Consider the following 72,089-nt stretch of genomic DNA (forward strand, 5'->3'; position numbering starts at 1 on the left):
GACACATTGTCAAAAGGTAAAGGTGCATTTTCGATTTGACATTTCAGAACATGACATGTACACACAGAACACTGTGTTGTTGCTGTCACTAAATCTGTCCAATAAAAAGCGTTGTAATAAAATGCGTATTGTGAAAAAAACAAAAATCCGACTTCCGCTGTTGTCGTCGGACATCAACTGTCCTGTGACGCATATTTGCTCGCTAATTGAAATAAGGGCAATTGCTGTCTACCTAATTCTTTCTAATGCAGCATACAGTAGCTTAAGTTCTTGCATATTTAAGCAGAATTTTGGAAGAATTTCGCCAGCCTTACATGACTGGAAACGGGCGCCGTACTGTATCTCGGTAATACATGCGGAGTGTGCGTCAGGCCTCGGATTTGGGTGAGGCTGTCACAAGCTCGCATGAGTGCATGCATCACGGAGCAGGGCTACTCATCCAAACCCCACCCAAAAAACCCGGTCCCCCCGGTGCGGGGGAATTACTGGGTCTCTCCCAGCTCCTGGTAACCCCTTCATTATCCACACACCAATGAGTCCAGATCCCATTCAGCCTTTCTTGCAGTAGGGAGGGGGTTGGAAATGGAAATTGGGAGTCAGCAGTTGTAGTCCACGCATGTGAACAATGCCTAAAAAAATGTTGTTGTTGTTGGTCGAATGTTTCTTCTGGAATAGAGGTCCAAAATTTGGATGTAGCTTCTCAGCTCTATATGTCCATTTAGCAGGCTTAGCTTGCCAATTTGAATATATATTTCATTCTCTCCTTGAACTGTGTGATCTAGTGCAATTGTGCTCTTCCTCCATCACCTTTCCCTCAATGTCCTCCATTCACGTTTTAAATTAACCTCCTAATGGACCTCATCTGTCCAGAGCGAGCCCATTAACCAAAGCCCTGCCTGCGCCACCGAGGGCCACAGACCCCACCCACCGCGGACCTGTCCCCTTGCTGGCCGTCAAGCTGAACCGCCGCCAAACAAAAACCCAAAGGTGCGGAAACGCGGAGGGACCACAAAGATTTCATTATGTATAGTAATTACCTACTGGCCTTTTCCGATTTGTGGAATTAGCGGGCTTTAATTGCTTTATCACCTGGACTTTTGCAGAGTGGAATCATTTCTTTTAAATGAGCTGCCGCAAGATTGGATCAGATTCTCCTCACCTACAGCACCTATTGCCGAGGCGCTGAATTAAACCGTCTGCAAATGAAATCAACAATGTTAGCCCCCGAAGCTCTCGGAAGAGGTTTTTTTTTTTTTTTTTTTTTTTTTTTTTTTTGCCGGCCACCAACAGGAAGCAGCTGTTAAAGACGGTTCTTAAGTCCCACAGGAGGTGGCGGCAGCCTTGGGACTGTAACCCCTCAGTGTTACCGAAGCAATCAGCATATTCCCATATTAGAGGAGGAAAGGCGTGACAGTGTTTTCTGGGACGTCAGGGCGTATCATTAAAAGGCATATTTTAATTAGACACATGCTATTTCGTTACACCAAATGGATTAACATTGCTTGTCAAGGGTGGAGATATGTTTAACATTTCTCTCCGCTGGGGAACACGGTCTCCGTTTAACAAGACATCTTAAGTTTAAATCGTTGGATCTCGTTAGCACAGATTTGGTTGATGCTTGAAGAAGTCGTAATGTATTCAAAAGTAAAATGCTACAAAAAGAAGACACTTTTTCATTAATTGGAAGCTTAACAGTAAGCTATTATCAAGTGACAAACTGCTCAAAAGCTCGGTTTTACAAATGGATCGCACACAGTGGTGCCTTCTGAGGAAAACGCTGAAAGTATGTGAAAGAATGACATAAAAACCTGGTGGAACTAAAACCTTTAAGATAGAATGATCAAACCATTTTATTTGCTTTCAGCAACGGATATTTTAATCCAAACATTGGCGCACCACCTGCAAACGGAGAATATAACAATACTCAGGCATATAGTCTTTATCCTCAGCGAAAAACAAATAATATTACAGCATCTTACCGAGTCACTTAAGATTTAATTCTTAATTAGTATTAATTAAGAATTATGAAACGCTTCTTTGTTTGTGTCCGTATGACTCTATTATACTGTCCTCCGGTCGTTCACAGCAAAAGGTAAAACAACGAATTAATCAGGATGCACAAAGTCTTTACATTCTAATTAATTTGCACAATGACCGTTGTATCAGTATTGCTGCACTACTGGACACCTTACATTGCTTAATGACTTGCTTTAATTTGTTACAGTGGCTTGTTTGCTGTAGTATTAGAGTGGCTCCAACTACCCGAGACAAATTCCTTGTGTATTTTTAATATCCTTGGCCAGTAAAGGTGATTCTGATTCCAATAATGCTATGTTACTTATTAGAAAAAGCCAACAGTTTTTGGTTGTCTTTATGGGGGTGGGGGGGGTCTGGAATGTCTCAAGGCACCACTGTATTCTTTTAAGAAATCAAAAATTCCCCCCCCCCCCAACTCCCCATTAAAAGTTTCTTTGGGAAGGTTTAAAAGCGAGTACATTTTCTGACGATGCGGCAAGTAAAGGTTCTGCATGACTGTTTGGATCAAAGAGTGGTTATCTCGCCTATTGAGCTGTTCTCACGTCTTGTCTTCTCTCATTATGAGGCGGACAACAGGAATTTCCCTCCATTATTCAGAACCCAATCCTTCGGGTCAACTCCTAATGAGGCGAAATGCAAAAGAAAAAAAAAGGGGACAGAATGGGTTGCAAAAAGAGATAAATAAATAGAGGCAATAAAAACATGCATCTCTTGACTGTCATAGATGCCCGGGAATCGATTTTTCTCCCTGTTATTGTGAGAGAAGAGGTGAGAAACTACTGCCTAGGTTCTACTAAATTACATTCACTTTGTGTGTGCAGTCAGAAATCAGTCAGCAATTTAAACTGGTGGCAAAGTGAGCACATATTCATATAGATCAACTTTTTTTTTTTTTTTTACTGCCTCCAGTGAATGAAATAATCCCCAATCTAACGCATAGTTCTGCATACATTTGGTCAACTTGTTTCCACCCATACATGAATATAAAATCGTATTAGAGAAGGTGTTTCCACACTCACAGCGAGCAATCTCAGGAGTATCGGGATAGTTATTGACATGTTAACCCCGCCCGCGGTGCCTTTTTTACTGTTCATACGCACCAGCTGAGTTAACAACAACCCCTGCAAGGATAAGAGGATTTGCAGTTCAATAGGAGTTATAGAATATAAGCATGAATTCCTGAGCTGAATTCTACCCTTGTAATGTTCTCACTGCAGAATGAGGTTAATTCAAGGATGAGGATCTAGCGTACGCTGGAACCTTAAAGGTTGAATGCAGTCTGGTGGAGGACACCAGTGGTGACCTCGGTTTTCTTCAGTTTTTAAAACAAATGTTCCCAAAATCATCCCTTGCCATTGTGCGCTTCACTTTTCCCGGTTGCACCGTACAGAATTTTAAATCATACATATTTCATTTTATATCACGGATTTTTCGGATGTAACAATAAGCGTGAGCCAGGAGGAAACAGTGTGCAAAAAAAAGTAAAGTAAAACTTTAAAAAGTGTGTTCAAATAAGTTAAAGTGTGCTTTAATACATTCAAAGGTCTCATATTTTGGCAATTTAGACCTCCATAGAGTGACTTTCTAACATGGACTTCGTATAAAAGTGAAACACCTTAGTTTTGTCATACGACTGACCAGAAAAGGCCCCCCTGACAACTACTTCTGTTTGACCCGGTTTTGTATCCGCTTCATCCATATTTGGCTAAGACTGCCACCTTTCTCTGATCGGTTGCCTCCGTATAGAAGACCCCTTCGCGGAAAGGGAAGTCGGAGATCTTCTCTACTGATGGAGATAAACTTGAGAAATTCCAATGACCTGATTTCAGGCTTCTCGGCAGAAAAACGTCTGGAACTCAGGACTCAGTGGACGGTTTTGATTCATATTTCATATGTTTACTGAGGCACCAGAGAGCCAATATTACATCCCAAATACTAGAAAAAGTTGGTTTGGCAAAAGACTATAACCCCTTTAAATATGTTTAAAGAACAGCTTTTTATATGGTCTGTATTTGAATCGCACATTTTTACTTACCACAGGTGTTGTCTGGAACCTATGTCTCTCGATATACAGTATATTATTTAACCCAGCATAATTATTTATTCATTAATCTTCCATCCATCCATTTTATGAACCGCTTATCCTCACTACGGTCACGGGTGTGCGGGCGCGGATCATACTAAGAAAAAATAATAATAGACGCCCCTGGCCACATGATGAGGAAATAGTTTCCTGACATTTTTCCAAATTGTACATATATTTTCTTCGTATGACTGTATTGTCGCCAACGATTTATTTTAAATTCAGTTTAATATTGAAATGGAACCTTTTCTACAGTCCCCTTTTGATCCCACACCATACATTATTTTTTTTTTTTGGACACGGAGTAAAGGAGTGTCATCGCAGGTGCACACGCTGACCTACTTTGCCAGTTCTTGATTAAAACGTTGTCTTTTTGCAAGGTAATAACCTGATTAATGTTAATTGAATGTAAAAGGGCGTAGCTCAGCAGCAGCGCTGATCACTGGAGATGGATTAGGAGAGAAGGCTTTCAAATTGAATACAGTTCTCCCTCCTCAGCCTGTTAATTGTGCCGTTTACCACTACCTGAGTCAGTGACCACTGCTATTTAGTCTCTCTAATGATGATGCACAGTCCGACCCAACCACAGATAATTAAAAAAGCTTTTCCCCGCGTCCACCTTCCCATCTCTCCCCGTCTTGCCTTCGCTGCTTCATTGACAAGCCACACCATGGTGAGATATTGAGCTGTCCGCTTTGCAGTACGTGGGATCCGCGACTCCGCGGTACCTTCCGAGTGTTGCGTTGTGTGCTCGGTGCACATTCTTACCGTTTGGCTTCGATTGATGCTTCGTCAAGTTTTTTTTTTTTTTTTTCTTTCACCAAGGAATAGGAGTCAATAGGAATAGACGACCAAAAAGAACACCTATGTCATCTGAGTATGCATAAAAATGTCCACATTTCAGCCTACAAGAACTTCACTTTCAACTTGAGAAAACAAGTATCCCTGTAATATCTGCTTGGTGAGCCTTTTGTGCAAACAGTTACAAATGTTCATTTAAGACCATTTCTTGTGGCTGAATTTGCCTTACTCTACAATATGTGATTTTATAAAGATTTATCGTATGATTGTTTTAGTTCAACTGCGATTGACGGGCAATATCTGAAATTACACGTTTGATGTTCATCCTCTAATAAAAAAAATAAATACAAAATTGAAGTTACTCACCAGTTACTAAGTACTTAGTAGCTATTTCAGTGGGTACTTACTAATTATTTGGAGGACAACTTTTTTTTTTTTTCTTCTCTCTCCTTACTTCAGTACAATCCTTGACTACTCTACCCACCTCTGTTTAGTTATTCGGTTCCTTTCATGAAAGTAGAGAGTACAATACAAAACGATGGTATACAAATCCATAATCACCTTTTCATGATTGGAAAGGAGCAGTAAGAAGAATATTATTCTTATTTATGTCTGGCCCGACCTTAAACTAAAATAATCTTACATTCCAACTTATAGTTAGCTCGACCATCATCTATACCCATAAACAAAACAAACAAACGAAACAACCAATAAGAGATAATTTACAATACGAAAACAAGTCAAAGTTAAACATCTCACAATTTAAACATCCAGTGAAATTTCCAAAGCATACTTTATCATTTTTAATGAAAAATGCCAGTACATTTTACTCAAAACAACTTGAAGCTTCAAATAATTATTTTTATTTTTTTAAGACATTTTCTTTTTCATCACATTTCAAATGTGTATTTTATCTGTAATAGATTTTGTACCATTGCACGCTATAAAAATAAGGTAAATATTGTTAGAGACCAACACATAATGCAGCATTTTATTGGCAAGTACAGCATTACAGTACTTGTATTATTAATAACCAGATGACATTTCTTTTTGTGATTGTGACTTAGCACGGAGTCTATGCGATCAAATTAAGGTGTTCTATTTAAGTGCACCCTGCCAGGCGTCTCTAAAAGAGGTGCACTTTAAACGCTCTAGTTGGTGAAGAGTTTTTTTTTTTTTTTTTTTTTGTGTGAATTTCCACCGCCTGCGGTCTCAAGCAAGTGCTGAAATAATTAGGCGGAGAGAAAAAAAAAATATTTGAACTTCCTTACACCACAGCCGAGCAAAAAAAATAAATAAATAAAAAAAAATAAAGGGAACGTACGAGACAAAGGAAAGAGACCCCCATGGTGCCTGGGTCTCTGCTTCCTGTCATGAGTATTCCTTCGGGGTTTCATATGACAAAACGCAGAAAGTTCTTTAGTCCCCGTGCCTGTCACGATACACCCTCATAACCGCAGCTGTGTGTTTGTGTGCATGCACGTGGGCCTCAGTGTGTGTGTGTTTTGCACTGGCATGTTGTCTCGCTGTCGTCTCTGTCAGCTCGTAGCATGGCACCTGCTCTCATGTTCCTAATTAGTCTCATTTAATTAATTATATTCCACAGCACATCTCCTCGCAACTAGCGTGCTCGGTCGTTCGGCAGGATTCCTCACCGTCCTCCTCGTTTTTTCATTTTTTTCATTTTTAATATCATACTTCTCAAGTTTAGGTGTTGAGGGACTTTGCAGGAGGAAGTGAGGGCACCGCGTTAGCTGTCAATCTGCTAAACTCTGTCTTAGCTAGAATTTGGTTGATACCAAAGTACGATTAGATTGACATCACTGAAATCAATTAGACAGTTGGCTTCATCCGTTCCCAAAAGTTTGTCTGAAACCAAAATGTACGAAAACCAAAGCAATATTTCCCTCAGGAGATAGTGCCAATCTAATTAATCTGTTCCAGACACCCCCAAAAATCTTCCCCAAAAATACATTTTATAGAGAATAAATACAGTTCAACATATAGAAAACAATGTGAACTAGATATAAAATTACTAATTAAATGGATAAATGAACTTTAAACATAACTTTTACCTTTTAGAAAAGACACTTGATTGCATATGCACAACGGCGAGGAGGAGAGGTTTAGAAACGTAATCCACTATCTATCTAGTTTCTTCTAGAATTCGACAGTGTTTCTCATCTTCTTTATCAAACCAGCTTTAAAGTCACAGGACTCCGCTGTCACAATAAATCGGTGGACTTCCCAGTACAGCCCGCCATGATCGATGACGCTGACACCACTTTCGTACTTTGCAATGATTTCTTTGTTGAACTCTATGAACCCTGATAAATTATTCCACATCTTCACGCCATACGCTGTTATGCACCTACTTTTAAGTGTGGTACGAAAACATATGACAATCATTAACTGTCATACAAGTCGAACCAGAAGGGAATAGTACAATATTACAACCAAAACTAAATGTTGCTGTTATAGCTGACGCACTGTATCTCATGTTTTTTTTTTAATATTGTCACGTTTAGTAGCGACAGTGCTAGCTTGTTTTACAAGTGAATCTTTTCCATGACCAAGCTTGTATGTAACTCACTTTACTGACCAATCAAGTCAATGTTCCCCATTGAAAGGAATTGAAATGCCATTAGTCACTTCCTGCCCCCCGTTGGGTGTTTGATCTGTAACATGAACATTTTCACAATCTCTAAGGGGTTCGACTTTCGAAGATGCGGTTGCGTCTTGCGTGTCGCTTAGCGGCGAGCGGCTGATTTGCGGACAGCCTCACTTCAGTAAACCGCAGGAAAGACAAGTGGAGTTTCGAGGGTGGTGAGTAAACAGAAATCAGGAGAGCACTTTACCTGTGACAGGCGGCCTAAGCACCTCTTTCTTCTCTGTTAGCTTTTGTATTCCATTTGTCAAGTTCACTTGACTTGCGTTGTCTATTTGGTGCGTTTGTGCCTGTGCTTATCTCTGCAGTAAATGGAGAGAAATGAGGAGAAAAGAATCGGGTTTATTGCTTTGGAGTAATTACTCGCAATCCCCCCCCCCAAATGTAAGCCTAAAATAAAAAACAACTTTGATAAGATGGACTTTAAGTGCACTTACAACCAAATGAGATCCAATACAAAAATGAACTTACAAAGGTAATAATGCTTTGAGGTTGTGGTGAACAGCTGTAATAATAGAGAAGATCCTTGGTTTATGAAGGTCCCAACATATAAAGTTTCGAGGTTACGAACGGCGTGCGCTGAACTAGTTTTCGCAGCGACATACGAATCAGTCGACGCGTCGCACAAGACGCACGCTAGCCATACTTATTTTTAATTTGTTTTATATTTATTGCCTTGAAGTGTTTTCATACAAATGAATGCATGTTAATTTGACTTCACTATTGCTTCAATCTTTTTATTGTAATAAAAAAAGATAATACTCCTAATGATTTTTTGCTTCAATTCATTACACATTGTGCTGTTCCTTCTGCTCTGTACGCCTTGGCCACCTGGGAGCAGTATCATAAAGACAGTATGATGTATTTAAAAAAAGAAATAATACTCAATGTTTTTGTCATGTTTTAGATAAATATTGATGCATAACTGTTCCATTGCATGCTCTTATATTGCATTTTTGTATCGTTTTGATGCTTTCTATAGTTGTTTAAGTCCGGTAACTCCTCACTGAAGGCCCAAGTACCAAACCCACTGCTCGCTGCTGGTAAATACAAAAACAATACACTAAAAAGCAGTTCCTTTTACTTGCTAGGAGAACAGGTGACATTAAGAAGGGGGCATCCAAGGTACACAAACCTATCAATGAACGTCAGTGGAAACGGCGTTGAATTTCACTTCCTGATGTCAGAGGCGAGGAGCGGCCAGTCACGGGCAGCCTCCCAGCTGCTCCTCGTCCCGTGTTTTCCACCGGAGGATCCCGGGCTTAAAGAAAAGACGACGTAAATAATTCACACACCTTGATGAACACCACTAAGCAGGGCCACAAAAGACGGGCTCGAAACCTTTGGCAAAGGCAGCGGCGTAGAGGGCCGATAGTGTTTCCCAGCGTAGAGCTCTGTACCTTGACCATATGGACATCATAATCACCTGTGGGATGATTCAGCAGATTCTTGATCTGGAGCCCAAAATCACACGACACCTTAATTAGCTGGTGTTGATATCGCCCTTCACGCCGCCAATTTGTTGCCATCAGGAAGACAGCCCGAGGCCAGCAGTGTAACTGTTAAATTTGATCGCTACAACATAAACCAATTTCACTTGAGATCCTGAAGCCAGTCTTCAAGTTTGAAGATAATTATGTTTTGGCTATTTGCTCAGTTTCTGCAGCCATCATCACAGTATTACCTTCACCAAGAAAGTTTTAGGCTGATTCATCTTTGCGGCAGTTGTGGTTGGTTATCAACCTGTACCCCAAAGAAAACCAAACACCATTTAAAAAAAGCATCCCATTATTTTAAAGGGGACTCAAAATTGCGTACAAGTCGAGTGAACGACGGCATTTCAAAGTACAAAACAGGGAAGGGGATTTTCAGGGAAACATTAGACCGCAAACCCTCGCTAACACTATTGTCGGGATTGGTGCCTACCTAGCCATCACTAGCTAGCGGCTCCTCCTTCTTTGGCGGTAGAGCCATGGAGGGTTTCAGACTTCTTCCATTGAGGATCTGTTTTTTGTTTTTTTACTTGTCTGTGTGTTTCAGTACTCCTGTCTTTAACCTCTTTGGGCTTCGAGAAAAGTGCTATACAAATTTGCTTTATTATTATTACAATAGTACAGATGGTAGATTTTGCCAAAACAAACTGCACGACGAGTTTCCAAACATAAACACCATTGTCATTTTCAGCTATTATTTCATTTTTTCCCCCCAATAATCTTACGACTTGGCCTCCTAATAACGCTAAAGGGACATGGACAAGAAAAAAATACAAATGTTTTTTGGTGGGACGGGAAACGTCTTTACCTGCGTGCGGTATAACCCAAATGCACTGCACTGTCATTTTCACACAGAAATGCAAACCAAAATGCAGTTAAGGGTCTCCAATATAGTGCCCGCGTGCAATTGACTGCTTTCTCGTCCAAAGGAGGAAACTTTCTCGTCCTAACGGGAAACGTTCTCTGTATTATCTTATCTGGTAACAACATTAAAGTTTCAAACTCTTCTTGTATTTTTTTAGTGTGAGAGGGGGGGAAAAAAATCACTCAACACAGTGCACACAATAGGATAATCAGTCTGGATAATCTTTCAACTGGGCCTTTTCCTGACTTTGATTGAAACAGGGGAAGAAAAAAAAAAATCACATTCGGCCTGATTATCGGTATGTGTGTACCCCGCTAAAGGGATTGCATTCAAATACCAATCCCTTATCTCAGCCAAGAATGAAACAATTTGGTGGTCATTCATTTGCGTTTCCACTGAGGTCCGCCCGCGCCCTCCTAAATGACGTCCCACTTCGGAACTGTGTTTATTCCCGGTGCCGCGCCGTTCCCAGTAAGGTGTAAATAATTGCTGCCCTCCTCGGGAGAAGTAGCTTCCATCAAGCGGTGAGTTGAAGAGGTCAGACGTGTTCTGCGTGCCGCCTCCGAAGCGGTTTATTAGCATCCCAACGACATATTCAGGAAATAATTACCTGGCTAAGGCACACGTGAATACTGTATTTGCGGGGAGAGGCAAGGTTGGCTGGGTATGGGCTTTGTCTCCATTAACCTGGAGCACGGTGTTAAAGGATCTGTTTGCGGAGAGAAAATGACAGCGAGTCGGGCTGACGGCGCCGGACTGAGACAGTTAAAGGCCCCCTCGCTGCATAAGATAATTAATAAATAAAATACCAGGGGAGGCCCTGCCATGCCTTCGTCTATGACAGGGGCTGTCTCCAGTGCGCTAAAGCATTAAATGACCAATTTCTGTCAGACTAACTTCCAGCACGCTCTCGCTCCCCATCTCCCTCTCTCTCCCTCTCTCTTTCTCTCTTCTGCTTTGCCCTCTCGTTCTCCACGGCGCTCTCCAGCCTCTCACCCCGTTCCCGCTTTTTTTTGTTGTTGTTTTTTTTTCCTCTCCCTCTCTCCTTTTTCCCTCGCTTCCTCGTTTTGTGAAGTGGGGCTACTTTGCTCTCTTTGCACTGAGTTTTTCAGCGACTGATGGCTCTAGTTCATTTCTGCTGAATTAATTGGTCCCTGAATGAATTCTGTTGACAGGGCAATTCATCATGTGTTTGGCCTGACAGTGACTGGGTGTTGGGTGGGGGGTTAGCGGCGTTGGGGAAAGTGTGTGTGAGTGTGTGTGTGTGGGGGGTGAGGCGGCATGGGGAGCCCGTCAGAGGTGGTGGGGGTTGGTGATTGTGGCCTCTTTGACTCATCCCTTTTTCAGCCTGTGCAAGCCTGGATGCTCTTGTTGCAGTTTTACCCAAAACAGTCAAACAAAACCACCCTCGCCTTCAGCCCCCATCTGAGCCTCTCAGTTATCATTATTATTATAATTTTCCTTTTTTTTCCTCATTTTATGGAAAGTTCTACATACAGACGAACATTTTGAACACAATCACCATTCACACGCAGTTGCGAAAAAAAGTCGGAAGATACTGTAACTGGCATGGCATTCAATTGAAAATTGTTTATGTTACGTACCTGCTGGAAGACAATCGTGCACCCCCAAGTTTGGAAATCCCGGGTCGAAAACAATGCCTGATAGACATAAAACATGGATATTTTTTTTAAACACCTGTCATAAGTTGCATACGTAATGTGATAGCATTATGACACATGTCCTATTGTTAAATAAAGTTTAAAAAAATGTTCAAATATAGTGAACCTCTGTTTATCGTGGGGGTGGGGGTAATCTCCAGACTCACTCCCAATAGGTGAAAATCTGCAATATAGAGGGACCATATAAAAAATGTCAAATAGTTTCAAATTGTTTTAACCTCTCACATGCTACATGTGCTAAAAAAACACACACTTTTCAAGCACATTTTATTTGAACAAGCTCACAAAAATTTTTTTATCTTTGTTCATGTACATGTGCCTTTAAGAGGCGGGGCCTGGTGGGTTGGCAAGTGATGTCGGCGAGTCTGCGCGTGAGTGTCCGGGTGTGAGCTGTGGCCGACAGCAACACCTGCGTAAGAGTGTGTAAAAACACGTTTTACTGTTCTCCCAATGTGAAAAGTGCATCGGTAAGTCTTTCCCACGTGTGATGCCTGAAAGAAAACGTGATCGAGCGGGGTAACGCAAGAACCCAAGCCCACCCATCTTGACATGAACACTGAAAAGAACAACTCTTCACCATGCAGGTAGTTTTCCAAAATGGTTAAAACGCATGTAAAAATCAAGATTAGATGAAAATATAACACACACTGGTCCGCGCTGCCCTCATTTGATCAGTTTTGTCCTTTTGTTATTTCCTTCCACACTCCCTTTCCAACCTGCAATCCCTCCCCGCAGTTTATTGCCCACAGAAACCCAATCTTTCACCTGGCAGCGGGCTCTTCAGCCCTTTTCTAGGCCGATATAATCAGGTAGCGAGGTGTATTTAGTAGTTAATTGCACAATGTGGCGCACAATGGCCATTCAAAACGATAATAGCCGCTGAAAAGAAATTGTGCCTCGCTGCTGACTGATCCAACAGGGATGGGAGCCGGTATAATCGCACATAGTTGGGGGGCCGGTCGAGAAACACACCAACTGCTTGTCTACCCACCACGCAGCCGTTCCGACTGCTCATTATTCTAATTGCGATATGTGCTGCAGTTTTGGGCGGGGGGGCCGTAACACACACACACGCGGCACTGAACGTCCACGGAGCTTGAACATGGCGGAGGAAGAAAAAAAAAATACATTCTTCAGGCTGTGTTGAATCAATCAATGCTCACTCATTACAAACATCACAAAGTCATGTTCTTGTCGCCTGGATGGTCTGGCCCGCCGACAGTGAAAATAACCCTATAATCATCATCCTGTCAGCATTGAGATCGTCAGCGCGGGCTGGAGCTCGGTAACTGTGTACCGTGTAGAAATAACCGTATTTTGAGATGATGATTCATATTTACGTCAACACAAATCATTATTTTTGGAGCAGATACAAAGAGTCAATTTTAGGAATAGGACCGAAAGATTCGAATTACTGTTTTAAACACTAGCTAGCCACAACATTGGGTCCAGCTTTACAATCTGATTTGAAAAAACAATCTGCATCTGGGCCATTCCATCCCATTTGCGTCCCCGGGAAATAAAATGAATAAATGAATGATAGAATTAACTGTAAAATCTATTTGTTATTCTTTTTTATTAAGCAGTGTCCTAAACATTGATTTAATTGTAGATTTATTAAATACAATTTAAAAAGATGAATTCAAACTACCTTGAATACTGGAAAAATAACAGTTGCTGCCTGTCCCCCCAAAGCCCCCCTCCTAAAATTAGACATTTCCATACAATATAATCATTTCATTCATTTAAGATATTCCTTAGAAAATGTTTTTTCCCCGCACTCAGTCCTGTTACCGTAACACATAACCTATTTTAAAAAACGTAAACATTTGAAATATTCCACAAGTCACATGATCCAGAGGAAGTTGCATCATTCAGATCCTATGCAGGCTATGGGAAGGCCAAAAGTAAGTGCACTCGTTTATTTTTCTCTGTATTCGATATTTCAACTATGACTGGGCTGTTAAAATCTCTGCTTAGTTACCTAAATTAATTATTTTATTTGTTCATTTAGAATTTTTTTTTTGTTAACTCACTGTAGGCCTGTGATAGATTTATTAAATTTTTACCAAAATGGACATTTTTTTCTTCTTCTTTTAACCGATACTTTAAGTATCCCCCCCCCCACAAAATCCCGTGTAAACATGAATTGAACAAGAGTTTTAAATATTTTCTTCACAATTGTGTATTTGTAATACGATGACATTTATACAGTTTTTACAGTCATAAAACAAACATATACAGTAGCTTTGCTGTATTAAAGTCAATTTAGTTGAACGCTAACAATATGAATAGTTTGAACACAAACGGTGGAGCAACTCATACAGCTATTACAATACTCACAGGCATATGGTCTTTATCAGTTTGAGAAAAATTACTCGTCAATGCAACTGACTGAGTCCCTTGCGAAACTTATCTGTCTTTATGTCTCTATTATGCTGCCCCCAGGTGGTCAAGGCGCACACAGCAGAAGGAGCAGCACATTGTGCATTAAATTGCAACAACAAAATGAGGGAAAGACTGTGTTAATTTTTGGCCTTCCATTTAATTATGTCATTACTATATGTTTTTATAAAATTCAGTACTGTATAGTGATATTTATCACAATGCGTTCGCAATATTTATAATTTTTTTTTTGGGGGGGGGGCTGGAACAGATTAATGCCATTTTTGTAAATTTCAATGGGCAGAAGTGATTTGAGTGTTCTGAGCGAGGTACGAGTTCTTGAGAAAAAAATGTCAAGGCACCACTATTTTAAAAAGATGATTTATTTTTAAAACCGAAGAAATACGGAAGAACACATTCATTAACAAACAAAGGACAAAGACATTAAGGAAGGTAAACATACTGCAAACTTTTACATATTGCTTATCTTCCACCATTTTCACGGTTTCCTTTCCTGTCAGTACATAAAAAAAAATTAAAATGTAATGTGTATTCTTACATTAAAACCTCTCCAAACTTTGTAATTCTTATCTTTGTAAAGGCAAAATTTTGGGATACAGCTCTTGTATTGGCTCTCATTAGTCTACCTATTTACGTGACAAAAACAAACAACCAAATCCGCTTTCATTTCAACAAGCGACACACACTGAGGCACTTCTTTGTACTGCAGCACTCCTATGTCGCCTCTGCCCCGACCCACCAATCCATTTGGGGGGTTAACATAGCTAACGAAGGCATCTTTTGCAACAATACCGCCGCCACTAATTAAAGCCACTTCTAATGAGGGCTCACTGATTGACATGGTGGAGTTAGCCTCTCCCCTGGCCAGCATCAACTTTGACAGCCACATGATGAGGCCGATGACAGGCTCCCATGCAGAGAGATGACAGGACGTCACTTCGCCGCCGCCGCTCGTCCCGAAACAATGTGACACCTCCACTCCTTGCTATGGATGTTTACATGCATAATGCTCATTGCACTGAATTCTTGCACATTAGTCGTCATAGGTATTTTTTACTTTATTTTTATTAATTGGCAGTCATATGTTGCATATTGCATATGCTGCTGGGAAGCAGTAAGAAGCAACAAAGTAGTGTGGTGCCTTTGGAAATTTATTTCTGTCACCACACTTGTATCTCAAATCATCTTCACCCATTGAAATGAAGGGAAATGCCATTAATCTGTTTCGGCCAAAAAGAAAAAACACCAACAGAAATGTTTGTAACCATTTTTAATAGGAAAAATGGCACTCTACAGTATTGTACTTTATATTAACAAAACATGAATAACATTTCAATAGAACGTAAAGAAATAAACAGTTTGTCCATCATGAATTAAGAGATACAAATTTTAAACGATAAAAACTTACCGACAGCAGCATTAGATACTAATGAGATCCAATACAAGAGCTGTATAAAAATTCTGCATTCACAAAGATAATAAATAATGATTGGATCGACAGCAACAATCAATTGTTGAAAAAATTAAGGCCCCAATTATTTACTCCCACCAACGAATACACTCGTCAAGTATGTTGTTCAACGGTTAGGCGTGAGAGAGGGTCTCGTCCAGCTTGTCTATTAAACTGTAAAACTAACAGATCCCTGTAGATGGCGGCATTATGAGTGAGAGAAATGCCAACATGTTGGAAGTTGCGGACAAGTTGAGGAATGTCACACTTGAACAGTATGTATGTATATTTATGGTAGAAACAGAGTTTGTGTCACGGTGCGTAGTGGAAAGGTTTTGTCATGATCCGGACAAAAGATGACTTTTTTCATGGAGTGAACGTTCACGGACGTTCAACTCGAGCCAGGCGTGTTTCGTCGTCGTATAGCCATAAATAAATGATTATTTTGCCATCCAAAGCCCTTTCTCAATGTTCTTTTTATTTTATTTTTTATAGTTTGAGATATCAGAAAAGCTAAAAATATTAGCATCAAAGTCATTGTTTTGCTTGACATGTTTCCCCCCCCCCCCCCACGTTTTCTCCACTATTTGGTGAAACCAACCCATGTTCTACAACAAAGAATGAAAGAAAGCTAAAAACTAACTTTTTTTGCAGGTGAAAGTAGAGACCCTACTCTTTCTTTTGGTAGGTTTGGTGCATATATTGTCACTGAACACAAGTTTGCGTTTCTCGAAACCTGCTGGCAATACTGTATGGGGAACTCTCCTTTGAAAATGGCTGCTAGGGAATGTATTAAACAGTACGTTTATTATTGTGGTTGTAGTCTGCAGTGTGGTGTATCATACTGAGCAAAATATGAAACAAAATAGATGAGCAAAATAGTAGAAACAGATCTCCGTATCAAGCGGTGCAGTTCTACACAAACTTCAACGGTAACATTGAGTCGATGAATACGTCTGAGATTGTCCGTCAAAACTGATCATCATCTCATGTAAAGCTTTTTCTTGACAGATTACGGGAGTGTACCCAATGAATCATCTGGTGTTTGTACACTACATTCATGTCTGTCCAACTGACTTTACAAGGGATTGCCATAGTGTACATCTCGCATCCCTTTAGGACGGTCTTATTCCGGCGTATATATTACCAGTGACAGACATGAATCACGGCAAAGAGGCCTAGCTGTAGGGTCTCGGGGAGCCAAGTTGACAATGAGGGTGAAGTGTTTCAGTAAATCTTATGCGAGCCCTTCCAGCCCCTCTGGCAGGGCCTCCGTGATCGGGTTTGAGAAGCCCCGAGGATGACAGGTGCTTTCCGTAATGCCTAACTGATGAGAGCCAATCAGCGCGGCCCGATTCTGCTGGCTGTGCGCCTCTCGGCCGTTGTTGTCATCTGGCCCGCCAAAGTAAAGATGAGCTTGACTGACAGATGCATCCGGGGTTCACAGTTTATTGGTTTCTACGAGAGAGCCAGATATGCCAATTTAGACACGGTAGTGACAAAACGTTCCCATCTAAATGGAATAATTTTACCACTGGGAATTCTCAGCTGGGAAAAGAGGGAGCGTTGGTGTGCATTTGTGTGTTTCTCTTTGTGGGTGTTTCTAGTTTTTAACAAGGCCTGAATGACAAGCACGTTGGACGGTTAGGGGATGACAGGAACAGCAGCTTTTGATGCTTCACGGGGGATCCATGAAATAAACAATAGGCAGAGGAAGTGGAGAAATTGAAATCAAAATGGAGTGGGGCTTTAGCCTTTGAGCACAATGAAACCGATACATCAATGTGCATCGACGGTGTTAGTTAAAACAGCATAAGAGTTCAGTTCAATAGGATGAAGCGCCGCTTATAGACACCTTGGGGAAAGCGGTTCTTCCTCAGGGCCTGACCCGGTCGGTCCATGCAGAATACTCCATGGCAATGTCTCCTGGGAAGTGGTCCACCTTAGACCTTGTCCCGGTCACTCAGTCGGTCCGGAATCCACACAGCAACAGCCTCAGGTTCCATCATCGCCATCTGGCCCCCTCTCCTAGTTGGATTGGAGGGGTGCAGCGGCAGTAAAACAGGCCAAAATGCACATGTCCGGGGTAAGGGAGATCAAGAGGCAATTTGCATACTATATGTAATTTAACTATACGCGAGAGTATAAAAACAAGTCTTAAGTCATTTTAAAAACATAAAACAATTGTATTTTTTGGGAGCTGGAACGTATTAACGGCAATTCATTAAACTTCAACGGAGAAAACTGATTTGATATAACAATACATTTGTGATAGTTGTGAGTGTGGTCGACGAATTCAAAGTTTAAGTCAAGGTCATCTGTCAAAACTTTCTTTCAAACCGTAATTCCACATCAGATTACACCTCCTCCGTTCGCTTTGTATCGGACATGAGAGACGACCCAGAAAAGGCAAAAGCCAATTGATCGTCGTCACTCCGTTTTAATGAACCAAGTATCGACAACCTTGGAGTATGAACATCATGTTTAGAGTAGATGATCCACTATAAATGTATGCAGGTCCAATTCGGGCAGCTAAAATTCCCCATTAAACTATGAATTACACTGAGTTCAATGTAGAACGCATCGCTTGGATGCGCTTTGCGAAAACACGTCGGTTTACACATCGTTACAAGCTGAGAGGAACATAACCGACCCGTAAATATAGAAACATGATAAACATTATGCGGAAGCAGTGTGGGTCTTGATATTCAGTCTGTCCAATACAGTTTTTTTTTTTGTAATTATTATTTTTTTGTCCTGAAACAAAAACAAAATGTGACATACCTGTTTTTATTGGACATTTTTCAGGTATCTGTACTTTTCTTTATTAATTAATCTGCTGCACTAGACTTTTACTGCTTTAGCGTCTAAACTTTTTCGGCGGAGTTATATCGATTGGGATTTGAGATAAGCACAAATTTTGAGTAGAAAATAAACATTCGAGAGTGAGTTTAGGCAGTTTAAGTTGAGGCACCTCATACTAGAAGAAAGTATTTATATGTATGGCATAAACATATTATGTGTCGCGATAAATCGTAGAATGTGTGTGTCGCGATCGTGAAAAACGTTGATGCAGTTCATGGCGTGAAAGGGAAATTCCATGTAAAAATGACACTGACGTTCAACTCGAGCAATCCGGTGAGTCAGCGTGGCTCATGGTGCATTTGTTAGGTGTATATCGGCAAATAAACGATTATTTTGCCATCAAAAACCCTTACTCAGTCTTGTTTTCGTTGTTTCATAGTTCAAGATGTCACAAAAGAAAATATATTAGCGCCAAAGTTCTGTTCTGCTTTGATTATTATTTTTTTTTTTTCCCACCACAAAATATTTTTGGTGAAATAAATCAACATCTTTTCTACTGCTGTTTACTCAAGAACGAAAAAAAGCTACAAACACACTTTTTCCCCCCCTGCACGCGAGTCTAGGGAGTCTGCTCTTGCTTTTGGCAGGTTTGGTGCTTATATTGTCACAAAACACAATATTCTGTAGGTCTTGAAAGATCAGTCAAAATGCTATAAAGGCGTGTGAGTACTTTTGCTACATCTGCCGTCAACCATTGTCACTTTCTGCTCCCCTCCAGCCGTCCATTGCGAAAGCCTCATGCCCTCGCGTACGTAAGAACGCCGATACACCTGGAGTCTGAATCCTCGGTCCTATGATGTTCATCGCAAGGAGAAGCGGGAGTCGGCGAGTGACATATAAAAGAATTTATTTCTCATGTGCACAAAAGGAATTGGAACAGAAGTGAAACAGAGCAATGATTGAGGCCACAGGGCTTTCCATATAGATTTTCTCCTCAGAAATCATTTTTTGATGTCCATGACACATCACCTGTATCATCGTTACAACAGACCCATGCCCTCACAGGTGCTCCACTTAGCACAGCTAAGATTCCCGACTAAATGATCGTGGCGTGCACTGTGCACTCACTCCTTTTCACACGTCCAGCTGCATGTAGAGCAGTCTGTTTCTCTGACATCATCATGTTACCAGAGGATGTACAGTATATGGGTTTACTAGTAGGAAGGAATGAGATGGATGCGTCTATACATTGAGAGCTGACCGTAAATTGGATTAACTCAATGATCACAACATCTATAAATGGCCGACGGGACAACAGTAGTGTTGATCTTTTTTTTTGTTTTGTTTGTTTTTGTTTTTTCTTTTATTGACACGGACTAACCCTCGCTAAAAGGAACAGACTTGGACGCTGCGCTCCTTTTTCCCATAGAAGCGTTAGTTCGAGGCCCACCAACAAAAGATGATACAGATAAGCCATTGAACTTGTTGCATAGTGACATAAAACATTATCATGGACAGAAAATGACAAGGACAGCCTACAGTTTTGCGATGTTAGCCTGCTACAAACAGCATGTAGCCTGGGGTTTACACAGCAGTTGCGCCTTCCTCTACAGCACAACATGACAATTAAGACACACATGTAAATGCATCGGTCTGCTTATCTACAAAGGGAGCCGTTTCAGTAGTGTGATACTACGACAGTATTTACAAAGAAGAATTGTCTTCACAATATTCACAAATTGTTCTACAAAGCAGCGGAACACAATTATCGCCGGATGTCACCTTGTTCGTTGTTGGCGACGTTATGTTTTTCTTGTTTTCGAAGATAATACTGCTTCATTTATGCACACGTACACTGTAAATAAAATATTAAATATCAAACTAAGTCTTTGGCAAATGTAGTTAAAAGTACATTCACAAAATAGTCGAAACAAAAAGAACCAGTATTTTCTTTCGGTCCACAGCGAGAGTTAAATGCGAGGCAAAGGAGGGCGGTGTGTATGTCTTGAATGTCACTGAAGTTGAACAATTCGGTTTATAAGGCATACGTTGAAGCTAATTTACAGTTGGTATGCTCAACTGTAGGCATCTAGTGGTATGACCAAGTAGCTGAATAGGAATTTTGAGTGGAGCCAAGGAGCTATGGCTTACAAAGTCCACTGACTTCTACCGATGTCTATGCACACCACAAATTCAAAAGATTCCAAAAATCGTTTTCTGAATTTGGAAAAGAAACCAAGTAGGTAATAGTGCAAAAAAAGGAGCAAAGGATGTTGATGGACATAACTGGAATATTATGTGTGACAACTACGCTCAGAATCGGTGCATTCTTTTTTTTGTTTACATAAAAATTTGTGACAGAAAAAAATAATTTAACATATTTAAAATTACAAGTCGACATGTTTATTTTGAAAAACAATTTACATCTGATTGTTTGCCACATGACACTGCCATTTCTTTGTGGGCTCGGCAAATAGCAAATGCTTTAGATGGCGGAGCAGAAGCACCACAGTCGGGACGTCCCTACGACACGGAGCCAGGATGATAATTAACGTCAAACGGGGGCCTCTCAACACAATTCTCTTTACCATCAAGCTATGAAAGCATTTGTCTCTTATTAAAGTCCTTGTTAAGTGAAAAGAACTGTCTTCTAAATTTGACACACACCAAAGAAGAGTGTTTTTAACAACCCTGCTACATTTTGAATTGAGGCTTTGAAATCGTGAAAATTCAAGCCGTTGTCTCCAATCAAATACCGCGACTATGACCTGAAAAATGGATGCTACTTTACCTACACATCTCTATATGTTTGAGCTGCAAAAATATATCCGCTTGAAGCCTGCGGTGACTGGAATACATCCCACTGGGTCGTCGCGGGGTCTTCCATGAGAGGCGCTAGCCACCAGCGACCCCGCGGGCTAACTGGGGTCCTTCCTCTCGGCCGGCGGACGGGCAGTGGGCTCATCCCGGGGTCACCTCCTGGCTCGGGAATTCAAATGACGCACTAAACTGTTATGTAAATTGTGGGATCTTGAGAAGATGCATTTTCGTGGTGTGGGCATAGCTGGCTAGCTAGTTGTAGTGGTAAAAATGGGTCCAGTATTAGTAACCAAGTTACTCACGACTGCGCAAGATAACCAGTGATGTGAACGTAGGCGCTTAGGTTCTTATCTAGTGGGTGAGGAGTGGACTCATGCGGGACGCCAAGGGGTGCCACTGGACACAAAAAAATCAGGAAAACTGAAATGGTGAAAATTGCTGTGTAATGTATTTAGTACAAGTCGGAATTCACTTTACAGGGACTTTAAAAGCTGCAAAATACTGCAACTCATGATGAGGAACGTGAGGATGCGTGAGTAAAAGAACAACACCAACAACAGCAACTAAGAGGCAAAATAAAATCCCACAAGATGTTTTTTTTTTCCACATGGAATCTTCACGCGTCTTCAATTTATATTTCATAATATATATATTTATATAATCTCTTCAAAGTCATTCTGGAAATGTTCAGGGCTGCGGGGCAGTGAGGCCGTGATGGTTGTGGTGACTCTTATGGCCTGAAGTGTGTAACGCTGACGCATTGGCATCCACCTTGCCGATCCTTCCTCTAGTCTGCGTGACCTGGTGGCTTTTCCTTTAGGATCTCCTCCTCACAATTCCCTTTGACCTCAGTGTTTTCTCAGACGGGGACAATACGGAGGCCGAAGCCGTGGCCCTGCAGTTTGAGCTGGTCTCCATGGTAACTAGTGGCGGTCGTAGGCAGCGGCAGTGGTGGGAGGTGCGGAGCCACGGGATGCGGCACTATAATAATAAGGGGAACCTGAAAGTTAACAGAAGAGCGAGCCGTTGGAAACCACGATCATATCCAGACGAGACTTGTGCGCATACATAGGTACTCTATTGTAATCTATTACTCTAAATATATTTGACAGTTAGGTACATACTACACACACTATACAAAAGTCACTTACTTAGTAATGCTGGATTGCTGAACCTCCATGCTTCATTATAAGTAGTGTACTGTGGATGAGAATAAGGGTTTCCAGAAAAGTCCCCTCCTATAGGACGACACACCAGTAGAAAGAAACATTCATGTAATGATAACAAAATGATGTCACAATTTAAGAAATGATTACAAAAATATGACTCAAAAGTTTCATTTGTTCCGTTATTCCTTTAATTCGTCTGCTCCATGCTCCTTGTTTGTGTTTTCATTTTGTATTTGTGTGATTGTTTTCCCCGTTCAATAAACAGCAGAAAGTGCATGTGCAATGTATTTTTTTTTTTTTTTTCATGCACTCGAGCGTGGCATATCTGAAGCTCGCTCTCTCTCATAACTGAAATTTTGGCTCGCAACATAAAACAAACAACAAAATACCCATCAATTGACAGCTTGTAATTCCCGTAACTTGGTAAGTTTGGGCATTCGAAAATCAAAGTACCACTGTATATGGGCTCGTTTGTAAATAATTGCTGAAAAACACTACCAGTCAAAGGTTCGGACACACTTGCTAGTGTTATTGAATGAGAAACTGCGTCCAAACTTTTAAATGCAAGTGTACATCAATTACTCCTAAAATCAGGGTTTTCCAAACATAGGGGTCGGAACCCCAAAAGCGGTCAGTTTAGTTGGGTCGCCGATCGTCAGAGTGAAATGCTGTGAGGTATTTTATTGATTGCCAATCAGGAGCACTTGTTAAAGAGCGTTTTGTCTATTCCCGATCCTTAGTGTTCCTTGTCATTAGTTTAGGTGAAGTATATCTTCTAAATCGAAGGCCTGGCTATAAAGTGAAGACATAGTCTTTCTCCGAAACAGTAATCCAAACTTTGAGGCTTTCATTCTGTCTTTCAATATTTCCATCCTTGGTCCACAAGTTTCTATACATGACCACAGGCTACTGAATTTGACACATTTCCACCAAGCAATACACTTCCTTTCGCTTTGGGACGGAAACTCTGATCAGGCTTGTCTACCACAGCAATTGGCACCGCCAGTCAAGAGATAATAACAATTTTGCCAGTGCGGGTCTGATAGTTTGTTATCTTTTACAGTGGAAACTGCACTAAAGTGAACTGAACTGCACTGCTTGGTGGAAACTCATGTGTCCTTCTTACGACTGGAATCAATAGCTGTGAGTGGATCTGTTGTTCTTTCGCAACCCAAATTGTCTTTGACCGTTGTGCCCTCCTTGCGCACATATCCATAGACTTTGATTCTGTGGAAGGCGTATGAGCAGTCAAGGGAGCCTTTTGCGTTGTTCGAGGCCGCGATCTACACACCAGCGTTGTGTGCCGCATCCGCCCCTGCTTGTCGTGTAACCAGAGCTCATCCCTGAGAGAGATAGCGATTTAAATATTTACAGGCCCTCCACGCCTTTGTGTTTTGACCCTTAACTGTTTGCTATGAACCTGAACTGCAGGTTAAGTAGAGGGGAAAGAGATACGCTTTGCAGCCCCGGGGTGTCCGGGGAGGCGAAGAGAGGAGCGAACGCGCTGTTTATCGACAGGGCTGGCGAGAGCGCGCCGTGCGGACACGGCGGGGGTAATGAGCGCTGGGAGCTGGAGTGTAACTGAGAGGAACTGTCCTATCTCATGGCCACTGATTGTGGTGATCGCCTATTGAGTTCATCTAATGTCCTCGTCCGCAGACGCAAACCGCAATCTAACACGGCCATAACAAGCTTGCCGTCTGGTTTCACATTAGTGAACATGTTAGGAGTCTTATTTATTTATTATTTAAAAAATTTTTTTTGTCACTACCTGTAAATCCCGTATAAGTAATGACGCGTCTCTCACCCACCTGGAACCATTCCAGCGAGTGTCGAGGTGGGGTAGCTGCCTTGTCCCGTAGGCGGGACGTGAGGCGGGTAGCCTGGTAAAGTGGTGCTCGCCATGTCACGACCTGTAAAGACACACAGAAGGACACGGTTTCGATAAATGAAATGAATCGAGGAACTGACAAATGACCATTGACCATTTTTCTAATTTATAACATTTTATTCTGCCACCATATGCCAGCAGCAATCGTCAAGTCTTTTGAAATCTGCATATGATACCGACTTACAGATTCTCAAAGGACCAATGTTTTGGAAACAAATGGTTTCTCAACTGAAGTGATCCGAAACATACAGTGGCAGCAAAGCTTAAAATTTCATAACCTCAATTTGACCCCGTGCAAAATGTTGCGGCCAATTTCAAGACGTGATGTTTTAAATCCCCGCTGAGGAGGAATACAGTGATACACTGTATCGTGTTTTATCGTTCGCAACCCGCTATATAGCGAATAATTTTTAAGAGATCATTTTGAGTTTTTACAGTATACAGGGGAGTTTGAATTTCCATTTGCCCAGCTCTGGTGTTTACATTATATGTTAGCATTACGCTACTGGACTTTTGTCTAAACTGAATTATATGGTTTGGTTGTGCATGTTGGTGTTTAAATATACAATGGGTAATTCTCTTTTGTTTTCTGCTTCTGTTTTACAGCTAACTTTAACTGGGAGTGACAAACATCTTGAAGCAAGCTCACTGTGCCTCTTATTTGGAGAACTGTTCGAACCTGGGAGTTAGAACAAAGAAATCATTTCAAAAGTGTGTTTTTATAATTGTAAGTGTACTTCAACAAGTTTAATTGCATTTAAATAGTTTCGCCCCTCACACATGCTTTACAAATATTTTGATAAGTTCTCTTTATTGTATATTTCGGATTTGTCCCCCTCAATAAACGGGGGGGGGGGGGGGGGGGGGGGGGCTCACTGTGTATTGAGAGCATGCATTGGACGAATCACCATCGGTGTATCCCAGGGCATCACGGACGTGACTTTTGAGAGAGCGTGTTTAAAATGATGACGTTTTCTCATCAAGGCCATTAATAAGCCAACACTGTAAGCGGCTTTAAAACTGACAGCAGGCCACCGAGAGCACTCTCTGATCTCTACTCCGCATTCAGCCCTCTAATTAAATGTGACAGCACCAGGTCTGGCTTGATGAAGGGGGCACACAGGACACAGAGCTACAGGTCCAAAACAGGGCCTAGCATCAGCCCTCTGCCTCTGCGTCAGTCGTCCCCCGCCCCCCACCAACCCTTCTCCCCAATTTGGCCTCCTGTCGCCCCCTCAGACGTTGGGCCTGTCACGAGGCAAGAAGGTCCAGGAGGCCCATTGTTAAGCCCAGAGACAAGCAAGAGGTCATAGCAGTAGAAAAGCAGGGTGAAACTGGGGGAGAGGGTAGTTAGTGTTAATGAGCGGGAAGCAGGATTGCTGCTGTATGAACAAAAGTAATAAAGCAGGAAAGTTTTAGTGTGTGTGTGTGTGCGTGCGTGTGGGCAGGCTTCTTCTTGGCGGATTCAGATAAATCTAAAATAAACGGGTTAGTTATTATAATTGAATGCAAATTGGATTGGGTTATATGGGGCCTTAAAGCTGTACCTGCTATAAATTGCTGGCTGGAAAAGTGACTGTAGCAAGAGCCACGGGCAGTGGAGGCATCTACAGAGAGGCTCGACTGGTGGGACAAGATGCCAGCTAGAGACGAGTCCCCGACAGAGGAGGGGGTGGAGGGGGCAAAGGATGCCTCATGGGGCTCCCGCTTTAAGCACATGGAAGGTGGATGTGATGGGTGAGAGTCTGCTGGGTGGAAAGACAAGGGGAAACCATTTTCCGGATGTGATGTGAGGACATGCAATGAATGGCACATGGGACACTTCATTAGGGACACCTGCATGGGTTCGCGAGACAGCCCTTGCAAGAGCTGTATCGAAGAAAAATATCAGTCTTCAAAAAAATTGCCCAAATACTACAAACAACTTCTGGTGTACGTCACGACAAACTACAACCACAGTAATTATTTCTTAATTTTTGTAATTATCTTTTTGCAGTGTCAATCACAAGGGAGGCTTTATTTTTTTGTAAAGGCAGAATTTCAATGCCAGTTGTTATCGGCGGCAAGAAAATAAATAAAAATCACTTGCGACTTTATCCTTGTTGTCGTATATGACAATTTCTGACTGCATAGTTTTATTCTGTTGTTGTTATTATTCACACAACATAAAAAGTCCAGCCCTCCTGTATGCCAAATGCGAAGGGAGCTCTTCTCTTCTATTTATTGATGTTTTTTTTTTTTTTTTAAAGTGTTTTATGTTTTAAAAGTGATGGAATGTACAGCACTTTGTTACAGCTGCCGTTGTTGTTTTTCTAAAGTTCTCTAAAAATTATGTTGAGTTGAGAGGTGAGAATTTCCTTGACGGGGATCATTGAAGGCAAGGCACATGCAGACAAACAAGAATTCACACTCACATTTACACCCAAGCGACCCTAATGACGATACGTAAGCGCTACACTGCAAAAACTTATTGAAAAATCTTACCAAGAATAGTTGTCATTTCCACTCAACACTAATCTGATTCTACTTAAAATAAGAGTCATCACCTAAAGTGTAACTTGTTTTAAGACAATCTCCACTGGTTTCAAGCGAAATGTCACTGGAAATAAGTATAGAACTTTGTCATTGTAATAATAATTACAAAAAAAAAAACTTACTCCACTGACATTACCCCCCCACCACTCATTTCAGGTAAAAATGACCTGAAGGGAGTGAAAAATGTCAAAAAACAAGATACTTCGTTATTTTAAGTGTAATCAGAGGAGCTTTGACTAGAAATAAGAAAAATATTCTTGTTAATATTTTGAGTTTTTGCAGAGAGTGGGTGGATGGATGGACAATTTAGAGTCTTCAGTGAATCTAGCACGCATGTTTTTGGGAATGTGGGAGGACTACTCGCAGAAAACCCAAGAAAGCATAGGGAGAACGTGCAAACGACCCACAAAAAGGAAGAAGCCGAGATTTCAACCCAGACGTTTTAACAACGAATCCAGCGTGCTGCCCGAATTCCTCAACAACCAAACTCTTCAGAACAAAGTTGACTTTATTTTATTCAAAGTATGTCATGTCAATATAGATACGAAATATGCTAACCTTTCTGGGTCAAAACAAGCCTGTACGAACAAGCACACCTTGCCATTTTCTTTATTTACGTACTGCAGCTGCCAATGACAAGCGGAAACCCTATACCAGGCGAAACATTGCAACAACACATCTCGCCTGATCAAGCAAGCCAAAACGCATAAAGCATTTCCCAAAGTTTTTATTTTGTATTTTTTATGGGGTTGAACAACCAGCATCGTCTCACGGCTGCTTTCTCCCCAAAAAATAACGCAACAATTGGCTTGCCGACAGCATCCAAACGGTGCACTTTGATCTCATTTGGCTGATGAGGCTCGGCGTCTTTCATTTCCACCGACTTCGCCTCTCCAACCTATGCAATCAATGTACGCTCTGTGTCCGACTCTTTCCACGTCTGCCGCAGAGCCTCCTCTGTTCGCTGGGGCCTGCGGGGAGGGATGGCTCTTTCCCGACACCATGATAGGCTCATTAGCTGCTTCCCCACATCATTGTTGTTTTACAACAAGACTGTGTGTTGCGATTCCTCATTAAGATAAGGGCTGCTCTATGGAGGGGGAGATACAGCCCTGTCAGCACTATCAACCTAATGCCAGAGAATCAGGCAATGTAACTGACTGCTTTCCCATAGAATCCCACAGTGGGCTTTCCAAATCTCATTTATCCTTCTTTCCACTTCCCTTTTGTGCAGCTGTAACAGTGCTGTGAATTCTGTACATACAAAAGAAATGGCATCCTTTTGTTTTGTTTTGTTTTGTCCTCGCGATCAAATCATAACTGCGCGGTTGACACGAATATGTGGCAGAAGCCGATTTAATTGGCCCATCCTAGTCTGTCACATATACTGTATGAGAAAGCGCAGTCCGCTTAAAGGATTATTGCAATAACGTGCTTTCCTGTCTTCCGCTAATTATGTATGTCTCTTTAACGCTTTCAAATTTGGCACATTTCAAAGATTGTGCACTTAACAGCTTGTGTTAGCCATTAGCGCTCGCTAGTCTGAAAGCATTGTTACGTTCACCTTGAGCTACATTATCATCAGCCCACTCTTAATATCCATCGCCGCCCTGAAAAACTTAAGTTGCAGTTTAATTACAGAACAGGCATACAGTTGAATCCAAACTTTGAAGGTTGCCAAGCTTGGGTTATCTCAAACATCCCCGCGTACAACCGTGGCCTTCTGTTTTCTCAACACCCGAGCAACCGTTGTCAAACAATTTACCGATACCAACGCTTCGTTCAAGATCAGTGAACTCTGAAACTAATCAGATACGGTGTTGCTTATTGTCCTAGAGACGAGGCTGAGCCCCGGGTAAAGGGAGCCTGTCAAATCACAGGCCCTCATGATGGAGATGGAAGATAAACTTGGGGTCCTTTGGGACCCTTCTCCTCAACAAACGCATCTCGGAGAGACCGGTGATGCTATAGAGTTCTCTAACATCTGTCTAGGCCACGCAACCGATGCTGCGTCCACAGACCTCATCAACCGTAGAAATGGACTGTTAAGAACCTACAGCAGCCGTCTGAGTGATGTGTCCACACGTAGCTGCAGTAGCCTTCTCTCAAGTGAGCATTTCATCTTTAAACACACTCCAAGGAACTTTGGAGAACAAACCACTTTTTGGCTTTTCTCCACCGTCTTCAAAGACCGTGTCTGATGTTAGTTTGTTACTGTACGTGCAGCTGAAAGTCTACATATGTTATATTAAGCGAGCTTTCGCTTATCAGGATATGTTACAGACCCACCCGCAATAGGTGAAAATCTGCGATATAGCGAGACCCTATAAACCTAAATATAAACATATTTGCACACAATAAAAAACAAGTTGCAATTTTAAAATGTCAAGAAAAATACTGATACGGGCAACCCCAATTCCAATGAAGTTGGGACGTTGTGTTAAACAAATAAAAACGGAGTACAATGATTTGCAAATCATGTTCAACCTATATTTAATTGAATACACTACAAAGACAAGATATTTAATGTTCAAACTGATAAACTTTCTTGTTTTTAGCAAATAATCATTAACTTATAATTTTATGGCTGTAACACGTTTCAAAAAGCTGGCAGAGGGTCATGTTTACCACTGCGTTACATCACCTTTTCTTTTAACAACATTCAATAAACGTTTGGGAACTGAGGACGCTAATTGTTGAAGCTTGGGAGGTGGAATTCTTTCCCATTCTTGCTTGATGTACAACTTCAGATGTTCAACAGTCCGGGGTCTCCGTTGTCGTATATTACGCTTCATAATGCGGCGCACGTTTTCAATGGGAGACAGGTTTGGACTGCAGGCAGGCCAGTCTAGTACCCGCACTCTTTTACTACGAAGCCACGCTGTTTTAGCACGTGCAGAATGTGGTTTGGCATTGTCTTGCTGAAATAAGCAGAGGTGTCCATGAAAAAGATGTTGCTTGGATGGCAGCATATGTTTTTCTCCAAAACCTGTATGTACCTTTCAGCATTAATGGTGCCTTCACAGAACAGATGTGTAAGTTACCCATGCCATTGGCACTAACACAGCCCCATACCATCACAGATGCTGGCTTTTGAACTTTGCGTCCATAACAGTCCGGATGGTTCTTTTCCTCTTTGGGCCGAGGACACGACGGCCACAATTTCCAAAATTAATTTGAAATGTTGACTGGTCGGACCACAGAACACTTTTCCACTTTGCGTCAGTCCATTTCAGATGAGCTCGGGCCCAGAGAAGCCGGTGGCGTTTCTGGGTGTTGTTGATAAATGGCTTTTGCTTTGCTTAGTAGACTTTCAAGTTGCACTTACGGATGTAGCGCCGAACTGTATTTACTGACATTGGTTTTCTGAAGTGTTACTGAGCCCACGTGGTGATATCCTTTACACATTGATGTCGGTTTTTGATGGAGTGCCGCCTGAGGGATCGAAGGTCACGGGCATTCGATGTTGGTTTCTCCAGATTCTCTGAACCTTTCGATGATATTATGGACCGTAGAGGATGAAATCCCTAAATTCCTTGCAATTGTACGTTGAGGAACATTGTCCTTAAACTGTTCGACTATTTTCTCACACACTTGTTCACAAAGAGGTGAACCTCGCCCCATCTTTGCTTGCGAATGACTGAGCAATTCAGGGAAGCTCCTTTTATACCCAATCACGGCACCCACCTGTTCCCAATTAGCCTGTTCACCTGTGGGATGTCCCAAACAGGTGTTTGATGAGCATGCCTCAACTTTCTCAGTCTTTTTTGCCACCTGTCCCAGCTTTTTTGGAACGTGTTGCAGCCATAAAATTCCACGTTAATGTTTATTTGCTAAAAACAATCAAGTTTATCAGTTTGAACATTAAATATCTTGTCTTTGTAGTGTATTCAATTAAATATAGGTTGAACATGAGTTGCAAATCATTGTCTTGTGTTTTTAATTACGTTTAACACAATGTCCCAACTTCATTGGAATTGGGGTTGCACTTTAGTGTCCGTGTACATGCATGTAACTTTAAAAGGCGGGACCTGCTAGTGTGAATGTGCTGTGAGTGCGTTTGTGTTTTACTGTTCAATAAATGGTTGAATACTTCATTTGTGACTGTGGCTCTCCTTTGCCTACATGCGAGAGCATTACAGTAAGTAAATATACTGTAAAATCCCATTAAAACAATTGCTAAAAAAACAACAACAAAAAACCATCATATAGCAGGGGAACGCTCTATACTCATTAGCATAGTAGACCAAGAAAACAAAATTTAAATTCTTCATTTACAGGTTTGACGTAATTCATCATGTGAAGTGTTTTCAAAGGTTAATGTGCCGTTGTGGGGGGCGATATAAACATTCATCAGAGTCGTGGGCGAGCTGAGACAAGCTGTTTGCTACTTGCTTTCTCTGCAGGTTAGGCAGGTGCTTTCCAACCGGCAGAGAATAAAAAGTGATGGCAGAAAAAGAGATGGACTTTCACCCAAAACCATCTGGAACTAAGATTTATTTTCACATCTACCTCAACATTGGTGTAAAGTTTTGACTTCTCCAGTCACCTGTCAATGTGCTTCCTTCCCATGAAACTATAGTAAGACATTGAACTGAAAGTCAAGGTTTAGATCAGTGATCCCCCAACCTTTTCTGCACCATGGACAAGTAAAAACAAATGCTATGTTGTTACTTACAACTTCTATGATGAATGAAGTTCTCGTTAGCACACCGCGCATTATCGGGTATAATGTTTTGGCGAGCGTCCAACGCACACAACCAACCAATAATGGTGGACACACCCCACAGACAATACACTGCAAATACAATTTTGTACCATGAAAATGCCATATTTTGCTTTTTTGTACATTCTAAGGAATTATTTGACTAGATTGCTCCGCATATATACAACGTGAAGGGAAAATGCCACTTTCCTTACAGACCATCGCTTCCATTTACAGTTTTCAGGTAAACAGAGGACACTATCGCGACTGCAACCTTGGAAGACAAACCTCAGCTATTCATTAATCATTCATCTTTAATAGATTATGCAAATTTCAGGACATAAAAATCAACAAGATCAATAACAGTGTGGATTTTAATTAGGAGCAGAAAACATTTCAAGAATGAATATAATCTCATCGCTGCCGCTCCGGTACGGGAGAATAATTTATTGATAATTGGATACCAGCCTAAGTGAGCGAGGTAATTTAGTATTTTTTCTCCTCCAGCCTTGGCATACATCCCTATTTGCTAATATCATGCGCTAACTACGTACAGCCTATCAATCCTTGCATTAAAAAAAATGAAGTCATAAAAGCAATCAGAAATGAACATCTCTGTCTAATGTTTGAAATGACCGCATCAAGGTTTGTTGACTTGAAACTAAGTTTTATCATTACGCCTTTACATTCGACGGCCCCCGGGCCCCCCAGGTGGCTTGGGGGCCACCTGCTATGTGTGTGCTCCCCAGAGCGAGACCGTCAGAAAAGAAGAAGGGGGGGGGGGAAGCGCACCTTTCTTCTCCTGAGGCCCAACTTTTCTCTGCAAATCCACCTCCCACATACTCAGGAGGAAAAAGGGAGTCTTTCTTTTCTGGGCTGCGGAATGGGGGGCTGCAGGCATCGTTTGAGAAGGCCCGATGCAGTTTCCAATCACGCTTTTTCATGTCTTTACTTCTCTTACGCACACGTCCGCTGCACAATTATGGGACTTTTAATTTAAAAAAAGAAGAAGAAGAAAAGCATATTATTCCCAGTCAACCTAACCCTCTCATGGAAAGGAGCCACGATGAAACAATATTTCAATTAACTGGCAGCCATCAAAACCTCCAAGAAGCCACAGCGCAATCTAAAATATTGTTATGCGATACGGCGATCACAAGCTTTTTATTACGCCGCACCTGCCATTACCTGCTGACTTGCAGGGTGTCCAAGCTATGCCCCGGGAACCATTTGCGGCCTATACTTTTTCGAGATCCGAGCTGACGTTCGGACCATTTTTTTGCTTTGACTTGCAAGCAAAAATGTCGGATACGAGCGCTGTATGAGGGCATTGAATTCAACTCAACTCGCGTCACGACAAGTGGCCGTTTGGCATAGTGAACAAATCTTCAAAAAAGATGCTTTAAGTTTTTTAATGTCACGCCCAGTTGAAATTTACTGTCTAACTCAACATCAAACTAAGAGAATACATTTTGGGTTTTTAAAACAAGCACATAACTTTGCCTTAAGCCTGCTAGCTTAATGCTAACAAATAATGGGAAACGCCATCGACGTGAAGACAGAAACTATTACAATATTCACAGACAGATTCTTTATCCTCTGCGGAAATCGACTAATATTACTGAGTTGCAATAGTTGACTAAAACTCTTCTTCTTTTGTCTACATGACTGTATTATACTGCCGCCTGGTGGCCTAGTCACACACCAGAAAAAGCTGCAATTGATTAATCATTTTATATAGGACAATATTATATGGAGTGCCACTTTCACACACAAACACATTACAATTTGTTTTTTTTTAATTGTTTTTTTTTTTTACAGTTGCTGGAAAAGATAGGGAATGATGATAAAAAGTATGGTCACGGAATAAATTAAACTTGTATCTCAAAGCACCACTGTAGCTGTAATATCGAAACAATATTTAATTGGTTGATGGATTGGATTTAGCGTGTTTAATAAATTAACGTAGAAGAACTTCAAAGTGACCCTTGCGTCCTTCGTCCCCCCCCCCCCCCCCCCCCCCCCCCCCTTTGTGCCACCCTGGAGGAAAAAGTCCGGAAACCCCTGCCATAGATCTTTCGAAGCAATTCTGCTTCTCGCTTTTCTTTCTCTGCGTTTAATCTTTATTAGGGTCTTACTCTCTTCTCTTCACAATGAGAGCAGGCAGCCAGGCACTGTGTTATACTGCAGCCGCTGTCAATCAGCAGGCTATCATAGCCTTTGATGACAAGCGGGGCGTCGCGGTGAGAACAGCAGCTGTCTCTTATGTGAAGTGTTCTCCCTCAATCTGTTAGCGGGCCGATCTGGCTCTAACACCGGCAGCATGTTAAAAGGCCCTGTGTAGGATTTTAGCGGCTCAGATAATATCAACGTTGAGTCTATTCCGGAAAAAAAGATAACTCGGGTCGTAACAATTTACCATCACTGGAAAATGCGGATGCCATCAGGAAGAGGTAGTCAGTAGGGAGGTTGATACACGTAGGAGTGAAAGGCTGGGAATAGTCAATCGTGGAAAGGGTTGCGTTTATCTCCTAAGCTTTAAACTTGAATCTCTAATGTTCAAGAATATGGCTAATTATCACTGTTATCATGCTGTGTTGTTGGTAGTCATAAACACTATTTTTAGTCATCAGCTGTTAGTACCTTGATAGTGCACACTAAAGGCTCCTTTAATGGAAAATGGAATGAGTTGGAACATCAGTGGGAAAACAACAAAACACGCTTCTGGAAAATTGTATGGGTTGACGATCAAAGGGGGATTTAAAAAAGGGTGGGGGGGCTGTAAACGGATGTATCGGGGTAACGTTTTGATTTACTGCGCACAGCGGATGGAGCGCCGGTCGGACGGTACCTGTCACAACCGAGTAGCTCTGAGAGACGCTGGAGGCGAGGTCGGAGCTGCCGCTGCCGGAGAGGCTCGGCTTCACGTCTTCCAGGCCAGCGTTCAGGGACGGGAGGGAGTACTCGTTCGCCTGTGGAAGTAAACAACAAATACAATTAACAAAAGGGGTCATTGCACAATTTACACTGTATGGACCATTCCACAGAATCAGCGCCAGTTGCATCCCATTTTTAATAAATACAAATTCAAAGATGAATTTCAACTTCAGCGAGCGCTGGAAAAATGTGCATTTGTTGCTTGTCCACGCTTCCTAAAATGAGACTTAAGCCTGAAATATAATCATTAAAATCCTTTGGAAAGGTTATGTCTTTTACGTATTTATCTTACTCCTTATCCAAACTATACTTTTAAGTATATTTTCTTCAATAAAAATCATTTGTCCTTTGTTACTTGCGAAGCTGCAATTAGCAAAGGGGTCATTTCATATTTGCCATTTTATCTATCCATTTATCCATTTTTTTTCAATAGGAATGTGTGGTACTATATACAGTCATTTTGGTTTACAATACAGATTTGGACTCTACCGACCAATCGCGATAATACTTGTTGATGACATCATCATATTTGCCTCCGTTTGAAAATGGCTTCACGCAAGTCCGCCCATGTAGCTGGAGGAGCTGCCAGCTGTACTTGCGTCTACGTCCAACAGTCACCAACCCTCCCCGCTTTCCCTGCTGCTCGGGAACAACCGTGAGAATGCTAGGCCTACGCTAACTTGGCCCAAAACAGCTGCAGCTAGCTAGCTAGCGTAGCTAAACACTGTCCTTCCAAAAGTCACGATGACAAATGAGCGCCACTTCTGACAAGTATCGTTATCACTGAAGGATTAAGAGGAATAACGCAGCACCAGGAGCAACTGGCGGTTCGGTATCTTGCTCAAGGACTTCAACATGCTCACAAGAGCTGAGGGTCGAACCCACAACCTTTGGGTTTGGAGAGGACCACTCTACCAGCCGAGCCTTGCCATTTCAGTGAAGGGATTCAATTTACAGCACGATATGAATTTGAGTCTATTTTGCCGAGCCCTAATGCGGAATTCGGTGTCCTCAGATCTCTTATTGTGATTCCTTCAGGATAGTTCCTGTGACAATACTCCTGCCCGCGCTCGCTGTGCTTTTACCGAGCCCCAATGATGTACGCATGCATTAGGCCTTGTCTGAAGGAGAAGGAAAGCAGGCAGTAGAGGCAGAGCGGGATGAGAGAGGGATTGGGAGAAGAGTGAAAGGACGGGGTGTCAGCTGGCGCTTTGTGCTCCACTGCAGTCATCCCTGTGACCAGTCAAGGGAGGAGACATTCAGGGCTTTGTTGCAGGAGAGACATGTGGTTGTGTTTTTTAAAGGAGCATAGCCGCCCCCCCCCCCCCCCCGGAAAAAAAATAAAAAATCTACCGTTGTGCTTAATCTCTAAGACACCTAAAAGTGGGTTGATAAAACATCTTTTAATCTTGAATTAACATTTGATGGCAGCACATGGCTATGCTCTTTGCCTTGAAAAGAATCGCATTGATCTTCTTTGATTTGATGTGATGACACTTCCTGGCCGGCCTCTTCTTCAAGGGGATAAGTGTGCGTGCACAGTGCTTGTATCAGAGGGCATCTGTTTGTCTCAATGGGACAGGGTCCCTCAGGGGCGAGCCGGTGACCCCGGCCTTGTCCGCCTCTATCCCAGATAAACTCTAATTGTCTGCTTACAACTGTTCCCTGGCACTAGGCTGAATGTTCCTCTCTATTCCGCCGGGCCTCCGCAGCACAAGAGCCATTTTGTCATGCAGATGAGCTGTGGGCAGGGCCAGGGCCAGGGCCGGGCCGGGCCGGGCCGGGCCGGGCGGAGGGCGAGTGGCGAGCACGGTGGAGCCTGAATGACCTGACCACATGGCTGCCAGAAGTGTGGGAGGGATGAGGCCTATTGAGCCCGGCCTCTTCAAAATGGCTTTTTAATGCTCTGACGCAGACACCAGACAAGCCCCCTAATAGCGAGTGTGTGCCACCTTTTCAGCAGTTTAAGAAAAGGAGGGGGTGTTGCCAACAGGGGAGAAAAGAGGAGGCGCACACAAAGAGTGCAAAGCAACCTGATTAATATTGCCTTAAATTAAAACTGATTTTTCTGGACCCATTTCTGATGCCATTTTTAGCCCCCCCTCCATCCCGCTTCCACCTTCCTCCTGCCTTTTTAATACGTTCTCCTCTGCTCTTTGTGATTGCAAGTCATTTCCAATTCGTTTTGGTATTGATCTTGCCGTAGAAATCACTTTGGTAATTAGCTGCATTAGGGACTGTATAGCGGGGCCGCAGGGCTGTCCCTCTGATTTATCGCCGCTGTAATTCTCAGCGATCGCACAGAGATGAAAATGAACTCAATTAGGACAGCGCTCAGGCTGCCTGGGCACCCACATAGAGTTCGTACGGCAAAATTAATAGTCTCTTGTTGTTTAACTCTGGGATTCATGTAAATAAAGATTAGCCACTATAATAGGCTGTAGGTTTTCCATGCAGCTGCGAAGATCTTATTCAGCTCTTGCTAAAAAGCCGCCGAAGCACGCCAGGAAATATGCGAACAACCCACCTGCTCGGGTTTGATGTGTTCGGAAGTAGGGAAGACATCCGGGTAGGACGGGCGTTCGAACACGCGGTCCAGAGCCTCCAACTGCTGCTGGGTGAACGCGTCCGCTCGCAGGTGCTTCCTTAAACTCTCCACGCTGCCCTGAGAATCGCTGCCCGGGCCTGAGCCGTCAGAACCGCCTAAAAATGCAAGTGAAGGACAATGTTTTACAGCAATATAACTTTGACTACGCGCTGATCGAATATAAGAATAGGACTCCAGTTTGTGACTTTTAAGAAAAAATAAATAAATAAATAAATCTTTTCCATGACCAAAAATATTGACCAAAGCCATGTATATTCACATTAGGATAATTTTTACTTTTTAACTCAGTATGGTATCGTTAGCCTAATAGCCTAATTGCCAAAGTATTTTTTTTTAGGTTTTCGGAAAACAAGACGAAACAAATTTAACAAACGAGAGAAGTCCGGGTTCTTCAATGCAAGTTTTGTGGATTACCTTGACCTGGATGACTGAGAATCGACACAGACATATTTGAGGAAGTGCATTGGTATTTTTATTGATACTGTGAAGGGACGTTAAAAATGACTGAGGCAAGTATGCTACTAGGCAAACGATATGTAGACAAAAGTTCAGGCCCAATCTTAATCAGTACCCCCCTCCCTGCTTTTGAAGATTATTTTTCAAGGCGCAAAAGGTTTGTGTTTGAGGGTGCCACTATAAAATAACACGTTTTTTTTGGGTGTGTTTTGATGAAACATGGTGTAAAACAGTTGCTGAATAAAAGACACGCTCAGTTCATGCCGTCATTTGATTGACAGTATTAGGGTAGGTTAGTAAACAACCGATTTACATCCACATTCTGGTGAACATGGTTTATCGTAATCTATCGAAAGCACTTGCACACCTGGCCGTTACATCTACATCTAGAGAAACTGAAACTCCTTCTGCTGAGGAGCTTCCACTCTACTGTGCAACTTTCTCGCACATTTTGGAGAATCTCTGTTGGAATTTTCATCCGTTTATCGGTGCACATGAGTGATGTAGGATTGGAGGGCCTGCTTGCAATCCCAGAGACTTATGTTAAGGCCAAGTTCTCGCCCACCAAGGTTGGATGCATGTTGTCCAAAAGGTCAAGAGAATTAAGATTCAAGGAGGACCGGGACAAGCCACGCTGCTGATACTTTGGCCTTCATAGTGTATGTTCCCAAAGCCCAAGGGTACAAAAGCGGAGCCTTTGAAGGTACCACCTCAGTGACAAGCCACTGAACCCCCAGCCACTAGGAAATACATTTTTTTTCTTCTTTACAGAAGCTTTCAGCCTACCATATCCCAGGAGGCTTTGTGAGATAAGCACCGGGCAAACGTGTTTTGGAGCAAAACTGGAGTGCGAGCGATGGCACGGGGAGCAGCAGCAGTAAATTGTGAAGGGCAACAACCTGCATGTCTGCCTTTTTTTATCTACCTCTACTCTGCCTCGCACACTCAGGCGGCTCCCGCGTCCTCCACCTCTCCTCGGCGGCCGCCATCAGCACGGTCATCATGTGATAGGTCCATGGTAATTGATGGATTACCTTCAGTGCAAATATATACTTGTAAAGGAGAGCGCGCGCTACGGTGGGGAGTGTGTGGCGGATAGTATGAGGGTCTTTCAGGGTCATAAGTCAGGATTACCTCTCACACACACATCGTGAAACGTGAAATCCTCTCACACATTTGAAATCCTTTCCCACATCGTACTAAAATATGTTCATATAGTATAGTGAAATAGGCGTTGCAGCTGTGTGTATGAGAGAGAAAACAGTCAATAGTGTGTGTGTCTGAGTGTTTCAGAGAGAGCATTTCAGTAGTGTGTGTGTGTGTGTGTGTAAGTGTTTCAGTTGCACGTGATGTAGAAAAAAACATTTCAGTGGTGTGTGTGGGAGCATTTCAGTTGTCATAGTGAAATCGTTTTAGTAGTTGCCTGAAAGTATTATTAGTAATGTGTGTAAGAGAACATTTACGTTGTGTGTGGGTGTGAGAGCATTTCAGTAGTGTGTATGAGTATTTAAGGAGTGTTTCAGTAGTGTGTTGTGTGTATAAGCATTGCAGTAGTGTATATGAGTGAGAAAAATATTCAGTAGTTTGTATGAGAGCATTTAAGTTGTGTGTATGTGAACAAAATCAGTCACGTATGAGAGCATTTCAGCAGTGTGTGTGTCAGTGTTTCAGTGTTGTGTATGAGAACATTTCAGAGTTGCGTATGAAAGTATTTCAGTAGTGTGAATGTGAGCGAAACAAATTCAGTCTTGCACATGAGAGCGTTTTGGTAGTATGTGTGAAACTGTTTCAGTAAAATGTGTGCTAGTTTTAGTAGTGAATGAGAGTGTTTCAGTAGTATCCGTTAGAGTGTTTCATTGGTAGGTGTGAGAGCATTTGGGTGTTGTGTATGAGAGGCCTTCATGTGTGGGTGTGAGAGCTAATCCTGAATTATGTCGCTGGTGCATTGCGATGACGTCCGCAGCCTCTCATTCTGCCAGCGGGAAATGGAGGGCCATTATTTAACGCTACAATTTCCCCCCGAACGTCTTCCCCTTCCCGGCTCCCGCCGCATATTGCCTGTCCCCCGGGAAGCAGAATGGAGTGGGGTGCGAAAGAGAATGGGGCGCCCAGGGCAAGCGTATGCATTTCCTCATACAGTCACCCTGGATATAAACAAATGAGCCCATGCTCCGTCTCCCGACCTCCGACCCCGTCGCCGTAGCACACTCGGCATCTCTGGAGCCCACAAAAACAAAAACCTGCATGTAAAACCTCCAGCCAGCATTCCTGTCCAGGGACCTCCACTCCACTGCCCTGCTTCCAGCCTCCCTCCTTCCCTTCCTCCGGCAACAGCGGATGAGGGCTTTAGCTCCCGTACAAATCTGTCATTCTAAATTTGCAGCAGATTATGTTCTCTCCTGGGCGAGCCGCCGGTGATATATGATATGCAAGTCCACTATTGATTGCCTGATCTGCCAGCGGAGGAGGGAGGCGAAATGAACTTGGAATGAACACCATGCCTCAACTCATTGTGCGTATAATACTCTACTTAATCCCACATTTTTCTGTGCTATGGAATTCAATTGATCAATCATGTTCCACTGATGGTACCATTTCAGGGGCGTTATTGCCATTCTGCTCGGCTGCTTGACCTTTTTTCAAAGGCTGAGGCCAGAGGATGAACCTGACTCGCAGCAAGAAATAGATCCACGGGGAGAATGGAATAGAGGAGGGGAATTGGGTGCGAGTGTGTGTATGTGTAGACGGAATAGAGGGCATGATGGCTGTGTTTTACGGGCAAAATTTTGACTTGTGTTTTGTACTACACACGGGAGAAAGTTGTTTTCTTACCTACACCCAACAAGTTATGTTGGATGTAGGTTATACGTTCTGCTGAAAAAAAAGAATGCTACTTTACCTCACATTTTTCTCATGCCTACACAGCCCTACACGTTTGAGCCGTGACAATAGAGTACATCCTCTTTAAACCTCTGGTGACTGGACTGCATCCAACACCGTCTGCGGTGACAAGAGGCGCTAGCCGCCAGCTAGCTCACGAGCAAGCGGGCTTCTGGGGCTCCTCTCAGCCGGCAGACGGGCTCATCCGCAGCGTCTCTTCCTCGCTTGGGATTTGGAAAAAATGACACTGAGCTGTTCCGTTAATTCTTCCATCCAGGGAAGATGCATTTTCAGGGTGGAGGCATAGCTAGCCAGCTAACTGCACGCGCGCTACTGGCAGAAATGTGGCTAGTAAAAATAACTAAGTAATTGCGCTGGATAACCACTAATGCGAAGTTATTATATAGTGAGTACGGGGGGGGGGACTGCCACTGGGCGCCTGTAATAGCTACGGCCAAAAAAATCAGGAACACAGAAATGGCGGAAAACTCTTAACGCTGTATCTCCACAATTTGGTACAGTAATGTGTAGCAATTATCTTTAAATGTATAATGCAGTTTGAAACACAGCTCTAAATTCCCTTTCTAATCTTTAAAAATAGCACAATTGAGACAGATTCAGGATGCGAATCTATGATTTGTTTAGAATTTAGTGCTGAGCTAAGTCTGTACTTTTTCAATCTGATAGCCAAATATTATTTCATCATCTTTCATTCATACAACTGAAATTGCCTTCTGTGGTTGAGTAGTAAATGACCTCATATCAGCTAGTCTGGAAAAAAAATAGAGCCAAACAGAATCAATCGCGAGCGTTACCTTGCGCATGCTCGCTTTACCTAGCAGACACTTTGATGACCAAAGCAAACATATTGTTGGTCCAATTTCTTTGGATAACAATGATGCTATACCAGTATTCCTATTATTTGTATACTTTGTTTTCATGTTTCCATTTTTAAGGAAAATTGGATCCATCTTTCATCAGTTTCACCAATTACGCATGTGAATACTTTGCAAGTTTGTAGTATGACCCCCCCCCCCACACACACACACACCAAAACAAAAGAGAAAAATACAAAGTGACAGATTCTGCCTTTCAGTGTAATTAGTAGTAAATCATGCATTTTCAGAATTGCCCATTAGGGGCTGATGTTTGGCATATATCACATAAGATAGCTGCAATAAATCAGATTCATCCTTTTGACTGTCAGCGTATCAAGTGGAGTGTGAAGCCCAACTGTCTGTGCGTGTTTCATTTTCTCTGTGGTTTTTGCAATCCCTCCGGGTGTCTCAGCAGGTATCCCTGCTATCACTCCCACCGCACCAGCTGACTGTGTTCCTTCGTCTTAACACCGGCGTGCGAGGAGATAAGCCGAGATAAAAACAGGACTTGTCAAAACAGCCACTTTCACACGGCGTCCCTAAAGCAACGCGCGTTAATAACCCTCTTTGATCACCTCTGCAGAGCAGATGGAAGCTTTCAGTGTTTCAAACTCCCACCGACAAACGCTAACTCGTCTTGCAGAGGCTACAAACCTGCAAAAACCGGCAAAAACAACTTTTAAATTTGCACCCGCATCGATCCACGTCTAACTCGAGGTGGCCCCTCCGAGCGGACGACAATACTATCAAACGCCGCTCTGTTTTGCTTTGTCGCCGAGGGGGATGTAAATGTCCTGCAGTGGCACGGCGGCGCTCTTATGTCCTTCTTTCATCTCGACATTTCACTGATAAGATAACCGAGGCGAGATTGTCTGAAAGGCAAATGAATTCCTACACACCGCCTCAGTGTAAATCGTCGGCTTCCCAACATCACAGGCCCTTGCCTCATCTGGCCTCTGCTGCTGATAGCTGGCATCATCACAAATTGTGGATCATTTGTTGTTGTTTTTTTCTTCTTTCTTCTTTTTTTTTTTTTTTTTTTTAAATGCATTGAGAGAAGGAATAGGAGGGGAGCGCAAACAAAGTGGTATACCCAGAGGGTGAACACTGCTTCCCTGTAAGCTAGCGATATTTATGAAACCTCTGATGCGGAAATGAGAGCGGTGGGTATGGTGGGGGGAGGGCAAGGCGGTGCAGAGAGAGAGAGAAAGAGAGAGAGAGTGAGAGAGTGAGAGCGAGAGAGAGAGCCAGCAACATTGCCTTGGCTGTTAAGATCCTGTTATGTTACATCGTGTTTAAGAGCTTTATTAATTCGATTTAGCACCATCAGCCAGTTTACAGACTGTCAGCAGGTGTCAAGATGCTGCTTGATGCTTACACTCACGTCAGGCACTCGAGCACACACGCACGCACGCACGCAGACTTTTTTTCTGTTTAATTTCAACTCTGGATGTTAATCTAAATAGAAGTAATACACACGTCACGAGAAGAAACATAGAAGGCCGTTAATTGGATGACTGCTTTGATTCCCAAGACTGAATTTGTATTGGAAACAACCCTGGAAAGTGAATTCAAGGATTTGTTTTTAAAGACTTTAGATATGTTTGAAGATAATGGCTGAAAATATGAAATATGTACAAAGACCAACAACTATGTAGTACCCAATTCTGGTCATATTGCCTTAAACAGTTTTTCACCATTTGAGTTTTCCTGGTTTATTTGGGGCATTGACTAAAATGGTGCAGTTAGCTAGCGAGCTATGCCTAAACCTCAAAAACGCACCTTCCCTGGTCGCCACTATTTACAAAACAGCTCTATGTCGTTATTAAAATTCCGGAGCGAGGATGTGATGCCACGACAGCCCGTCCGCCGCCCGATAGAACTCTTGGTAGCTCTCGTCACGGCGTGGAAAGCCACCAGAGCCTTTAACGGTTCCCGTTTTCGCAGCTCAAACTCATCTCCTGTATTTGCTTTCTGCTCACCATCCATACCACCACCCGCACTCTCCGTTCCAGCAGTTTTATCATCCTCTTCGTTCCCACAGTTCGCACTACTTTTGGTCGATCTTTTCTATTCTCTGCCCCAAACGAGTGAAGCACTCTGCAACGAATAATTCAACTTCATCCCAATATCATGTCAAAAGTTAGCGAGGGCGACGGTACATGATCGCTACACCTTATTTTCTTTCGCCTGTTATGAGCCTTACTTGAATTTAAAACAAATAAAAAGGTTTAAGAAATAAATACATGTTGGGTTGTAGGGATGTGTAGGCATAAGAAAGATGCTACCTGGTGAATAAAAAAAACAAAAATGCAATATTTGGCAGGGCTGTTCACAACTCTTCTCTATGGTTGTGTCAAATTCAGAAGACATTTATTTTCACCTTATAGGGACTTTGACTGGGAAATTAGAATGTTCCATGCAGACATTTGTATAGTGCACGGCTGTCCTGCTTTTATACGACTTCTCATTTGCTCGGCTCTCCCGAACCAGCCCGCCGTTTAGCATTTTAGAGTTTTTTGTGGAAACATAATTATTCCCCTTGCCTTTTTCTCCCTCCTCAAGCTGAGTAATGCGTCGCTCCATTAATTCTCAGCGTCGCTGCCCATAATTGACTTTTCCCTGACATGATTCCTTCTCCAACCAGCGAATTGCCTCGCCGTATATGAAGACGTATATATTTAGTGTGTGTTTGCATCGTTAACGGATGGCATTGTTTACAACTGTGTCAGGACGAGCCGTGTCGCCGAATGCAAATGGTTAACACGCACACGCAAGACCCGGAAATGAGACGACACTGATAAGACAAGGGAGGAGGGGAGACCCTTTTGTGTCCTCCTCCAATGTCGTGGTGGCTTCTTGTCTAGATGTTACGCTCTGCGGACCCTCTCATACCTGGGCTTTTCGCCTCTCTTCCTGTCACCTCCCCCACCCACCCTCCCATCATGGCGCTCATGATGCTATTTATTTCTCCGTTGCCGTGGGTGCATTTATTTTCCAAAGCGCTCCCGCTATTGACTCATTGTCACGGACGGGCTTGGCTAGCCAACCAAGCGGAGGCTCGGGTTAAAAGCCATACGCTAACTGATTTAAACTCGGCCAGCGGGTCGCGTGTGTTAAAAGCTACACGCGCCGTACAATCATCCGACACGGCCGAATATCGCATGCGAACAAATCAAAACACAGACCCTGTAATCAGTTCGGCTTGGCTCCTGCATGCGTCTCGTTCTTTTATGTCACGACTTAACAACCCCGCCAGGCCGTATTTTCATTTTCTCATCAGCTTCCTCTGCACCCGTGCTACAATCACAAGTTATGACCTTTGTTCTTTCTCTGATTTATCACTGTAGATGCCGACTTGCCTGTCCTCCCGGGAGCTCCGCTGGACTCCATTCAGGATGTGCTGAGCCAAAGCTGAGGTCACATCAACCCGCCCTGGCCCAAGTACTGGAGGCGAAGGTAAATCTACATGGAGCTGTCTCCCATTTTAATTAGCTAGCAACTTTACTTTCTTGAAATGAGCACCCGGAACTGTACCACTACAAGACAAAGTCACACAGCAGTGGTCACCTTCTTCCTTTGTAAAACTCAAGGTACCACTGTACATCCCGTGATGCATGGGGCCGATACCAAAAAGTGATTTTCTGTTTCTGGGGTACTTCTAATACAAGTAGAGCACCACATCGCTTTGTTTTCTATTCATTTTTGAAAAATATATTCGGCTTGAAACAATGTCATGCTATAATTTATTTATTTGTTCAATATTTCTTAGGGAAGGTCCACCAGCTGACGTTACATTGTTATAATGCGGCAGCAATGGCATAATTAACGGCGCACCATTTCGCTGATAAGTGAACTATAGAGTCCACCATATAAAAATCCCTATATTGTGATTAGGGACTAGGGAATGAATAAAGTGTTTAGTACTACCTAATCACTATATAGAGATTTTTGTGTGTGAGCTATACAGTCCAAAAGGCCTCAAACTGACATTTTAGGTCGACGGTCTACCTTGCGCCAGAACGTAGACATGGTCTGAGCAGGCGTAAACTAACTTGCCACTCCGCTAGGTGCATCTCCGAGGACACGCCCTCGCTGCGCCGGGCTACCAAATTGGCAAACACGCGCAGTGAACCTTGCGCTCGCGTGAAAATCAGGATCCGTCGGCATTTGCACCCCGCGGCAGATGCAGTGCCTACGAATGAATAGAGCACAAAATGTTATCGGTTTCAAAATGTATTTTTTACTTCGTTGCGTGGGTGTGCCCGCGAGTGCGCGACAAATGATTGGCACCTCGTAAGTCACGCCTTCTGTCTCTGATTGGTTGTTTGTTTCTCTCGGGTGTGTAGATTCCTTGTATATCAAATTAGAAGCAGACGGAAAAAAAAATTCACAGGTGATTTTTTATCATCTACTACTGTCAAGTCATAATGAATATTTTAATAATGTACAGGTGATTCCCCCCCCCCCCCCCCCAAAACGAAATTTCAAAATCCCCTTCAATTAAAATATATTACACATACGTTGTACCTAATTAAATGTTTGAAACCAGTTCCAAATGAAAATTAAAAGCAACTGTATTGCAGTAAAAAGTTAAAGACAACTGAACTGCAGTTATTCTTTGGTGTACCACCAGAGGGACCCGTGTACCACTAGTAATAGATTATTTGATCTTAATCCATTTGATATAGTCCAGTATATAAAAAATGTCAACACAGTGATTCTTTTAAATGAACCCCTGGAAGTGTACCACTACAGGACACGTGCGACAATGGCACAGCAATTGTCACCTAATCCTCTTGGCATCCACTCGCAAGGCAGGTTTAAATGACTGAGAGCGAGAGCGCGAGTACAACGGGCTAATTTCCCGACTTCGTTTTTAATGCATTTGGCAAGGAGCAACATTCCATTTCCTGTAATGAGATACACAAATAAATCTGGCTATGGATAGATTTGGACTAGAGTGGCGGTGGCGGCGACGCTGGCGGCGGGGACTAAAGGACACCTTCTTCTCAGCGTTGTCGTAATTGGTATCGCTGCTCGCAGACATGCAAACCAATCTCTCCGCAAGATAGGGTTGAGACTCTCATTTTTTCCCCTCTCCCCTCCCCTTAAGGCTATTTCTTTTGTCTTTTCGATAGCTTGCGCATCGACGAAAGAGCGAGGGGGAAATGGGGGAGGGTGTTAATTTGTGAATTAATAGCTTCCTCTCTGCAGAATTGCAAATTCCTTTAAATGTCACCATGTTCGCTGGGTGAAGAGCATTCGGGGGGCCTCGTGCAAATTGTCACACTTATTTCCTACGTATATATGCTCGCACAAATCCCCCTTTGACCCTGTTCTCTCACAACATGCTACTTTTAATCAGCAATAGCGAAGTTGTGCACATACATTGTCACATAATGGTAACTAACCTCTTCCCCTCCTTTAAAATGATAACTCCTGACTTTTTTGAACCCTTTGCGACCATGTAACGTTCAGCCCGACACCATCATGTACAGTCCAATGGAAAAGCGTGCATGCATCAAAGCCTGATGAGTCAGCAAAAAGAAAAGTCTTCATCGACACACTTGCGCCGTTATAGCTAATAATTTGTGAGCAATTTAACTCATTAACATGATGCACCAGTGGTGGAAATTCACAGCTGCTTGATTACCGCCTCTGAATTATATTGACCGGGATTCCATTACTTCATGTGCGAAAATTCCCATTTCCATTCATGTTTCGCTTGTTAATTTATCCCTCGAAGGGCAAAGAAATAGCAAGAACATGAAGTGCAGTGAGCTGCTTGACTCCCCCCCCCCCCCAAAAAAAAGAGGTTTATAGGTGGATTCAACTCACAATGTCCTATTTTCCTTCCGTCCAAGTGGTTGCCTGTCCAGAGAACTAAAGAGACAGAAACATAAAAGAGGGAAGGGACCTTTATTGTAATAAAATGCTCTGCAGAAATTGTTGACATACACACACACACACTCATGCACGCACGCTCTGGCGCTACCGTCGCTCTGTTGCTACACCTGTTCAGCGCTCCACTGGGGACATGTTAATTCACAGGCATTAAAAAAGCCAATTGTTTGCACCTCCAATAATCTATTAGCCCTCCGGCAGTGTGTGTCCACAATGAGAAATTCTGGCTCGGACTGGCTTGCTTTCCGTTTAATCTTTGAATGTATCTGTGCGCGTTTTCTTTGCCAAGCCGGCAAGTTGCAGTTTTGTTCAAAAGCTGCATAGGCTTTACTCTAAAACAGTGGATCGCAAAGCGTTTGCACAATTTAGCACTTCAAAAAATACTTAAGGACCAGAATTAAAATACAGCAGTTTTGATTTTATTTCTAAACATTTTATTTATTTATTATTATTATTTGTTTTATATATAATATTGCAAGCCACTGTAACATTCTGCACAGTTTGAACACATTTACACTGCACTTCAATATAGGACAATGCTAAGTACATAAATAATGACTCAACGAAAATGTTAAATCAAAATTGGACCTAAACAAATGTTTGAAAACAAACATTTCTACAAGATTAAATGCAAATGGTTTGTACTTAAAAGTTAAATACAACTGAACTGTACTTGACAACTGAACTGTTCTGGATTTAAAGTTTCAGCCAGTGTAACATTATACACAGTTTGAACATTTAATTGAGTGATTCTTTCGCATACCACTAGAGGGAGTCCACACACCACAAGTGGTACTCGTACCACACTTTGACAATCACTTGTCTAAAAATAGTACTATACTTAATTGGCGGGGGTTAAATTGCTGATGCCTTGTAGCATGACAGTGGAGGGTGGTCTAAAACGGTGAGGCCTGCTAAAACACGGGGCATCGAAAAAGCTCGATTGAATCGCCAGGCCCTGCCTGATATACAAGCTAACAAGTCACCGGAGACGCCGCACGGAAACACGCCCGCCCTCGGCCGCCGGCTGTCATAAACGCCATCTTCCTCACACGCGAGGAAAACTACACACAAAACAGGGAGGCGAGAGAGGAAATTTGAAAATAGCGTGCGTCCTCCTTCCCTCACCTTCGTCTCGTTTCCTTTTCTCGCCGTTGGAGCGGGGGATTCCCAGGATGCCGTTGATGGAGTAGGATCCTACGGGGTCGTTGGAGGCGCTGGTCACAGGCGGGGAGGCTGTGCTGGGGACTGATGGGGAAACTTCGGTCAGGCTCTGTTGGGAATCACTCCCTATTCACTATATAGTGCCCATAAAGCCGCTTTCAATTTTTCTGCTGCATACGAACTGGAATATACGGCAGCAACTCAACGCAACTGTTGCTGTGCGTCATTTCATAAGATCAAGAACAGTTTTGCTTCTGAATGGAACGATTCGTGACTGTTCGCTGTTTTGGTTTCTGTTTCGGTCGGACTACATCTCAGCATCATTGAAAATGAAGGCTTGCCCATCATGATTTTTGGGAGATTTAAATTACTACATTTCATTTCAAACTTTAAGTTCCCCATTTTGCGTTTAGTGCTTTCGAATGTGAAGTGGGTATATTGTTGGTCGAGGTGGGTCACCAACCTTTTTGAAATGAGTACTACTACTACTACTACTATCTGTGTGAAGACACTGATCATTTTAATGTTAATGATTTCACACAATAATGATCAAAAATGATTAAACAAGCTAGGAAACAGATCATCTGTATGCAACACTTTTATTGTTTTAGTTTTGTAAAATACACAGATCCTAAAAGTATAATGTTATTATAATTCATTTATTTGTTCAACATAAATGTTGAACAGATTAGACATTTGTTAAAATGTCTAATTAGACAAATTAGACATACTGGAAGCTGATGTTGATCCGGTACGTTGTAATTATGCAATTCCAATGAAGTCATTAAAGTCTTCCGCACAATGTTCCAAAACTAGTTTTCGTTTGACTGATGCGTGAACTATAATGTAGTCCACCTTATTTAAAAAAAAAAAATTAAAAAAAAAAGATTAATTGACCAAGTTCACTCATTCCCTACCCCAGGGGTGTCATACTCATTTTTGTCACGGGTGACAATGGAGTTTCGGTTTCCCTCGGAGGGCCCATATCACTGCGAAACCATATCAATGTTTAATCACCTCATCCCCTTATGACTTATACGCAACAAATCGATGGATAACTAGTTCTGAACTCAGGAGTCGAGGATAGTAGTTTATTTAACTATTGTTGAAGATGCTGTTAAAAAGCCTTTTTTTTTTTTTTACCTGTGAAAATTTGAAATTTTGCTCCAGATTTTAGCACGATCCATGGAAGCTCACGCTCATGATTTGCTTTCGCGGACCACGTATAATGATGTGGCGGACCGGATTTGGCCCCCAGGCCTTGAGTTTGACACCATTGCCGTATTCCCTAATTAACTGTACAGAGATTTTTAGTGGACTTTTTAGTCAACTATATAGTCCGATTTTAGTGGTTTTTGTAGTGAACTATGTAGTCCATTATTTATATATATATATATATATATATATATATATATAAAAAAACAATATCGTGATTAGGGAGTAAGCTATAAGGAGCGAGTGAATGATTCCCAACACAGCCTCAGTGTCGATATTAAGCCTGCTTCTTTTTTTCTTCTCATTCCATACAGTCACAACTCTCACCTATGGTGTGTCCCTGCGTGGAGAGCGGCGTGACGGATCCGTCGGGGGACGGGTGGAACTGCTGCTGGACTTTGGTGCGGATAATCCTGGTAAAGTGAACAACACACACACACACACAAGATCAGTCTTTGCCACCTCCCGAGCGTGGGGATTTTCACAGCAGGCCGGGCCGCCCCGGGACGCTTTAAACACAGCTCATCATGTCCACTTAGGCCTCGTGCATGTGAAAGCGCGCCGCGGTCCGAGGTCCCGCGCTCGCATCCTCCCCATTGGAGCCCCAAATAGGCAATCTCGGGGCTCGAGGGCCGATCTGAGGGTTTTTCTTGGCGAGGCTGAAGGGGAGCCGCCACCTCCTGAGAATGTGCTTTCAATCTAGCGGGATTCTGGGCTTCAAAATATGATAAAGTTTGTCCCCGCACACACACACGGCGGGACGATGTGACGTGGCGGGAAAGTCTTCATTGCACTTTGCTCCGAATGATCTTGCAAACAAAGCATGAAATCACATCAATTCACCTCAATGATCGGCTTCACTGACTCTACCTGGCCAACTCTAATCATCTCGCTCCCCCGCCGCCTCTTTTCCTCTCTCCCACCCACAGCCATTTCTCTCATATCTGCTCGCGAGACCAGGGGTGTCCAAACTACGGCCCAGGGAACGTTTTGCGGCTCAGTGTCGGTGAAAATTCACAGTTGACGGTGTCGTTTGCCTGCATTGTACTAAATTAGTCTCTAAAATCTGTTACAGTAGTAACTTTCTGCTCCGTGTCAAGGTCGGCTTAGTACAGATTGCTCTTATTTTGGTTCTGAATGTGGAGATGGATGTCGGATCTATTCGAGTTGGATCCCAAAAATCCTGAGAAATCTGTAAATTGTTGCTTTATTTATTTCTTTTCTAAAATAAATATAGGGTGTCCGAAAAGTCACTGCGTTTCCTTATTTCTGTTTAGTTTCGGGTATCATTCCGTCAGACAGGAGGCCAACAGCTTTGCAGTTTTTGTTAGCCTATCATTCCCTCGCCAATCGACATTAGAGGAGCGTTGCAGAATTGCCACCTAGCAAGACGTTTTTGGAGGCCCTGAGCAGTTCGGCACCAGTTTGAGGAGCTTATGCTATCCATGACAAGTTTCTTCAAGCACGATCCGTTCTTGACAAATCGATTCCGTGCTCGATTCAGGTTGTTGAGCGTCATAATCTTACGCTTGTAGCCTTTAAATAACCTGATGACAACAGCGTCCGCTGAATTCCAGGCTTTGCGCGCACGCCTGCTCTAGGAGTTCGGTGTTTTCATCGGTGGGAGTAGTAGCAGGCCTTCTGCTGCGTGGTTCGTCAAGAACGGGTCCTGTTTCGAGAAACTTGCTTTGGATATCGTAAATTTGACTACGTGTCGGAGCAGAGTGACGGACATAAAGCTTCTCAAACTGCCACTGAACTGCAGTCGGGAGCAGAAAAACTTCTTGCAAGGCAGCAAATTTGCTACGCTTCCAAAAACTGCAAAGCCTGACCTGTCAAATGCTGATAGCAACTGTAAAGACACTTTTGGCGCACCCTGTATACCACAGCTATCAAACTCAAGGTCCCGTGGGCCACATCTGGCCCACCACATCATTTTATGTGGCCCGCAAAAGCACGTTTTTGTTTTGCATCACCTTCCATGTTTCTTTCTAAAATCTGTACCAAAATGTCAAGTCGTCATATACTAGATACTGCAAGCATTTCATCTGTTACCAGACGCTCTTTTACAGTAACTTGAACAACAGTTAAACAAACTATTATCCTTGACTTCTGATTTCAAAATCGTTATCCATCAACGTGTGGTGTATATGCAATACTACGATGAGCCGATGAAACATTACATCGGTTTCCCAGTTATAACGGCCCTCTGAGGGAAACTGTACCAACAAAGAGTTTGACACCCCTGCTGTAGACCATATTCACAATTGCTTCACATATTTTTACCATCACGGATGGATTTATTTTTGCGCATTAAATACATCAAAAGTCTGGAATGTCAAAGTGACCTTTGCATCCCTTAGGGGGGGGAAAACAATGTTTGGACTGTTCAATGTGCCTCTCGCACCTTGTTGCTTTTACCTTATCTCAATTCAATGCATTTCTGCTGTCTATTTTTTCTCTTCCCCCCCCCCCCGCCTGTGTCGTCCTCCGAGGCCATTCTGACAATTGGTTGAGCTTTCCATAATATGAGGATTTCTGTAATTCTTTTAGGCAAACACACGTTTACGCCGGGATTTGCGCAAGCTCTTTTGTCAACGCCGATCGCATTACACCGCAACCATGAACCGTGATAATCTTGTGAGTGACGCACGAGCGTGAGATCACCGAACAACCGTCGGCGTCGGGAATCCCGCGCCGAGTCCCGACAGGTGTGACGAGAGAGAATTGCGGGGGTGCAGATGAGGCGAGGAGCGGCGGCCTGTGAGTGTTCGGAGGGGGTCTGGCAGTGAGGGGTTAACTTCCTCGAAGGGGGGGGGGGGGGGGGGGGGGGCGGGTGGGTACACAATGTACACTCTTTTCATGTGTCTCATGTGTCCTCCGTGTTCCACAAAAGGCCCCGCAGCCTCCTCCAGAAAACACACATCAATATTTGATTTGAATTTCTAACATCTCACCACAACAGTTATCTGACCGCACGGCTCGGGGGAGGCTCATAAATTCAAGGACTTTGTTTTGCACTCCACGTTGTCACTATCGAATAAGCAATCCCGGAAGGGGCGAATTAACGACTTTTGTGTTTGCCGCTGGCGTGGAACGAGGGGAAAATCCCCAGAAGAAATATGAAAACGGGGATCAATAGGACCGAAAGTCGCTTTTTTTTGGTTTTGTTTTGTTTTTCTGAGGACCGCGTGCAACCTTGCCCTCGTTGTCATCTTTAATAATTCACGGCGGGAAAATGTGTTTGAAGCCGCGCCGTCCTCTTTAGTCAGGAGAGCAGAGGTCAAGCCCCCTTTAACCGCAAAGACCACCGACTCACCCACAATCGCAAAACAAAAACCATTAAAGGTGCAGGTTGGGGAAACGCACTTCTTTTCTTCTTTTTTTTTTCTTTTTCTTTTTAACAGCAGCTTATTATGGGATTGTTCGCAAGTTAGACAAACATACCTTTAGAGCCAACGTCAATTATTAACACACATAAGCAAGCCTGTTTAAAAGTCAAGCCTATTTTAGCGGCAACAGGCCACACGCACACACACACACACACACACACACGCATCTAAAAAAACAAACAATAATAAGCCTCATTTCATGCCACAACTGCTCAGAATATGTCATCATCTAAATGTGTTTTTGACCGCTGCATTGTTTTTTTTGTTTTGTTTTGTTTCCCCCCCCCCCCCCGTGAATTCACTATGGCCCTCGGACGATTGGCCCCCAGGACAAAGTTTCCACATTTCCGCTTCATCCCTAAATTGCCCCGAATGTGTGTGGAGAGCTGCGGCTTCTTCTCCCTTTCGCGGGACGTGCTACCAGAGTCTTCGTCAGCTCATTAAAATGTAATGGCGATGAGCAGCTCTCCGGAACGGTGGCTCCTAACCAAAGTTCAGCACCCCTCCAAGGGCACTTTTTCCCCACCGCCACCGTCACCGTCATCACACACGCGCCGTCGAAACATCCCATTTATGGTAGGAATGGAAAATTATTTTAACATACATGATTTTTTTTAAAAAATATATATTTTAACTATCATTTAATATGGATGTGTTTATATATATATATATATATATATATATATATATATATATATATATATTTGAATAACAATAATAAGATGGAAAAAGAATAAAGACCCATTTGTGGTAGGAATAAAAACTGCTTTGGGCAACAATACAATATTATATTTATAACAATATTTATTTAACAGTTATTGCATGGATACTTTTATAATATTACCAAGAATAAGAAGAAGTGGAATACCCTCCTGAAAGAGATTCTTCATCTCAGTGGAGTTTTTCTGGCTAAATGAAGGTTAAGTAAAAGAAAAATAGGAAATTAGGACTCATTTATGGTATGACGACCAACAATTTTAGACTACATTAAATAAAAACATCACAACATGTTTTTTAAACAAATGAGATTATAGATTTAAAAATATACTACTACATTACCACGACTACTACTATGACTACTACTACTACTACTAATAATAATCCATTTATGGTAGGAATATAAACAAGTTTAAGATAACATTATATAAAATAAATGAGTGTTATACTTAGATGGATCATTTAATTTCTTTCATTTTAATGCAGGTATACAGAATAGAAACTAAGTCACATAAAATAAACATATTACATTTAAAATATACATTGTAATAAGAATAATAAACCATTTACAGGAATAGAAAGTGTAAAAATGCAATATGTATTTATTTTAATGACTTCATAGTAATTATAATGAAACCATAAAAATCCATTTATGGTAGGAATACAAACTATTTTGGTCTTCATAAAATACACATTTTATCAAATCTAAATATGATGTAGAATTTATTGATAAATATTGTCTTTATAATAATACAAAAACCACGTAATGATAGGAAATCCAACTTTGAGGCGACACGAAGTTTCTGATGACGATGGTGATGATTACGATTCTGATTGCGGTGTGATAACGATGTCGTTGTTGGCCAACAGAGAGACTCAGTGTCATGTTTGAAGCATTTTGTTGGGCATTTCCCTGCTTACAGTCTATCGATCGCTTTTTTTTTTATCCAGACAGATGTGATTTTTTCTCTCTCTCTCTCTCCTCCACACTTGCACGCAGACTGCGTCTCGGAGGTGCTTCGAGGGGGGGGGGGGGGGCGTGGGTGGGGGGGGGGGGGCGGATTGAATTGCACCTGCAACAGACCACCCTTGTGCAGGGCTACAGAAAACGGGCCTGCCTGCCTGCCTTGAAACTTTGGATGCATTATCATAATAATAATAACGTATATATATATATATATATATATATTTTTTTTTTTAAATGCAAAAGTCCTACCTGTTGATGGACGAAACGCTGGGCACGGTGTCGTTGTCGCACACGCCCTCGGCCAGCAGCCGGTCCCGGATCTCCCAGGCGAACATGGTCGGGTTCTGGCGCTTGTACTCGGCGATCTTGTCGACCACTTTCGGGGTCGCCACCTTCGGCTTGGACCCCCCGATCACCCCCGGTTTGATACTGCCCGTTTCGTAGTACCTGCACACAATGCACGTTTAATATCGTCAACGATGAATAAATACGTCATCATGTTTTTTTTTTTTTTTGTTTTTTTTAGTTTTTTTTGTTTTTTTTTAGCAGTTTTTGCATGGATTAAAAATACAACACAAACAAAATAATACACATTAAATTGCACTTTTAATCATATTCATGGCGCAAAGTGGAGTGGGAGTGGATTTAAACAAGTGTGCATGCATGACATGCCACCATGACTTATTAGTATTACTATTATTATTATTCCTAAAAAAAAAATAAAATAAATAAAGCAATGTTTCTGACAAACATTCAGAGTGTGTGCATTGAAATACCTCTGAAATGCCTTCTGATAGCTGGGAAAAAATATATTTGAAAATATTACCTCTGCAGTGTGTTTAGAATTAAACATAAAAGCAGGCATTTGTGTTTGTAGGGGTTGATTGTCTTTGTAGCCTCAATGTTTCCCATTTCGCAAAGCTTTGCGTGATATTGGGGGTGGGGTGGGGGGATAGTAGTGTGCAAGCAAAAAAATAAATAAAAATAATAATGATAATAATAATAATAATAAAAATAAAAGCTGGCATCTGTATATCACAATATGGCTGAGGTTGGAATGGAGCTGCAAGGTGCGCATATCTACAAGATTGATGTCTTTTGTATTTTCCGTTTCAATTTTTTTACTTTTTTTTTACCTGCCGAGGATTTTGCTGACGCAGCCGTGACTGACCCGTAGCTGTCTGGAGATGTCACAGGGCCGGACCCCTTGGTGGGCCAGCTCCACGATCCGCTGGCGCACCACGTCCGGGAGGGGTCTTCCGTTGACGAACACCCCGCCGAGCTGGTTCACGCCGCCGTGCCCTGCGTGGGATACAACAGCGGCACCGGGGAGGGGAGCGTAACATTACATACCTGCAGACCACTCCCGCGTGGGCCTCATCTGCATTGACGCTTTTCACAATCGGAATTCTAATTTGTATTATTTTTTGGGGGGGGGGGGGGGGGGGGGGGGGGGGGGTTATACGCACGTCTACGCGTAAAATTCATCACCGTCCTGCTCAGGTCCAATTTTCCAAGATCGAATCCTCAGTGCGACACATGTCGCGCGTATTACGTTTCGACCTGTTTAATTTTCCCCGCGACAATTACGGTAAATAATTAAAATGACCTTTGATAACTCATATTACAAACGCACATCAATAATTCACGCGCAGGCTGACCGGGGGCTCCTCTTTAAAAAAAAATATAATAATTAAAAAAAACCTATATCACATCGAGGCAAAAAAAAAAGATTTTTTTTTTTTTTTAAATTAATTAATTTATTTATTTATTTTAGCACTGTAACGAGAAATTGTTTGGCATCATTTACACACAAGGTGCTTTCAGGTCACCGGTAATAAAAGCTTTGTATTCAAATCGATGCACTTGGAAAAATAAAACCCAACAATTATCACAAGCAAGACGCCGGAATTTGTTAATTTCGGTGCCCAAACGTTGAATTTGTAGGATTCTTTAAAGAAAACGTGTGATCAAGCATGTCTCGTACTGTTAGTGGGATTCAAATTATACCAAAAAAATGCATTTTTAAAAATAGCACAATTATTAAACAAAGCATAGAAATAAGGAAAATAGTGAGATCGTCCCCGTTTAGTCCAAATTCCCACCGCCCCAAATATTGCCAATATTTCACAAATTTCTGCCCGTAAACTTATCAGCACGACGACAATGAAAAAAGTCGAACATGAATGAAATGTGTTAAACTACCATATATTCTTTTATTATTTTCGAAGAGAAGAGAGGAAGATTCCGGCAGTTTGCTACATTTTAATCACGTGCAACCGAAGATCAAATAAACGACTTCTTTCGGTCGACTTTTAGAACGAATACGAGTGTTTCTTTTTCTATTTGATCATAAGAAATAGTCGATTTTATTTAATTTTATTTCTTTGTAACTTTTGCGCCATTCGTTGACGATATACTAAATCGACGATGGGGAAAGCGAGCATTTGATCGTGCACTGTCATTGTAAAAAAAAAAATAATAATAAAATGAAAAAACAAAACAAAAAACAAAGAAAGGAACTCTTATGACGAGCATCTCAACCCATAATAAGTGACAATATATGAATGATATTTATTTAGCCGATAAAAGGGCTTTCATTGTGCAATAAATGGGCAATATTAGAATTTTTATTTTTACATTTTTTTTTTTTTTTTATTAAAAAGACTCACGGTGCATGGCGGAGAAGGGATCTGCCTTGCAGTGGATATCCATCGGATAGCAGAGCAAAGAAAGGTAATCGACTGAGGTCGCCGTCTCGCCTCGATGGTGCAGCAGCGTCAAAGGGAGAAAAAACAAAAACAAAACTAATAATAATGAAAAAAAAAAAAAAAAAAAAAGCAAGCAAGCAAACACGGGACCAGCAAGCAGTCCGCGTGGTCGCTATAGAGTCCGCGTGGGCTGCCGTGGAGTGCGCAGCAACTTCTCAGCTCTTAGAAAAAGAAAGAGAGAAAGAATTCGTCCGTGTAGAAAAAGAAAAATTACAAAAGGGGGTGGGTTGTTGTTGGTGGCGGTGGCGGTGGTGGTGGGGGGGCCTGTCAGGTGCAGAGCATGACCCACGCGTGTGTCTGCGGCATTGGAAGAAGACACGCTCAAGAGATGAAAGGGGGACAAGTGGACTTTTCCACGCGCGGTCCAGCCGAGAAATCCTCGCGTGGTGTCGGCCGTGGTAGCAGCGGCGTGCAGGGGTCCCCCCGGTGGCTGGATCGGAGCGAGAAGAAACAACAGCAAAAAAAATCTAAGGGGGTGGCTGCGTGGAGTGGAGTGGAGTGGGGTGGGGTGGGGTGGGGTGGGGTTGTGAGCGTGGGTGGAGGGGTGGGGTGGGGCGGGGTGGGGTAGGGGGGGGGCGCGCGCGCGCGGAGATGACAACAAGCGGGTCCCCCTCTCCTCCGGAATGGACTGCGCCTGCCTTGCCTGCCTGAGCTTTGGGCTGAGAATGAAGCCCCACTCGCTTGCGTGTCTGTTTCTAAAAGTCCCACAGACACCCCACCGCCCACCTCCCATCTCCCCCTCCCCCTCCCCCCCCCCCACTCCCACACCTCTCCTTCACCCTCCTCCTATCACTCCATCCCACAGATCCCCTCCGCATAGAGATGGATGACTTGTCAGACAAAGGCAATAGATTCCAACACTTTGTGATTCGCCCACGCAAAATAGAGAGAGAGAGAGAGAGAGAGAGAGAGAGAAAAAAGAGGGATGGAGCAGATCAAACGAGAGCATCCGACAATCAGGAAAGGGAGGAAGATGGAATGGGAAATCATCCCTTTTTCTTTTTTCTTTTTTGGGAGGAATCAAGAGAAGCAAAAAGGCTCCTTTTGTTGTTTAAAGTGCTGCTTTCTAAAATAGCAGGACAAACTGTACTCATCCTCAAATGCACAAATGTGTACAACTGCAAGAAAACAACAACAACCAATATATCATTAAATATCGCTTTCTATTTTCTTCAGTCCAAGTGGGGCAAAATACTAATCGTCAAATATTACAATAGTTCTATCAATATTGACAATATGCAATTCGTGTGAATATGTAAACTATTTAAAAGTGTAATATATATATATTCAATGGAACCAATGACACGTATATGGGGAAATAAACTTCTAATACGCAATTGATGTGAACATGTCTGTTAAAAATAAAGTGGGAAAATAATTTTAAAAAGAATATACCCCCCCCCCCCCAATGTTTTCTTCTGTTTTTCATGATGTGTCCAGTTGACGGTAAACTCGGGTTGCACTGGGAACCCTTTTTCCTAACAAGGGTCAAAAATGAATTTAATGGGACCAACCAGCACCTAGATGACTTTTATTATGTTGACTATGTTTTTCCATATAGTGAGTCCAAGTGACTTAATTAGTTTAAAAGTGTGAAATTGTTTTTTTAGACTCAATAAAATCAACCCTCCCAAGTTTTCGATTATGGCTGACTTTCAAACTTTTTCCAATCATGGGACAAACAATGACACATCTGCTATACTTTTTAATAACTTGTATTTTACAAATATATATAAATAGCAATCACATGCGATTGATACAAGCATGCAAGTAAATTATGAAAACTTTTTTTTATTTTTTTTTTTTATTTTTCCATGAGTCCAGGTGACTTTAAACTAGGAGTGCAGAACCCTTGTCCTATTTAGTAGCATATAAAATCCCACTAATATGTGTGTGTGGGCGGGAGAGATTCAATGTGGCCAACCACCACAAATTGCATTTTTCTGATTGCTTGTATTGAAAAACATGAATGGCACTCATAATAAGCAATTGATGTAACTGCTTAAAGTGTGTAAAATAAAGAAAGAAAGAAATAATCACGTTTTCTTATGTTCTTCGTATGTGCCCGTGCAGGTGACTTTAAATAGGGATCCATTGGGGACCCTTTTCCTATCAGGGGACAAAATAAAGTCCCACTAAATGTATTGGGGGAAAGAAAGAGAAAAAATAAATGGGACCAACAATGACACCTGTGGTACTCTTTGATGATATGTTAGAACATATAAATACTCATATCATGCAATTAATGTGAGCATGTTAGCTGGAAGTGTGACAAAAATCTATTCCGTTTTTTAACTATAAGCCTTTTTATTTATTTATTATTATTTTTTTTTTAAACTGCAAGTGACTTAAAAGCAGGGGTGCATGCTGGGAAACATATCAAGTCCCACTAAATGGATGAAAACATGAATTTAGTGACACCGTAATGACACTCGTGCTGCTCCTATTCTAAAGTAGTCATAATATAAGCAATGTTTAGGTGTTTTTAAACCCTTTTCTACCAGGGGCCACAACAAAAAATATAATAAAATATACAATGCAACATATGTGTATCTGAGCATTGTGACTTTTTATAACACCCCCAAAAAAATTGATTTTGCAGTCAGTGAGTCACCACTAGGCCATCATTCTCTTCTTCTTCATCGCCACCATCATCATCATCATCATCATCATCTTCGTCATCGTCATCGTCATCATCCACTCTGCAGCGACTATACGCGGTGGCGCTCTGTAGATGGCGCTCGCACAGCAGCTTTCCGGCCCACCCGTCCGCGTGCATGCGTTCAGGCGACTCGCTTGAGGCTCGGCCGGGTCAAAGTTTGCGAGTAAACCTACTGTAGCTGGCATAAATTGAACCCCCCCCCCCCACCCCCCCCCCCCTCCTCCCACACACACACACACACACCGCCCCTCCATAATCTCTTCCGATAGGACTCAATCCATCAGGAGAACAAAGGGTTAAAAAAAAAAAAAAGGGGGGGGGGGGTCTGGCAGGCACGTCTTATAGCACGTGATCAGTATGAGCCATAATATTTTCATGCAGCTTTTTTGTAATTTGGAATTCATTTGAATGCATGTTGTGACGTAATAAATAAGCGAAATAAAATTTGGGGGAAATGCAAGAATATGGTTGCAGTAAGAATATTTTCAAACATGCCAAAGAGTGGAAACATATTTAATATAATTATTGTTTTGTTTTTTCCAAACGCTAAAACACAACCTATTGTGAAGAATTTGTAGATTTCTTTATTATTATTTCTTTTATTACACATTTTATGTCTGGTTTTCTAGTGAAAAATAATACTACAAATGGTAATTTTTTTGTTTTTTAAAAACAAATATTGCCATTTACGTATTAACAAAACAAGGCCAATGACATGTTTGTATTACTACTGTACTTCATTAGTTTTAATAACACGTGTTTTGATTGATGTGTTCATTTTATAATTAACTATACTATAATAATATAAACTATTTTAATGTTTTTAGGATGTTGGCTATCCATTTATATTTTTTAAACTATATATAAAGTAAGCTACTATCATAGCATGTCACTAATACAGCAGCTTCCATATGAACATATGATGATGATATTGTAATACCATACATACACTGATAATATCACCACCATCATCAATCGTATGATTAATAGATGCACTCAAATGAATAATACCTATTTTTATTGATTTATTGGCTCATTTATGGAATATATTTATTACCTACTGACTTGGTTTCATTTAGGTCTATGTCAGTAATAATGTTGCAGTTTCAGTATCAAAATGGAACTATTGTGGAATAGTTATTATGATGATGATTATTATTATTATTTGGGGGATGTTAGTAATAATATTTTTTTTTGTTTCTTCTCTTTTGGGTTTTGGGGGTGTAGTGTTGGGGGTGTTAGGAGCTTCTGGTACAATATGTAGCACCATGGGCTGTAATTTCACACGTCAGTGCACTTTTGCCCTAAAGCTGCTGCTACCCACACACACACACACACACGCACACACACACACACGCACACACACACGCACACACGCACACACACACACAGACACGATGTGCCCCCCGTCTCTCACTTTTTCTGCCAGGCCGCCACCACTCCCACCCACCCACTAACCGCACCCCAAAACAAAGGTGCAGGTCATCATTAGCAAATCTCATTCGTTTTCCACCTAAATTTAGATTTGAATACCCCCCCCCCCCCCCAGAAAAAAAACCCAAATCTCCCCCACGACGAGAAATGTGTTTTTTTCTTTATTGATTTGTACATCGTGATGCCGAATACGATGGAACATTTCCACGGAGGATGGAAAATTCCTGTTTTTACAAACCTGTGACGCACATTTAAACTCAATCGATGTTTTCTTTCAATTGTTTTATTTATTATTATGATTATTATTTTTCTTTGTATTGTTTATCTGTCTGCAGCGACGACGCAGTCACGTCCGCACAGCAAATTTCATGCCGGCCATGAATTTAAAGCTAACATTATTATTATTATTATTTTTTTTTCACGTAATTATTACAATAATAATGATCAATTTTCATTGACACTATTGATGGAGGTGTTCCTAATATTTTGTGTGCTAGGCATAATTATTTTGCATACAGCGTAAAAAGTTCAAATCTGATCATTTATTTTTTTTTTATGCCGAATGTGCTGCACAAAAGTCCAATTTTAGCGTGTTGAACGTAACGCTACGAGCGCAAACAACAACACAAACACCTCACGTGACGCTCGGCTGTCCAATGGTGGCAAAAGCTGCACGTGTGACGTGCTGCGTGCAATCTGCGGATGGATATCAATTCGACTCCACATCCTCGACAGCAGTGCAGATTGATTTTGCACTTGCTTTTAATTTTGCCATAATTAATGACATCATTACGCATTGATCCCCCCCCCCCCCCGTCCCCCATCCTTACCCCCCAAAAACAAGCTGCGTGAGCTATGTTCTTCCAATTAAACTATATCAATAAACTAATACTCTTTTTCTTTGTTTGATATCGATATTTATTGTAATAGGTAAATAATATCTTGCATGCCACAAGTGCAACGTCTTATTTTAATGGGCAAAAAAAAAATAGAATAAATGCTATAAATATATATAATTTGTGACTAAATTAAATGTAGATGTTGCATGTAAAGCTACATGTTAGTGTGACGAAAGAGGCGGCGGTTCTGACCTGATCGAGCGGCACAGCGAGGCACGGTACTCCCCTGTCTAATGGTGCGTCTCCCCGATGCAGCCCACTACGTCTGGCCGGCCTCCCGCGCGCCCTCCTCGGCATGGGCGTCATGCTTCTCGTCGCTGGCTCGCCGGTTGTCTGGAGGTGTTTTTTTTTTTTTTTTGAGCGATCATCCACAACTAAACGGTTTAGGAACACACACACACACACACACACACACACACACACACACATACACACACACACACACACACACACATACTCGGAAACAAGTCTGCTCCAGTGAACTAAGATTTTTATTTATTTTTTTAAGTTTGGGAAAAAACACAGCTGACTTTGCATAGGTATGTTTTGCTTCTTATTGACCAAAAATACAATTGAATGTTCATGATATGATATCATAAAAATAAAAATAAATCCACATAATCCCAGTTACGACCTTCACATTGGTCTATATCAATATTTTGTGTTGTGTGGGTGTGGCATACATATTTAACATGACAACTGTGACATAAAACTATCAATTACATGGTAAATAATGTTTTGTATGCATGAGAATATCCACATACTAACAACCGTTAATTTCTTAATTATTACATGTGGTAAAGCTGTAAAAGTGGGATGCTCTTTTCAGTCAGGTGTCTCAGAGATGCTGAGATCAAACTTTGTGTGTGTGTGTGTGTGTGTGTTTAACAGTGTGAAGGTGGGTGGGTGTCGGGGAGGGGCACAAAATAGCACCAGGAAGAAGATAAACCTCAGTAACTGGAACATTAACAGATGAGTAACCAGTAAAAATGCAATATTACAATGTCCACAAGAACGGCAGAGCGTGCGAAGGCCATATAATACAACATTAAAAGATGATGGCTTCTCTATCGGCTATTTAACAAACATTTTGTGTTAAAAGATTCTTTATAATGCTTGAAGTTCAGCAGTAGCAATAAGGCCGCCACTGGACCAAGAACCCGCAATGGATACGCTGGCAAACTTTATACCTTAAATACTCATACACTTGCTTATACTGTGCTTAAAAAGTCAATTGCGCAGTACTTTTAGATTTTATTTTTATTTTTTTACATCAAATCTTTATGGCACGTGAACATTATTATTCATTGGACCAATTCAAGTGGATCCTATGGAGAGAATGTTTCATTTCGGGGGGGTAAAACACAAGTAGAATATTATTAGCATCATCGTATTTTGAAGGAGTAGGTTTATCCATAATACAACACTATTCATATTTGTTGCAGAATGTGCAAGTTTGTTTTGCTACGTCTTCCTCGTGCTCGGTGAGAAGATGGAATAGTCCATTGGATGAGGAGAGCGGTAGGATTATTATTTTTTTAAATATGAAATATAGCACTGTACAATATTGTACTTTATTGTAACATATATCGTTCAAATTTCTGTCGCTTATAACACTGCGACCCCGATGCTATTCATTAGCCTCGTCTATGGCATTTTGCATTGTTTGTTAGCATTACGCTAAGCGGACTTTCTTGAGGCAAAAGTTCTGGGGTTGTTTTAAATACACAACGTGTAATTCCCTTTGTTTGCTGTTTAGTTTGACAGTAAACTTCAACGGGGTGTGACAATGAACAACTCAAAGCCTCGTTTTTCGAAGAATTGCTCACGATGTGCCAAACCGCCGCTTATTGTGACCTGAGTTGAGTTCACAAATCTCCAACTTTTGCTTGCAAGACAAGAATTACGGCGCGTGTTTTGAAAAACTTAGAAGTCAGATCACTCGTCTCCCCAGGCAAACTGTAAATGCTTCATATAGAAAAAAACAACAACAACTATAAATCTTTTTTCTTTTTTTTTTTTTTGAGACGTTTGTGGGCCCCTGGAAATCTCAGGTGCTCATTCAACTGCCTGCCCTGCAAAAGCTCAAAATCTCCCCAAGAATATTTGTCTCGTTTCGTGTCAAAACTAAATAAAATAAGAGTCATCATGTAAAAAGTCACTTGTTTTGAGTTTGACTTGTGTCAAGCTCCTTTTTACTTGAAAGAAGTTGAACCAAAAATTGCCAGTGGAGGAAGAAAAAAACCAAAACAAAGCAGTCCATTGGCATTTTTTCCCGACTTATTTCAAATAAGAATGAGCTTGAAACAAGTGGAAGCTGTGTAAAAACAATTTACTTTTATAGGTGACGAGTCTTATCTTAAAACATAATCCGATTAGTTTTGAGACTTTTAACGTGATATACTGTAGCACAAATATACTTGGTAAGATTTAGAATTTTCGCTTCACGGCAAGTCAGGAACTTTTCGTAAAAGTATCTTGACAATTGTAGTGGTCACCCTTTGCTTTTTGCTGCTCTTAACGTCTTAACTTCCCCCGAAAAAAGATACATTATGCTAATGGGGAGAAAGAGTCTTTTGATTTCGGATAATAGAATCCTGTTTGCTGAACGTCCCCTGGAAGTTTTTATTTTTTTCCAGATGACACGCTGGGAATCTATAGGAACATCGGAAACCCAAAACGGAGTTGCTTAAATGGCCGCACAGCTGTGTGGGCTGCCTGTAATGGAACCTAAGGTCTTTCCTGAAGCTGCGTACCACTTTGTATTTTTTTTTTTTTTTCTTTTTTCTTTTTTTTTTCTTCTATCGCCATGTGACCAGTGTGTAGGAGAGGCCCATTGACAACGGCGGGGAGAGGAGCGATTTTTGCTGGGACAGAGAGGAGAGGAGGTTCGTGGCGCTACAGTCCATTAGACTGCTTCGTTGGTGTCTGCTCTGTCCGAGCCTGAGGGCGAAAGAAGTGTGTGTGTGTGTGTGTGTGTGTGTGTGTGTGCGCGTGTGTGTGTGTGTGTCAGGGAGGTCAGACTAATGTTGACCAACCTGCAAACGATCTCTTCCTGTCTCCTCTCACCTGCATTTCCACCCTCCTCCTCTTCCTCCCGTGTAGCGTCCCACTCGCTCATAGCCTGAACTTTAAATAAGCCCCCCCCCCCACACACACACACAAACACACCACCCCCTCCCCCCTCACTCGGAGGCCATTGTGTGCACCAGCCTGTGCCGGTCATCTATCACCATGACGGCCGACGTGTTTGTGTCTTAATGTTACGGATGAACATGATTTCCAATCCGGATTGTTCCGTTGAACTTGAAGGGAACTTTGCAACCACGGCGGGACGGTATTGCCCCCTTTTCCACCACAAAGTAGCGCATAGGCTTGGCGCAACTCGACTCACTATCAAAGGTGCGTCTCGATAAATACAAATATTGTGGAAAACCTAGTAGTTCAATTGAGCAACTGAGAACTAGAGTGGGCTAACTCCATTTTTGTTAAGTTCAGTATTGAATAGAGATAAACAAATATCTTTCCGATGAATACTTGTCTAAAACAAGGTTTAGTTCCAATTTGAACATATGAGGGGGGGGGGGGGGGGGGGGATTCATCGGTGCAACACTGGGCCAGCGTCCCAGAAAGGGAAGTTGAGAGATGGATAGAAGACTCAAAAAGTTAATAGCGCATGTTAGTGTAAGTAAATGTTATTTATCAACATTCAGGAAATATTGATGGATTTGACAGATGTTTGGACTTAGACCACTATTTCACAAACGTTTTTTCTAATCCCAGCTTGTTTTGTTTTTTTCTTTTTCTTTCAGGCAACCTAGATGATAATGACTGAGATCCAACCAATAAAACGGAAGATGATGACGGTACGTCAGTTGTGGATAAAAGTGAAATTATATTTCATAAATATCTCAATAGCTGTATCACAATATCTGAAGATGTAATCATTGCCATATTCTTTAATTTCCCCTCGGTATATTTTTTTCTACAGCCATAAAACTTGTGATTTGAAGTTTCCTGCAAAATGACAAAAATTGAGCTCGCCAAAACTGGAAAAAAAAAAAAAAAAAAAAAAATCTTACTTTGATCATGTACAGTACATCGGTTGCACATGATTCATATGTGGTAAATGAACGCCATTTTCTGGACTTCTCTAAAATTCTAAAAAATATACATGAGTTTTTCCACATTTTAAATGTGTAATCGATGTACATGTGTGAATTATGTATCAGCTAAGTGAAGTTTCCTAAGGCATAGTTGTGAGGTGGTTTTAAATGCACTGTGTGTTTTAAGCGTGTGAATGATCACCAAAGCAATAATGATAGCTTTAAATCAAAGAAACTATTATTCATTATTCATAATTTCTTTTGAGACATTTGGGGTCCCTTCTTGACAATTCAAATGTATTTTTTGATTCTTTGTTCTATCAATAACAATGTTGTAATGTACATTTAATGTCATTATTTCTTCATTTTTATTCTAGACTGAAAGTGCATGCATGATGGGTCACACGTATGTATTGAGGGGAAAAAAAAGACAATTCTAAGCTGGAAGGAATGACCACGAAATTTACAATGAAATGCTGTAAAATCATGAAAGGGAAAAAAAACAATGTAGAAAAGCACTGAAAGTGTTCAATTTAACATATTATTTTGTAAATTACATACCCATTCCCAATAGCAAAATTTAAAGTACAGATATGTAAAAAGAATCATATTTCTTTGTAGAATTTACAGATAACTGTAGTATAAACGGATTTTTGGATCCCCCCTATATCCCTATATAGAATTTTTCAAAATGATTACATGAAATTAATGGCAATTTTCCATTGTCATTTTTCCATGTGTTCATAAAATACATATTTTGTCTAGAACAGACAATAACATTTATTTTAAAATAAAATGAAATACATATCCCATGGTCATAAAAAATGTGCTATGAAGCCATGGGCTTCCCAGAATGCATTGCGCTACGCAATGTTGAATTATTGCAGTAATGAGGACGGCAACCCAGCTGGCAACCAAGCTGCCAGACCCCCCGCCCCCCCCCCCCCCCCCCCCGTAAAAATGACTTTTTTGTTTTGTTTGTAACAATGTTGTTTCTCACGGTCCAATTTTGAAGCGGGCTGCCACCGAACCATCCGAGCGGGGTCACCGCGCTGTGGAAAGGCGGGCATATGCTTCCCGCCTGGTGTCGGGATGCTTTGTTGAAAATGTGGGCAGCCTGCATCATCATCTCCTCCTCTTGCCAGCTTTTCATATTTAAAGCCAGCGAGGGTTTAATTACCAAATGATGACAGTGTCATATGGTACGAGCGCGTTCTGTCTGTTATTTGCGAGCAAGTGTGAACACCTTTTTTTAAAAAAAAATTCTTTCTTTTTGTTTGCAAACATCACGGAAGTCAGCATGTGTCGAAATGTGGGAATTACGGAAACCACGCGCTGGAGGCGGGAGGTGAACGCACAGTAAAACATCTGTAATTTGTAATTCCCACCTCCTCAATGGCTGCTCATGGATTAAAGATGAACATCTTTTGTCTTGACAGATGGGAGTGAGAGGGTAAGGAGAAATGTGTGTGTGTGTGTGTGTGTGTGTGTGTGTGTGGGTGGGGGGGGGGGGATTTAAGGGGACGCTGATGCATGCACATCCCATTTCCGTTTGCGTATGAGCAACACACTTCGGCTAATCACAGTGGGTGAAAAAAAAAAAAAAAAAAAAAAAAAAAAGATGTCTCGCTCGTCTCACTGTGGGCAATGTCGCCGTGCGCCTCAGCTCCAGCTGTGGAGACGTTACAGATGTGTTTTATAGCGACGGCGCGGCACAAGAATGTGAGTTTAGGAATAATCCCAATCAGGATAAACGACACGATGAGATGTGAGGTGATGGGCATTTTTCCGGATGATATGAAAGTATCACATTCGATTGGCATTTTTCCGGATGATATGAAAGTATCACATTCACTCGGAGTCGCCCCAAGGCAGAAAACAACTCAGCGCTGGCTTTGGGCCTCGTGACCGCTAACAGCAATTAACAGGAAACAAAGCATGGAGGACTATTTTTTTTATTTTAGTTGATTTTATTAGACTTGAGTAACAGAAAAAGTAAAAGTTTAGATTAAGAGGTTTTGTCTTTATTTTTTAAATAATAATAATAGTAATCATTATTATTTTGACTTCAGCTTTTGTCCATTTTAAGGCCTAATTATTCAACTTTATATTTCGGAAGCCTAATGCATAATTGTCTTCGTTATTTTTAACTTACTGTCACAATATCAATAAAAAATACCAATGTGCTTGCTAATTTTTTTTATGTCTGTGTAGCTCATCAGTCATCCCAGTGATGGTTATCTGCAAAGGTTAAATCGAGGTCATTGTACCCTTCTTGTTACTTGATGCTTTTTGTTTTCTTATTTTCTGAACATGTTGACAAAATGACAAACTGCTAGGCTACCGATTTGTTCTTTTATACCAATTTTGTCACCTCGTTCCAGATATCTCTTTTCAATTACACGACATCATTATTTTAGTTGCTTCACATTGCATTTGAAGTAATTTTTTGATATGCCAAAATTATTTAATTGGTTCTTGCACTATATTGACCATCTTGTTGTTTCGTTTTTTTTTTTTCCTTCAAATTGAAAAAAACCCAAAAAACAAACATGACACTTTTACAGTCAATGTATGCTATTTATTTACCATAAACATTAGTCCGTGTGGAAAAATGATCCCTGCAAAATCCTTCAATATAATGAAAAATCCATGATATAAAATCAGATATGTACGATTTTAAAATCTGTCATAAAGTGAGACTGCAAAAAGTGAACCATGATATGGCGAAGGACGACTGTATTCGGAAGGCACAGGAGACGCCTTAATTTTTTACACATCACGCTTGTCATGTGGGCTTGCTACTGTCGAGCCATAATGACCGTTTTAACAAACACAACGAGAAAAAGAAAGTGACTGCAGACTCTCGCGTAAGAGTAAGCGCGAGGCAGAAGGAAAGAGTGTGTGAAAGACAGAGAATGTCCAAAGTTTGGGATCATTTCACACTCAATAAAGAAGAGAAATTGCAATGTGTCTACTGCAGAGGAGAGCTGTCAAGTAAACTACAGTCAAGTAAACATTGTTAGCTAATTTAATAGAGCCTAGTACCACCAGTTAGAACGAACTGTAATCCCTGCAAAGGTGGTCAAGGATAGACACAACGGGCAGTAAACGAACGGTAGCAAACGGCGAGTTACGAAACACGTTAACTGGCTAACGGGTTAGCCGGCTATCAGTCAGCCAACTCTCCGCTCTCGTTCGCTGACTCCGGCGTCGCTCAACAAGCCAGGCCCCGCCTTTTCAAGCCGCCCACATTCAAAGTCACAGATACTACAGTGTAGATTGTGGGGATAGCGACCCCAAAGGAGCAAAAACAACACCGGCACCTCCCATCCATATTTTGTATTGGTATTATGCATAAAGCTTCAACATATATAAATACAGTAATCCAATAAATATATGGTCACTACTTTTCCGATTTTCCTCTACAAATATAAATAAATGAGGGACTATGATATGGTTCTCACCACAGATCAGTGGCGTAAAGTCATTAGCCGAACGTTGTGGCGTTTGAACAATTAGGTCTCTTTGTGAAAATGGTCATCTGCCTGTTTAAAAGGGCAGCACAGAGGAAGAGAAGTCGCCTCACATTTCTTGTTTCGTCTGTGTGGTCCACATTGAGAAGGCTGTGTGTGTGCGTGCGCGTGCGTGTGCGCGCGTGCAGGGTTGTTCAGTGAAGGGAAGCGGACCACCTGAGAGTTGTTTTTGGGCATTAGTGTGTGTTCTCTCTCTCTTTTTTCTCTCTGTGTGTGTGTGAGAGAGAGTTTGTGTGATATATGACACCGGCCATCCGAAGGAGGCGCCTTGCTTGCGCTCCCTCTCCAAGCTCCGTGAAAGGGAAGGCTCGAGAAGCCCGTTGAATTAAAGCCGCTCTTCAATAAAACATCCGAGTCTTTCAAGTAACACACGCTTGAGATGGCCCAGTAATTGACTTTTGGACTTTTAGGATTTACATGAACCCTCCAAAAGCAGCTTACCTGTGCAGCGATGCCCCTTGAGTCCACATTTATTCCCTTGCTAACGTGGATTTCCATAAACATTTTTTTCCCCCCTCCTCCCCTTCTTCTTCTTCTTCTTCTTCATCTCTGATAAATGCAAAACTACCCACTGTAGATAATTTGAGGGATTTATTTGGAGTGCTCAGATTTATTGATCTCAAATAAGAAATCTGGCCAAATAAATCTTAATCCGTTCGGCACTGTTTTAGTCCACGCTGCCTTGCAGATTTGACTCAATAATGGCTCTTTTCTGAAATTTGCATACAGGGATTTATCACTTTTTTCTCTCTTAATCTACTTGAACTGAATTCTGTACTTAAAGTAAACTCAATTTAATGCTTTCCATATTATTTCCTTTCCCATTATTCATCCTTTTTTAAAGTCATGGAAATCCCCATTTTCGAATCATCTTCAGGAAATTTTAAACAAGAAAAGCATGATGCGTTAAACTTGTAATAAGACACAAACACACACTCGTAGTGGACACAAAGTGGATTGTAAACACCTCGCTCAGTTCATATTAAAGGAATAAGAGGATTTGTTACTGTTTTGTTCCTTAGTTACTCAGTCTTTTTTTTCCCCATCACAGTTCAGTTGTATTTAACTTTTAAGTACAATACATTTGTGTTTGTTTTTAATCATTTATTTCAGTACATTTTTTGAATTGAACCTTTATTTGCAATACATTTTCATTGTATCATCATCGTATTAGTTCGTCATTTTCTTCTATTTAAGCACCGTGTTGATGTTCAAACTGTGCATAATGTTACAATGGCTGACAATAATAATAAATACAAGGAGAATGTAAATAATTAAACTAACTTTATAATGTGTAATTAAGCCGAAGTCTCTCTCTCTCTCTCTCTCTCTCTCCCCACACACACACGCACACACACACACACACAGGAGTACATTTGTGTGTGGAGGTGTGCCTTTAAGGGGCGTGGCCTAGTAAGTGACATCAAGAGCCCGGAGCTCGTCTGCTTGACTGTTTTCCGCAAGGTCATTTCAGTTTTAGCCTGTGCGCCATGCTCCTTGTGAGTGATTTCATTTTGTATTCATGTGCTTGACTGAAAGTGCAAAGGTGAAGGGTCCAGCCACTGTATACTTTTTTTTTTTTTTTTTTTTTTTTTAGGTCTAAAACCAATGCGTCATTTTTAATGAACACTTACCACCAGGGCTTTACATCAACTTTTTCTTTTTTTTTTTTTTTTTTTTTTTGGCTCACCAGCCACTCTGGCGAGCGGTTCTCCAGAGTTACTTGCCACTCAGCATTTTCACTAGCTGCAATTTTGTTGTTGGATAATGATTCACTATTATTACAACTAGATTAACGAGCTAGATTTTCCAACCCTTTTAAATGTAAATGACCGCTGTGCAGACAAAAAAATAAAACTACACACTGTAAATGTTTAATGCAACAAGAACCACTATACATACCAGACTTCTGAGTCTGAACCACCACACAAACTGAAGTCTCTTCTCAAAAATACGCATCAAACTCAACGCGTCAAAGCAGCAAGTGGGAGAGTCAATATTATCCACCACTGCTGAATTGCACCCGCTTTTGGCAAGCTGGCGGCCGTTAACGTCAAGCCTTGCTTACCACGTACAGTACTGTATTTTAATGTTGGTCATTACAATGGTACAATTATATATATTTTATTTTAGGTGTTACTTTTTGTACA

At 41.8% G+C, this 72,089-nt stretch overlaps 1 protein-coding gene across 2 annotated transcripts; it reads right to left on the bottom strand.

The window, feature by feature from the left end:
- Positions 1–19,230: 19,230 nt before the first annotated feature.
- On the bottom strand, positions 19,231–57,246 carry pax2a (paired box 2a). Of its 2 annotated transcripts, none has more exons than XM_061689656.1 (11): positions 57,204–57,246; positions 55,668–55,833; positions 54,781–54,978; positions 49,783–49,868; positions 48,205–48,324; positions 47,011–47,055; positions 36,875–37,050; positions 34,262–34,382; positions 24,091–24,192; positions 22,262–22,348; positions 19,231–22,091 (listed from the first exon to the last, which is right to left on the bottom strand). In XM_061689656.1, the coding sequence occupies exons 1-11, from the start codon at positions 57,244–57,246 to the stop codon at positions 21,970–21,972; spliced, it is 1,266 nt and encodes a 421-aa protein (XP_061545640.1). In that variant the 3' UTR covers positions 19,231–21,969. The 2 variants fall into 2 exon arrangements, with proteins under 2 accessions (XP_061545640.1, XP_061545639.1); XM_061689655.1 differs by having other exon boundaries at positions 19,231–22,110.
- Positions 57,247–72,089: the final 14,843 nt, after the last annotated feature.

The sequence above is a fragment of the Phycodurus eques genome, chromosome 11 (genome assembly GCF_024500275.1).
Source record: "Phycodurus eques isolate BA_2022a chromosome 11, UOR_Pequ_1.1, whole genome shotgun sequence".
In the NCBI taxonomy this organism is placed as follows: Eukaryota; Metazoa; Chordata; class Actinopteri; order Syngnathiformes; family Syngnathidae; genus Phycodurus; species Phycodurus eques.

Coding starts and splice junctions, on each gene's coding strand:
- pax2a (XM_061689656.1), bottom strand. CDS start 57,246: ATGGATATCCACTGCAAGGCAGATCCCTTCTCCGCCATGCACC. Junction 54,979..55,667: donor GTCAGCAAAATCCTCGGCAG/GTAAAAAAAAAG, acceptor CATTGTGTGCAG/GTACTACGAAACGGGCAGTA. Junction 37,051..47,010: donor CGGAAGGAAAATAGGACATT/GTGAGTTGAATC, acceptor TTGCATTTTTAG/GCGGTTCTGACGGCTCAGGC.